This window comes from Clarias gariepinus, chromosome 18, assembly GCF_024256425.1.
Source record: "Clarias gariepinus isolate MV-2021 ecotype Netherlands chromosome 18, CGAR_prim_01v2, whole genome shotgun sequence".
NCBI lineage: Eukaryota > Metazoa > Chordata > Actinopteri > Siluriformes > Clariidae > Clarias > Clarias gariepinus.
In genome coordinates this window covers 11,604,115-11,663,367 of record NC_071117.1, presented here as the reverse complement: position 1 = coordinate 11,663,367, position 59,253 = coordinate 11,604,115, and the positions used below count along the sequence as shown (strand labels likewise).

The 59,253-nt window shown below is 38.8% G+C and overlaps 1 protein-coding gene across 1 annotated transcript; it reads left to right on the top strand.

Moving 5' to 3' along the window:
• The first annotated feature begins 5,171 nt into the window (after window positions 1–5,171).
• Window positions 5,172–52,299, top strand: dhrsx (dehydrogenase/reductase (SDR family) X-linked). Its single transcript, XM_053477751.1, has 7 exons — window positions 5,172–5,328; window positions 10,632–10,739; window positions 13,595–13,663; window positions 31,365–31,466; window positions 36,775–36,982; window positions 38,864–39,071; window positions 49,888–52,299. The coding sequence occupies exons 1-7, from the start codon at window positions 5,172–5,174 to the stop codon at window positions 50,068–50,070; spliced, it is 1,035 nt and encodes a 344-aa protein (XP_053333726.1). The 3' UTR covers window positions 50,071–52,299.
• Window positions 52,300–59,253: the final 6,954 nt, after the last annotated feature.

The window sequence follows — 59,253 nt, the reverse complement described above, 5'->3', positions numbered from 1 at the left end:
TTTTCCGGCTTCCGCCAGGTGACAACTATGAGCGTCTGGTCCTCCTTTAGCAGCCCCGTGTCACGACGAGACCCTGGGAGTAATCTTCGTAGGAAAAGCCCTGTTTGTAGAATGCCACTCAGACACAAGGGGATCTCGCGGCTGCTCCGGCTTCGTGCGCAGTGTAGGAATTTGATTTGCAGTCTGACCCTGCTGTGTCGTCTCACTCTGGCTTTTTCCCTGCAGTTAAACGGTGAAAGAAGCTCTTCGTTACGCACTCAGGAAAATAAAACACGATATGTGAGGCAGCGAAGGCTTAAACAAAGTACTAGGCTTTGTAGGGTTTTTGTTTTTGCCCCATTTTGGTTACAATATCCATAACAGCGCTCTTAATATGACACAGAACGTCAGCTTTAAGGCTATAAGATTTTATTGTACATCATATTCAGCATACACTTTAAACACTGAGTGTTTTAATTGTAAGAACCTTACAACAAAATGTTTCCCTAGAACCCTTTTAGAAGGCTGCATCTATCTATCCATGGCTCCGATCCGTCATTGTGAATGATGGTCAGGTGCAGTGACACTGGTAACTGCTTTAAGGGGGCATTTCGTTGCTGAAGACGGCAACCATCTTGCGAACTACGACGACACACACTAAAAGGGAAAGACAAAAAGTGGGGAAAAAGGAAAAGTGACCTACAACAAATGGCATTGGACTGTCTGAGTCCCCAGAGGAAACCCACCAAGCACAGAGGGAACATTTCAAATCCGTGTGAGGATTTTCGAAATCTCAAAAAATTGAATTCTAGAGGTGCAAGATGACAGTGATAACCACTAAGCCAACATGTTTCCTTTGGGAAGCTAAAATCCTTTGAAAGGAAATTTTGCATACAGTTATTTTCTTTAAGATTATACCAATTACCAAGACTAGATAGTAAAAATCTGAGAGATTGTCAGGATAAGTCTAGACCGTAGAAGGTTCTTCAAGTGTTTATCACTTAATAAACAGCTTTCTAGCTTCCAAAAACTTAACTGATTGAAACCTTTTTATTTGTAGGTGTCTATGTACAGTGTAACCTTTAAGGTCTCCCCAAGAGAGACAATCAAAGAACACTATAAGAAACCGCTCGAGTTCTAGATGTCAATTTCTAGAGTTTCAAATGACTACATTCCCAATACCAATTGGCTCCACCAATTGGTTCCAATGACCTGGTGCTTTAACCCCAGCTTTCCCCCAATGCGGTGGCATATATGAAAAATAATTTCATTTGGAATTTAAGGCTGAATTAAATAAATGAACAAGATTCCCATGAGGGAACGGAAGTAGAGGTGCGCATCAGAACTGGGATCTCTTGGGACTTGCAAGACTAAAATGAGACATGAAACTCTTGGGACAAAAAAAGAGGCCACATTCATTTACACATTTTACAGAATTTATTCATTCTTAATAACTGGGGATTTTATTCTGGGAAACGTAATCAACGCAAGCCTAAAACTTAAATAACTGAGTAGATCAGAATTCCTCCTGGAGATGGAGTGATACTTAAGAACTAAAAACCAGTCCTATCGTTGAAAGGTTGAAGAGTTGTTTTTTTTCCAATTCTACATTGTTTGTAGGGGGAATGACAAAGGGTGATTGGTGCATGATCAAAAACCATTTCATTCTCATCTACCTCATATAGAGTGATATAGCAGTAAAGCGGCATGGCACAGTCTTTTTCTTGGCAGGGTCAAAGTCGCAATGAAAAGTAATTGTTTAAAAACAGCAGCTCTCGGTGTAGGTCTGTTGCTCGAGGAATTGGAATTGAGGTTGGTATTTTTCGCTTTTGAGGAGTACACAGAGTGCAAGATTGTCTTTTTAGTCAATTTATGTGAATATACAGTAAAGCACCAATCGTGACACATCAGGTGTAAACCAGCCATAGGCGTTAATCACTGAGAGATGGCAGATTGATGCCACAGCTCCTGATGGCCAGATCGTTTCTGGTTTCTGTGTAGGAATGGATGCTATTATTCTCATCCCTGTCGATCAGAGTGACATCACTCAATCACATGATAACCTTATGGTATCTAATTTGAAGCCTGTCATTATTTTTTTCCCTCTGTGCCCTTGAGACATCATTGGTTGTTAATGAAGACATGGAATTAGCCATTCCTTCAAGTGAATATCAGCCAGAAAAGAAAAAGCACCATTGCATCCTTTATCGTGTCAGAGATAATTACTTAATCAACATTTTATTGATTTCCTTATAAGACATGATCACAGCAGGTGGCTCTTGGAAAATGGGAAGTCTGAGGATCGGGCTTGCCAAATGTCTGGGTAATACAAATTAGATAAACATACTGGCCTTTTTTTCTTCTTCTTTCTTCTTTTTTTACATGTGTGTTTGAGCCTGGAATGGACTGAAATTGTTTAACCTGTTAATAATTATATATGTGTATAAAATCAGGCTTTCTGTAGATCACCACTTGGAAATGTCATCAGAAATGATCCACACTCTGGCTGTTAAAATTTTTTGAATTAACATCTAGAAAAAATAAAGGCATCATTTTTCAACATAATCTTCTTGCTTTTCAGTAGACTTTTCACAAAGCTTTCGTATTTCCACATTAACAATGTTTTTTGGCTCAGCTGCGAGCCGCAAATGCACTGCCGTCTTTACTGCTTGATCAGAAGAAAATCTTTGTCCTGGTAAGGCTGCTTTCAGGGGACCAAACGGGTGAAAGTCAGATGGAGCGAGATCAGGACTATAGCGGGGATGCTTTAACACCTCAAATCGAAGTTTTTGCAGAGTTTGACAGATTGGACAGAAACTCATGTGATCTCATGCGAGATCACAACACCCATGGATAGCAGTCCTTTGTTTTAAAACCGAAGTTCCGGCTTCAGCTCTTCAATAAGTGTCTCACTGTAACGAGCACTGTTGATTGTTTCCGTTCCATACTCTGCTCTCAGGCTTGTAGTGATGAATTCGTGTCTCGTCACCAGTAATGATTCTCTTTAAGAAACTTTTGGAAACTTTTAAGAAAATTTTGGAGTATCAGTCCAAATTTTGTTGCCAATATTACATTTGTTCAAAAACGAACTGATGTAACATGGTCACAACTGCACAGCAGTAACTGGGGAGACTGTAAGGCTGAACCTAGTGGTCTTAAGACAGTGTGGCCAACAGAAGTTTTAAAATAACCAGAGTGCGATAATTTTTGACCCTTGTATAAAATTTCTTCAGTGTGATTTTAGGAAATAAAACTCTTAAGGGCATAATCTGACTGTCATAAAACTCTGAATAAAACAATCCAGCACTCATTAAAAAAAAAAAAAAACATATTTTACTTTCCGGACAAAACACAGTATTGGTGCTCATTAATTTTTTTTTTTTTTTTATGTTATGCATATGATACAGAAAATGTGTGTGCAAAAAAAGCTACTTCTGAAGTTTTGCAACATGGAAGTGACCAAATTTGCTTTCCTAAAAATTTCAAGTTGCTAACTTTAGTTGTTTTGGAGAGAATTTTTTTTTTATGATTTTGCTCAAAAAATAGTCATTTTTCAGAATTATATGGTTTAGCTTTAATCAATAATAATTAAAAAATGCTAATTATTCTATTTATACTAAAATTAGTGTAAGCTTCTAGAAACGTATACCTTCCCAAAAAAATCTATAGTGTCTGTAACCAGGTCAAACTCTTGTTGCAATATCTTAATATCAATAATACACTTTTTTTTTGTCTTTTCATGTGAAATCTAAATTGGCCAAATTTTTTGTAAATAACAATCAAGATCATTGAAAGATTTAAATTTAAACAAGTTACCAACACTAGGTGACTTTTTAGCATTATGCATTTATAAAATCTCATAAATAATCAGTATATTAGTATCAGAGCTGGTGAAAATTATTCAACACCTTCCGACTAATCAGAAATGAATATTTAACATACTATGGTAGAAATATACTTCCTCACATCCATATGGTTGTTTTTGTCACTTTAATGTTTTCTCTTTTTCTCCCTGATTGTGTGTCTTTTTGCAGCTCTGATAAGAAATGAGTTTTTGGCCTGTCTTTGTTTCTGAAATCTGCTTTTCCTAGTGCTGTAATAATTTCATTGCTTACAATAACACAGTTAGGGGCATTCTTTTAGAAAAAAAAGCTTTTTTTCCCTACCCATCTCATTACCCATTCTGGCTGTTGCCCTGTCTGATTGCTTTGTGAATTGAATTTGCTAGGAAACAACATTTTGGTTGATATATTTTAGTAATCCCCTGGAGGAAATTGCTTTCTCCCCCTTCAATGTAAAAGCAAATACAGTGCAGTACAGATAATGCTCCTAGATCAGATAACAGCCGTCAGACGCAAACTCACAACCTTCTGGTTCACAAACACTAAGAATGCTCAGTAACATACTGCTTTGCCACCCAATCACATAAATGGCCATTTAAGAAACTTCAATAAGTTACAATTGGCACCACCACATCGACACTCAAACATATGATCAAAAGTATGCGCGCCCTGACCATCACAACTTGTTGAGATTGTCAGACATCCCATTCTACACCCATTGGCATTCTAATGCTGGTGTGTGTCTGTGAAGATTGCTTGACCATACAGTATATGTCCCTAAAGGTGGATATAGATTTTTTAAAATTTGTTTTTCATAAATAACATTTGCTTTAAGTAAGGAACAGCCATGCTCGGGCTGCAGTTAGGATCCTCTCACACACCTATACTCTACATGCGTGCTATACACACACAAAAAGAAAAGACAAAACAATACCAGCAGCACTGATCATGTACCTCCAACAGGTAACAATATCCCAGAATGCACTGTTTCTAAATCTATGAAGCAGTATTATAGGAATATGTATAAACATGTATAGTAGTCATTTTATGGTTTTACTGCACGTATGTGTTTATTATCAAGTCATTAGGGATTTATTTGTGTTTCAAAACGATATACACATCCTTTACACTAATTTGTAGTCTGGAAAAAAAAAAACGAACTATTTATCCTGTATTACACTCGATTGTTCTAGACTTAGTAACTCCGCCCTCCAAACCAAAACCCCGCCCTCAATACAGTTCCCCAAACACCCGCGTGCTCCCTCTACAGGCGCCCTGTGTGGTCTGTAAATATTTCCGTGTGAAACTCCCTACGTAGTGCGCTGCGACTTTGAAGCGGAATCATTGAGGATGGAGCCGGCTGCAGGTCGGACTGTAAACAGTGAGACACGGTCCCGCGGCGCGATGTGGTGGCTGCTCGCGCTCATCGTGCCGGTGATCAGGCTGTATGTGATCGGAGTGAGAGTGTTAGTGTACCAGCTGTTTCATAAAGCCTTCACTCTACCAGGTCAGAGCGCCGCGACACCCGGAGTGTGTGTGTGTGTGTGTGTGTGTTTCAGTTTTACTAAAGTTTAACACTTTACTTCTTACTGAGACCAAAGTTCCAAACTACAGTTACTTATTTGTCACGTGGTTTGTTTGTTTGTTTATTTGTTTGTTCCAGGCTATATATAACTGTACGTTATATATTGATATACATGTTAATATTGGGATAATAATATAATAAAATTTTTCAGATTATGTATTTTTTATATCATTCCATTTTATACAGTATATTGTGGTTTATAATCTGATGCATGAAAATGACATTTATATAATATATATTATATATTATATCTAATAATATATATTAGATTAAATCAGGTGGATTATAAGTAAGTAAATAAATGTATGACTGTACTGGTGTGTATCAGTGATTACAAACCCAATCTTAGACCTAATAACAGGCTGATCAGGATATGGCACATGCTAAGTGAGACACCTTTTGGACTTCGACCCGTTTGCCAAGTGGTGAATAGGACATCATGTCTTGGTACGAGGTGACCAATCAGAGATCAGACCTCAGGACAACGTTCAGTGCAGAATAAATATCAGTACAATAAGGTTACTGTACGTTTACATCACCACACTGAAACGACTCATCAGATTTTTTTATTTTTACTGCTTTAATTTGAAATATATCTGATTTTAGGGTGTCTGTGTGCACAAATGTGATGTTTTTCAGATCAGATCTGAGTCACTTCTACTTTTGGTTGACTCTTAACGGTTAAGGCTCTGGGTTGCTGATCAGAAGGCCTAACCCCAGCGTCGTCAAGTTGCCACTGTTGAGACCTTAATCTGCTCCATGGGCGCTGTATCCTGTCTGACCCTGGGATCTCACTCACTCATCTTCTATACCGCTTTATCCTGTATTTAGGGACGCGGGGACCTGGAGTCTATCCCATTAGGCTTAGGGCACAAGGCGGGGTACACCCTGGACAGGGTGCCAATCCATCGCAGGGCACACGCACATACACACACACATACACACTAACACACTACGGGCAATTCGGGAACACCAATTAGCCTAACCTGCATGTCTTTGGACTGTGGGAGGAAACCGAAGTACCCGGAGGAAGCCCAACAAGCATGGGGAGAACATGCAAACTCCATGCACACAGACTGTCTCTGTGTGCATGGAGTTTGCATGTTCTCCCTGTGCTCGAGCCTGGCCGGGATTCGAACCCGGACCCTGGAGGTGCAAGGTCCCAGGCCCTTCTATCTTGGATATTAAAAAAAGTTACTTTTATTTTTTCCCCCACAAATCTCGCCAACGTCAGTCTGGCTTTCTTCTCTTTTTTTTCCTGGGCATCAACAAAAACAGACAACTGACTGCTTCCTGTCATCCAGAAATAAATGCGTGGTTGCACAAACATGACCCAGATGGTGCAGGCAAAGATGTATGGCAGACGTATACAGACATGTCCACATGATCGGAGTCGGTGTCAAGACAAATCAAATTCAAATCCGATCCGATTTAAAGAACCCTAGTTTAACAACATGGCTTGTAATGTGAACTAAGCCATTGTGTGGGGCTTTCTCAGGGTTATCTGTTTCTTTTTCTTATACTTAAGTTTGTCTCATGATACCTTGACATCATGTTTTACTCCAATGTACATTTGTCCTGCATTGTTTCTTTCTTCTCTCTAAAGCTCTACAGCGAATGAAGGTCAGACAATATGAAAATAAGTTTTGGCCCAATATCTAGGGTAAAAGGAAAAGCCGCGTCATAGACGTATACTCATTGCTGCAAACACAAACTCTGACCCAGATCCTGAAGAAATATGCAGTTAAGCTGACTAAGTCTCTGAAGGAACAAATGGCTTTCTTTCACTAAGAGGAGTTATGATGGAGACTAAAGCCAAAGAAACTGATCAGGGATATGTGGCATGTAGGGGATTACACAAAAAAAGGGTTCTTGTTCGCACACATTAGTCAGAAAAAGAGAAAAGCTTAACTAGCTGGTCAAAGCGCTTGGATGGGGCAGCGCAGAATGCTTTGCGTAGATGTTACGGTATACAGTCGACCAATTCGTTCTTCTGATGAACACCCACACACTCATAGTGACATATCCAATTATCACTGAACAATAGATCACTCTTTAAATCGAGTTTAGACTTGCCGTGCTGATGAAACGTCCCTAAGGACCGGGGACACGGTGTTATTTGTGTTGCATACTTGTCTGGCTCTGAACTGAGGGCTTAACTGTGTTTATATCACAATTCTTGCATCTGATCAGTCAGAAGGTGTCGACCGATTTTCTGTAATAGAAACTTATAGGTGCTGGAATTGAAATCCAATACATCATTATTATTTCAACAAATCATTGACTAGATGTCATCTAATAATAAAAAATTAGTTAGAAAAAAAATTCATTTTCAGTTAGGACATTTACAGTATGAAATTAATCAGCAGTGTCAGCACTTTTTATGAGGAGTTTTCCACCATAGGAGAGTCTTCACACACACACACACACATAACACACACACATATATGTGTATATATATTTTATTATTATTATTTATTTATTTATTTATTTATTTTTTGTCGGTAACAAATTTAACCACTTTTTAAACCCCCATTAACTTTAATAAAGGTAAAAATGCCTTTAAGTTAATATTTACAGCTGCTGTAATGTAACTTACTTATAAAAAAAAAATTGTTATTGATTTGTTTGAAAGCTTGTGGCTAATTTGTGATGTTACCAGTTATTAGTGAACATGTAATGCAATTTTAATAAAATAAGGTAAGATAAATCTTTATTTATCCTGAGGGAAATCTTATTTTATTTTAATAAATATCTTATCTTATCCTATCTTAATAACAAATAGATAGTGGGGGTTCGATTCCCACCTCCGGTCTGTGTGCATGTTCTCCTTGTGTTTGGTGGGTTTCCTCAGTGTACTCTGGTTTCCTCCCTCAGTAAAATAATTGACATTCCCAAATTGCTCATAGTGTCTGTGCAGGGTGTATCCCACCTTGTGGCCAAAGTCTCCTAGGATAGGCTCCAGGCCCCTTGTGAACCTGTACGCAGGATAAGCGATATAGAAGATGTACAGTATGAAAAAACTGCATGAATGTATCATGGAGTAATGAAGTCAGTAATTCATGTGGACTTTTGCCTGAAGTAACAAAGCTAAAACTGTATAATCATAAACCTCATTCATAAGTGGATTGTTAGTCTTAAACTAGTGGCGTGTGTGTGTTTTTGGTTACCAGAAAGGGTAATTTTGTGCCTTGTGAATATTAATATAAATAATTAATATGAAGCACTTGTAGGCATCGTGCCAAATGGTCGGAAACTTCGAAGAGACAAGAATATCACAGATGATGTCACATGATACTTAGCGAAGGTTACGGCGGCCATGTTGTGAAGGAGTTAAAACTAGTGCTGCACAGTTGTTCATTTATCTTCTATATTGCTTATCCTGTACAGGGTCACAGGATGTTCGGAGCCTATCCCAGTAAACTCCGGGCACATAGAGGGGTACGCCTAGGACACGGTGCCAATCCATCTCAGGGCACGCATACACACACACACACACACACACACACACCACACCATCACACACTCATTTACACTATGGGCAGTTTGGAAACACCAGTTAGGCTAAAATGAATGTCTTGGACTGTGGAAGGAAACTGGAGTACCCGGAGGAAACCCCTCAAGCACAGAGAGAACATGCACACTTGTGCAATTATTTAATAGCAAATGGCTGTAATTTATTACAGGTGCATAGTCAAGAGTTTAGAAAGAGTTTGTCCATAATTTAAGTAATTATTTATTTTCTTAAATATTTTAAGGTGGTCAGTGAATATTCTTCTTAATGCGACAATTTGTGCTGTTATTTGCTGTAAATACGTGTGAATAAAAAAAAGGTGGAGAGTTACATATCCCAGCTTAAATCAAAATGGTAATAAATAAATAAAAAATATATATACAGTATATACTTTAAAAAATTCTTATAATTATAATTATTATTATTTTATTAAATCGTGCATACCTATGAGAAAGTAATAATAAACACTTAAGACCAGAAGTCTTCTTAAATAAGTTTGACCACTAAATGGTACATTTTAATAGTTAAATATTGCAGCTTAAAATTATAATCCTAATACATCTCAAAATAATCACAATGTGACTTTTTAATCAAACATTCGTTCCTGATTCATACACCAGTCAGGAAAGTTGGAAATTCATTCGAAATGTCATTTTTCAAAATGTCTTTATTCATTAAATAATTGAAAAAAAAAAATTCAAGTTAAGTTTTAAAGGTTTGTCATATGTGATTCTTTAAAACGTTTGCACCATTCAAATGTTTTACTGAGTCTCATCACTTTACTGTGCCTGAAGTCTTCCGTTAGTTTTTTTTACGCCTTCATTTATGAGAAATATTACCACAAGTCCCGGTTTTACTTGAACGGCCCCATATTTTCCTTCTTCTTGTGAACAAGCTAATTGCACAAACTGTTAAAACAAAGGCTTAGTCTTGAAAAGGATTTAATGTTTTGTTTTGTTTTTGGTGTCACACGATGGTTTCATATAGACCTGGTCATGGACTGGACAGTGTTAGCCTAGCCGTAGTTAATCCATATTGTACTGCATGGATATTGTATCACACTTCAGTTAAGTTTTCAGTTTGGAAGTTAAGCCTCAGCTATTTTCCATATGTTGCAGGTGAGGGACAGACAATGTATAGCTGTCATAACTCTGAATGCCTTTCTCTGCTTTTTTTTCTCGATTTTAACTTTTCACTCATACATCAAAGAACATCACCTGAGCATTTCCTGGAAAAACCTGTGCTCGTTTAATACATTTCTCTGGTATAGTATTTAATATTCGTCAAGCTAGTAGTGGAATTTACATCAGACTTTTATCTTGTTAGATTGAAACCGAATAGTGAAGCATATACAGTACATACACTTTTAAGCACTTGGATTTAACTTAACTTTGAAAAAAAGTTAATATTCAGTTTCAGTACAAAGCATCAAAATTCTAATCAGGATCTCGGTGTCACAAACTTTATTCCGCGCTGCTGGCGGTACATCCCGGCTCCAGCTACTGTTTCTAGCTTGACCCTAAAATCTCATTAAGATGATGCCTGCTGAATTATTCTGTTTAATGACGCAATGTTAGACACACACACACACTTTTCAATTCCTTTTCAGGCGTCCCAGTGAGATGGACACCATGTCCTTCATCGGGAAGCTTTTGTTCCCCTTTAATATATATATTTTAAAATCCTGTTTTCTTTTCTTCCCCCGGATCAGTGTTACCCAGACAGAACGGGAGGGTTGCCATAGTGACGGGAGGAGCCAAAGGAATGGGCTATGAAACTTCTCGGCACCTGGCGAGCCTGGGCACGCATGTGGTCATCGGTAACACATCACATTTGTTCAGTCTCACAGTCTCTCACATCACATCACCCCGGCGTGTGCCGAGGACATGCCCTTTCCACTCCGCGCTGCAGCGTCTGCCTTCTGCTTCGTAATTTTAACAAATAGAACGGAACCCTGTCTATAGTAACAACTTGCACGGGGACTTTATGGTAGACAGTCGTCAGAAACATATCTAATAAGGTTTTTTTTTTTTTTTTTTTTTTTTTACAAAAAAACCTGGAAGTACTGTATATAGATGTAAAGTTAAATTATTTCTGATAAGCTTTGAAGTTAAATGTTTACCTGAGGAACACCAGCTATTTTTACAACCCGAAGGAAAGAATTCATTCACAAACCTCAGGATAAAGCATGAACTGATGTTAGCATGATGATATGCAGAAAAATGTTAAGCTTATTGTAAAACATGAAAAAATATTCATGTATCAACATACTTGTGAGTTGAACAACAATTATTAATGGTAAATAATAATAGCTTTATGTCAGACTCATTAAACAGAATGACATGCGTTGAGAAATTAACATAAAAAACATAATATCAATTTAAAATGTTTTTTTTTAAGGTCATGACTTAAGTCTTCTCTTAACGTGTTTTCATTACCGATTTGCACTTGTTTAGAATGTATTGTGATTTGTTACTGTTATAATAGTTTTACAGTATTAAATAATAATAATAATAATTTTAAATAAAATAATAAAAAAATCGAATAAATATATAATTATAATAATGCAATTATATATAAGAAAATGTATCTATTCATTTTATTGCCGGAGGTGGGCTACTTTACTGTGGCCCAACGTGTATAAAGGGCGTTTAAGCCATACTTTTTATTTTTTATTTTTTTTTGCGCAGAATAGCTGAACACAATTCTGAGAGTAAAAATACCCTTTATTTCTCTCTATATAATCCCCTGCTACACTAAGGTCCTTATCCCAGTGAAAGTTTTTTTTCCGTATCGGACTACCTGCTTCCGTCTGAAAGGCTGGCCTCCCAGGAACTCCTTTCAGTGCATGCAGAAATGTCTTGAATTGAGGTCATGACTGTACTGGGAATGTAGCAATAATTCCCAGCCGAGTTCCTGTATTGTGCAAGTGGTGTTAGTAAACGATTGTGTGTTCAGTTCAGACAGACAGATGTGTCTCATCCCCAAGTACGTGACAAGTTATCCATCATTTTCAAGGATCAGGCGTTCCACTCGCTGAATGTTCATAGGAACAATGGCAGTGGGCTCTGCGCTAAATTAGCCATGGATCGTCATTCACAGACTTTCGGGGTTTTTAAAAAAATGTTTGCACCGTTTAGATGTTTTACTGCAGCTGAGAGTCTCATCACTGTACTGTGCTTATTCGCTTTTACACCTTTATTCATGAGAAATTTCATCACGAGTCCTGGTTTGACTTGAACACTCCATATATGTCAGAATTCCTTTATCTTGTAAACAGACTAATTTCACAAATAGCAGCTGATTGTTAAATCAAAGGCTTTGCCTTGAAAAGGATTCTGTGTTTATTTTGGGTGTCGAGCCAGTTGGTTTCATTTAGACCTGCTCACGGAGTGGACAGTGCCAGTCATTGCAGATCGATATGGTACTGCAAATGTACCACCTTTTAGTTAAGTTTTAAGTTTGGAAGTTAAGCTTCAGTTTTGTTTTTTGTTAGTTTTTTTGCATATATGTCAGTTGTTTTATATAAAGAGAGACAATAAAAAAGCAGTTGAAAAAAAGACTTTATAGCTGTGAATGCTTTTCTCTGTTTTTGTTTTCTCCATTTTTACTTTTCACTCAGCGCGAGAGTAGATTTCGGTCCCCTGGGGATAAACGACTGTAGAAATACAGTGACAAGAGCCTGTGCATGAACTATTTATTTTCTCTTCTCACCTGTTCATTTAAATTCAGAGAGAGTGAGAGAGAGAGAGAGAGAGAAAGAGAGCTGCACTGCAGATTTTCATGTTCATGTCATATTCTTAGCAACAGGAAGTACACTCTTTATGTTAATGTCTTTGGGACTTTAGCAAAAAACAAAAACTCTCACCATAAAGGGTTAAAAAACAGGGGAAAAAATTCTTGAAATATTTAAAACAGTACAAAAACCAGAGGTAAATAAGTATTACTGGCTGTCAAACTTGTTTCAAACTTTACATTTCTGAGGCAAACTGATGAAGATTTACCAGCCTCATCCTCGTCCTTTCTGTAGGTATAATTCTAAAGTAATGTCCATTTTAACAAAAACGCCACTGAATATAACATACATTCATTACATCATAATAATTTACGGGTTTAAAGAAAAAACATAATTAATTTATTATTAGTTATTATTTATTTATTATTATTTAAATTACTTGTTTGTATGTTTGTTTAGACTTTTTTGCTTTCATCTTGTAAGAATTTATGTAATTTGAGCATTTTTGTGTAAGAAATTTTGCTTTTTGTTATTTAAAGTATTTTTATATTTGGAAAATGTGTGTTTTGATCCTTTACATTTTTTAAACATAAAAAAACATTTTAATAAAAAAATATATACTGTATATATATATTCATTTATTTATTTATTTATTACAAATATTTTATTAGTACTTGAGTATTTTAATTAAATAAAATTATAGCATTTTTCAGTTTGTTTGTTTGTTTTGCATTAACTTGTTTTTTATCACCATTTCCATTTTTTTAAATAATATTATTTATTTATTCAACTTCATAATAATTATTTCATTAGTGAATGGGTATTTTAAAATCAAATCAAATAGTAGTGTTTTGTGATTTAAAAAAATATATATATATATTTCCCTTTGGATAGGTTGGTATTAACTTGGAAATGTGTATTCTTTTTCATATTTCCAGCTGGAAATGAGGAGGAGGAGGGTCTCATTGCGGTGAAGAAAATCCAAAAGGAGAGCGGACACAGGAAAGGTATGTTCACACGGTTCAGGTCAGACTCTGCGCTCGGTGGGAATGAGCACAAACCGCATAAATTTCTCTGCGTCTCGGAAACATGAAAGGATTTTTTTTCCCGAATAAAACTTGCTTTGAGATTATTCTCGGCTATCATGCTGTCACAATTTGTTGGAGCTGTTTTGCTTTCGAACGCACCGGGGAACCACGTTTGATGTATTTCCTGCGAAAAGAAGTAAATGAGGAAGATAGAAGTAGCAGGAGGCAGGAAGATTGTGTCTGCGTGACAGACAACGGGAGTAAGACAGCTGATAAATGCGCAGGCGCTGAGGAACGCTGTCCTGCGGTCAGACACGTTGTCATGCAGATGCGATATGGATGACGACTTTCCCTTATCTCTGCTTTAAACTCTCACCCTTCCACCTTCTTTCGTCGTACTGATTTACTGTCAGCACCTCGACATGCCACTGATTCCTCCAAACCAGCCCTAGAGAGTGAAATAGAGCCTTCGGTCCTTAATCTCAGTGTGACGAGCTCGAACTAAACAAGAAATGAACTTGTTTGCATATGACACGGCAGATCCGGAGACAGCTGCTGTCTTCTTGCGTGTATATGTGTGTATGTGTGTGTTGCCTCCCCTGTGTTCTGTGCAATCCATCACAAAGGCACTCGGCGACAGGCTAATGATGTCACTCAGTCAGGTGAAACCACCTGTAGCGGGAAACAGTGCTTAAACTGGCAGCGGGAGCCACTCCGTCACTTTTACAAAGGGATGCGATTCATTAGAGAGAGAGGCGCAGAGGTGGGACATGCTAATGTTTCTCCTCTACTGTAATTATATACAGGGATTAGCATCAGTCTTAATGGTGCACGTAGCAATGGGTGATCTCTGCAGGGTCGAGTGTGTTTGCTGATCTTACACGTCAGATTCAGCTATGATTATGGCTGCAGGATAATTCCTAAAAAATATTCCTTATTTGAAATAATCAAATTTTGATTATGCACATCTGTTATTATAATCTGTAAAAGTTGACCAAAAGAATGCTACTGTAGAAATTGGCACTGAGTTTCACACGGAGTGAGATTCTGAGCACTACTTTTTTGTAACTAGCTGCTACGTGATGTGAGCATAAACAAAATTTCCCAAAGGAAAAGAGTCAGAGTCACATAGCGAATAGAGTGTTTTATAACCCTTGTGGCTACTTGTCAGGCACTGATATAGATTGGGATGACCTTGCACGAAGATGATTTGTATGCAGCTCTTGCAGTTGAATGGACAACTATGTCCTCTGGCAAAACGTTTGTGATATGGCAAAAAGGAGAACTGCAAAGTCAGATCCTTAGCTTTGTTTATCAGAAGTAATTATAGAAGTGGAAATCTTAGGTCTGACATTGACACTGGGACTAAGTGCGGTCTGTGTTCAAGGGACCATGACTCAACCAAAGAAAGTACTAGAGCCGGAAAGGAACTTTGATGTTGATGTTAAACAAGCAAATTCCCACCAACTTTGGTAATGACCAGTCAAAAATCTATGTAAGCAAACACAGGCAATGTAGAACCAACGTTTAATCTTTATGTTTATGGCAATGTTCATCTAAAGCTATTTACAGTTTGTCTCATTATACCTCTGAGCAATTAAGGGTAAAGTTTACTCAATTGCCCAGCAGTCCCAACTTGGTGGTGCTGGGGTTTAAACCTGGGACCTTTCAATCAGTAGTCCAATACCTACACCACTGAGCTACCCCTGCCCCCTCAGCTTTTTTAGCTTGAGATTTAAACCTTGAGGTACAGTATGCTACAAATTTAAAAGAGGAAGACTACATTGGTTCCTCATCAATGATCTTTGAATAACCAGAAGAAACCACATGGACACTGTAAACCACAGCTGGCAATCCTGGTACCATGAAGCATAAATAATACCCAGTGTGACACCATCCCACCTGCTTCTTTCCAGTTAAATTTAGGAAAATTCAAAACCATTTGCCAGAACCTGGCATGTTTTTTAAAAAAATCTCCAAGAACTTCCTACTTCCACAGGAAGAGGCAGTCTGATTAACAGTGGGCATAGAGAGTCTATTCCAGCCCCCATACCCGTTTAGAAGCCAACCATCACGATTCCCACTTCCTTGTTGTTGGCCAGACTGTTTCATTTGCCCAAGTAAAGCTATCAAGAGTAACTCTAGGCCTCTTCACCACAAAGTCCATAGTGGTTGCAAGTATTCTTCATATTCACTGAGAAGCCAAGCCCACTGAATCAGTTTAAGAATCTGTGAGTGTACACAAGTCATGAGACTGCATAGGTTTGGAAAATAACCAATGGTATGCACAAATTCACCAGTGGTATAGCTCTACAGTATATGGCTTTCAGGAGCTGCACTCCAACATCAGTCATTTTCAATTTAAATGAGTTCCACTTTGGTTTTGTAAGTATGTTTCCTGGGTGGCTTGTTGGTTTGGTGGCTAGGATCCCGGATTTGATCCTAAAGTTGTTCACAGACCTTCCAACAATAAGTTTCTGGTTGGAATATCTGCTCTAAGTTTACCCTATTTGTGAATGAGAGTTTGAATGTGTTGTGTGTTGGACTGGTGTCCCATGAAGTGCAGGTCCCACCATGTGCTCATTGGCTCTGGATCCACAGCAACTACGATTTGAATACATTTATATATAAAAGACATTGGAAATATTTTGTTAGTGTGATGATGGTGCAGCAGTAATGTGGGCAATGAATGTATGGAGACAACATACATTAGGAGACAACTTTTTTTTTTTTCCTTTTTGGAGAAAAAAAAATGTTATGCCTTAAACGAGTAGGTTCCAACTCTGGTCCTGGATAACCCCTGTCCTGAGTAATTTGGGGTTTTCCAGCTTCCAACACATCTGATTTAACTTGCCAGCTAATTAACAGGATGTAAGACAAGTGTTGGGAACCTATGCCTTAATCCACCACGGCTTGCAGGAGTCGCATGCTGGGACTGGGACTGTCGGCTAAATTCTTGCCGATTACGATGTCATCTCCTTAATCACTTAAACCCACCAAAACAATAACACAGAGACTCGCCCACACCATAAAAAATGGACACGAAACCTTCAGAAGAGCAATATAATGTATGCGATCCAGTGCAGTGAAAAGTGTTCAGAGCTCTACATTGGGAAGGTCATTTGAGGATGATCATGTGCAAATCTTGGACAGAGAGTCTAGATGGTTTAAGAGAGGTGTAAAAGAGGACATCTGTGTGCAAGAGGAAAATCCTTCTCTCAACAGAGGTGGAGGCACAACCTGTCTGCTATTTTTCATGCTGCCCTTTCATTCATCCCCAGGAAGATCATGTCCTCTTCACAGGTCCACCAGAAAAGTCACACCTAAGGTCTTACTCTCTCTGGTCGTTACATCTTAATGATTCTCCCTAGTCTCTCTCTCTCTATTGCTGGTGTTTTCTTAACAACTCCCTCCCTCCTCTATCAACATTCCTTCCTGCTCTCACCTGCTTCATTGTTCACCTAATGAGGCTTTTCAGACAGGGGAGGACCCTTGTCCATGGAGGATACAAATATGTGGAACTTACCAACGTCTCTCAGACTGAAAAAGCAGTTTGGATGAGTAGCGAAATGTGTCTATCTAATTGTTGACATGACATGACTAAACTCCGACTAAACTAACCCCACATGAATAACTAGATGGTCAAATGGGTTCCTATGTGATAGCTATCTCATTTTTTTACCATCTCGTTTAGTGACATACTCCAGAATTCCTGGAGTCCCACTTTGTCTTTTTTTTTCTCTCTCTCTGCTTGCTAGTATTTTCTTCTTAGCAATGTTGGCACCTCTGTGATCAGATGCTGCGATGTTTGGTGACAGAAATAATGTCACGTTAAAGCTCTTGCCACTCCCCAAAGGACTGCACTGTAGAAATATCTCTGTGTAAAGCACTGAGTGACTGAATGAGGGCATCCTGCTGGAGACACACACAAACAAACAGATCCATACTATCACAGTGCCTTTGTGACGAAGAAGTAGCTGGAAATAAGTGGGGTGACACGTAACATTACAGCTTCTGTCATTATGTTATAGCTTCCACATTTTTCGTTTCTCATCACGTTTTTTTTCCTTTCACTGCTTCGGCTCAGAGGGACTTCAGTCTTGCGTAGTACTGTTGGAACACTTCTGATACGACATACACAATGAGCATGCGTACAGCAAAATATACAGTAGTGAAAAGGAAGTTATGTTGCTGGAAATGGGTCTCCCAATGGAGGAAAAATTATCCATAGTCGAGTATTATTTCCGCTCGGGGATCGAGTTTAAAAAAGGTGGCAGAACTGTTCCTTCCCGTACCCTTCTCACCCCTCCGATCTTACACCACCTGATGCCTACTTGTGGGGAATGTTAAAGAAGAGTGTGTTCAGCTTCAAAGATCCGTCAAAAAACGTTCCTGCATTACACGAGCAAATCGTCGCTTTTTGCACAAGTGTGCAGCAAGGGACCTTAGTTCTGGGAATCCGGGCTAAGAATCAATGTAAATGATATGAACCCTGTCTACAGTGAGGCGGTGCACACACTCACATTTCGAATAATTGCATTACGCATACCATGGTAAATCAACATGCTCGTAGTGTGTGTTAGTTTCTTTCAGGAGAAATAAACTCACAGATGACAGGATAATATTGTTTGTTTTTTTTTTTCATTTCAGTACTGTGTATATATGGGTGCATATACAGACATAGATGTACCCACATTCGCATGGAATTTAGTTGCACACTCATTAAAAAATGTACAGCGCCATCTGTTGAATTTTAAGAAGATAAATTAGTGATTTTTTTCATGGTCGAGTTTTATAATAATGAGAATACATATTTATAATATATTTTATATTTAATTTTGTCTACTTTGGTCGACCATATTACACATATTCCTAAATATTTGTTTAAGTCAGGTCAAGGTTGTAGACTATATACATCAATACATTCCTGGTGAATACCATTATACTTCTTTTTTTTATTAATTAGGCGTCCACCGTGTGTTTATTCAGTGTGTGTGTTAAGAGTATGTTTGTTAGCAGTCATCTGGTCGTTGACGCAGTGAACAGACCTCGGCACAGTCAGCTTTGTCCCTGAGCCCCAGTGAAGCCAGTGTTTTGGAAAATGGCCTATGAGGACCCCTGCTTGTGCTGCAATTACTTCAGCGGCCCAACTCGTATCAATCACACGCTGTGTGTCAAAGATGCGACGTAGTCACACACGTTTGTTTTATCAGGAAAACAAAACGCATGTCGGGTGGCTAAAACCTTCCGAAGCTCCAAACGCGTATATTATGGTATGACAGAAGGATATAAGGTCGTCCTTGAATGATCCGCTCCTGTCCTTTAATCAGATACCGATCGTGACACTGCAGTCATGACACGAGGAGGAGGAGGAGTGTAATAAACCCCTCATCCCCTTTTATATTTCATGCCTTGCATTGATTCCCACTCCACTCATCCTGCCCCGAAAGAGAGAGATAAATCTTATCACAGCCATCCTTCCTTCAATTTACCAATCTGCCAGTGTCCAGTCTTCTCCTCCTCTGCAGCCTCCTCCTTCTTCTCTCCTTCCTCCCCCTCCTTCACATCCATGGAGAGATTGGCTCTCTGTCCAATCTGGCTTGTTTTCAAGACGAAGGCACCACGTTGGCACACCTGTGCCTTCCCCGTTGCCAGGCAGAAGCACCATCGCGCACGTAAGGGTATCACATCAGTGGCGTGTGTATTTGTGGGCGAGCGTGCGCATCCTGCTGGCGCACTTCGAGGGTAGAAGATGTCTTTGTTTGGTGTTGGGAAATGGCAGGATGCCAGTCATAGCTCCCACCAGCTGGCACACTGGCAGACTAGATCAAGGCTTCTCATTACTGTCTCTGGCACCTGCCCTACGATTGATGAGACTCGCAGTGATAGCAGGGTTTTTTGCAATTGATTGTCCTGATCCACAAGCTGGGCCATATATTTACTTTATAACGAGGTAACCTGTCGGACCATAATCAGTGGGGAAAACACAGTGTGAGGTCACATAGTCATTTTTAGATCGTCCTAATTTCCAAGTGTGTGATGGGGACATGGCATCCAATCCATCGCAGGGCATTATACAGGGTGTCCCAAACAATTTGACATCATTTTTATAGTCTAAAAACATGGCCAATTCTCGCTCAAATGATATCAAATTTTAACGAGATGTGTGAAAGTTAAATGATGAAGATGGATTGGACGTGCCATTGATTGGACGTGATAAGCAATAATGAAAGTGCTGTTGAAATGGCCACCACGTTCACCTGACTTGACAGCCTGTGATTTTTCTCTATGGGGCTATGTGAAAGGGCTGGTCTTTATCCCCCCGCTTCCCACAAGCCTAGCGGATCTCAAGCAGAGAATCATTGAGGCGCTGGAGAATGTTATGTAAGATATGCTACAGCGTGTTTGGCAGGAGCTGGAGTACAGACGTGTGTCGTGTCACAGGTGGTGCGCATATTGAACATTTGTCAAGCTTTGCGAAATTGGTTATAAAATCTATATCCGTTGAAAGATGTTGGTGGAATCCTGACGAATAAATCTTTACTTTTTCATGTTTTTCATATTCTGTTTGCCTAGGACATGTAGTTTCTCAGACCATATTTCAAATAGTGTCAATTTTTTGGGGACACCCTGTATTTTTTTTACAAAACTGGTTTACCCTCAAGGTGCATGGTGGTGTAGTGGTTAGCACTGTCGCCTTGCACCTCCGGGTTCGATTCCCGGCCAGGCTCAATTCCCGTCTCTGCATGCATGGAGTTTGCATGTTCTCCCCGTGCTTGGTGGGGTACTCTAGGTTTCCTCCCACAGTCCAAAGACATGTAGGTTAGGCTAATTGGCATTGCCAAATTCCCCAAATTTCCCATAGTGTGTGAAAAAACGTGTGCCCCATGCGTTCTGGGATAGGCTCCAGGTCCCTGCGACCCTGAATACAGTATAGACGGTGAGTAAGTGGTTCACCCTCATGTTTTTTTTGAGAGAGACTGTGAAGGAGCCAGAAAACCTAAAAGGAACCACACCAACCAGAACTTGGAATCCTGGTGCCGTGAAGCAGAAACGATACCCAGTATTGTTTATCATCGACACCATCCAAGACAAATCAAGCTGATTAGCTAGTCTTGCAATCAAAACCTTTCTAGAATATCTGAAATATAAAGTTCAATAACTGGCTAATTATGGCGGCACGGTGGTGTACTGATTAGCATAATAGGCTCAGCATCTCTAGGGGCGAGGGTTTGGTTCCAATCTCGGGCACTGTATCTGTGGAATTTGAATGTTCTCACCATGCTTGGTGGGTTTCCTCTAGGTACCTCTGTTTCCTCTTACAAAGACATGCAGATTAGGCTAATTGGTGTCCCCAAATTGCCTGTAGTGTGTGAGCGAGTGAGTGTGTGCACCCTTCGATGGACTGACGCCCTGTCCAGAGCGTACCCTGCCTTCTGCCCATAGTTTCCTTGGATAGGCTCCAGGCTTCCTGTGACCCTGTACAGGATAAGTAATAGCTGAAGAACATAAATGGATGAACTGCCTACTTTTCAAGGAATAGGCTATCTAAGAAAGCAAAAGGAGAAACGAAGAGAGGCGAAGAGCAGTGACAGTTTACTTTATAGCTGCTATAACGTAAGTGTCAAGAAGAACTAATTTATTTCACAGATATTCCATAGTCACCATTAGGAATGTTTAATAGATACGTGGTACAAGAAGATAAAACACTTAACGACATGTTGTGCATGTCACACCTTCCTATCACTAATTGTTTTCCTAAAAGAAAACATTTCAAGATAGTTTTGTTTATTACTTTCTTAACAAGAACATACCTTAGCAATCAGGGATGTACAGTGCATTTAGTCAGGCCCAGCACTTCATCTCAGATTTTAGAATTGTAGGCTTGAACATCTGGATTCTTCTTCCTCAAGACATAAGAACTTCTCACACCGAGTTTCATACACACGCTGCCGCCTCAGTTTAGGATTGGCTCTCAAAATCTCTCTCTCAGACTGCCGGAGCAAAGTCGAACCGAGCTTTGAGAGATAAGAAAAGCCTGGAGATGAGAGAAAGTGTTCTCTGGCTGCTTGGGAAAAAATGAAGAAGATGAGAGGCTTTAAAAGGGACACACAAATTGCGTGTGCATGTGGGATTCCTGGGCAAATAGTAAGAGGATTATACATAAGTACATATAAGTATGTGAATGGAGGAGGCAGTAAGGAAAGACGGCATTGAGGGAAAAATTAACATTTTATGTTAAGTTTTTGCTCCATTTTTAATTTGATACTCGCTCACGTGGTGTGTGGAGTAGCTGCCACGCATTCAGTGTATGAGTTTGCGTATTGTATAATCTACTAAACTTTATTAAGCAGTTATAACCTCACCCTGGAATACTAGTCAGCTTATTAAGTGTTAATTAACAGCTAATGGACTGTCAGCGAGCGCTTTTACTAAGTAGAATAATCGAGCGCGTTTGGGACGCGGGTGAGCGTTTTGAGCTAATGAAGGGTTGCCAGATTGAAGTCGCTCTTTCCCCGCAAAGAGGGCAATTAGTGTAATGTGCTTGGTAATTACAGTGATTGCGTGACTATAATTAGTTTAATTATGCGGTTGAGTAGTCGGCTCAGGAACCGTGCGTGCCGTGGCCCAGAGCACGATGTCTACAAGCTGATACTTCAGATATGTTATTATGAACAGCAGTGAATATAAATAGTCAAACAGCTGTATGCTGCTAATACGAGGCACGAGTCTATAATACCAGCGTATAACAAATTAATTAGACATCATAGTAATATGATAATAGTGTTCACTGGTATGCATGGGTTACATCTAAACCATTTATAAACAGTGTAACGGTCTTGGTTTACTGTGTGCATTTTTCCAGTGTTGTTGCTGCGCCCAGTAAATATTTTTTGTTCTTAGTCACTTTCTTTTCTAGAAATAGATGAAGTAGATTGATAGAAATAGTCTGAAGTAGAACTCAGACTTCCCACTAGCTAAACAGCACCATGGAGTGTATTGTCTCCTCGGGCAAGGACGCCCCAACTGGTTCTGTTGTTTTTCTTGTTTTAAACAGACATCTAGATGGTTTTAAGGACTTCCGATAAAAAAAGTTACTTTTAACAGTCACTTTTGGTGTGCTTTTTTTAAAGATATGGGCAATGACACTCCCTTTTGATTTTAGCTTTCAAAACAGGTAACGTGACATATTGAGTCGTTTAATAAGACGGAAAGGAGACAATTAGCATTAGAGCATCAGATCTAAATTAAAATTAACATAGTCCGAGGCGTGCTTGACGATTGGCTGGCGAGCGTTATGGTTCATTTATTTAATGTATAAATTGCAATCACTGCTGACAGACGGGGCAGAAGAAGGAGAATGACGTTTGGCTCGCGGACATTCAAGGTCGTTTTACTGCGCTGCAAAATGTCGTCTTAGTCGGAAAGAGAATAAGAGCGAGGTGGGCAGAGAGACAGGGAGAAAGATAAAAATGAAAACATTTTCAGATGTGACATGTTTGGACTGATTGAATTTTAATTGTACAAGAATTATTTTCGTAAGGATTTTACAAAGACCGAACAGTATAGGCTGAGGGAATGGATTTTCATTTATTGTAATAATATTGCAGTGTATTCATTTGGCATTGAGTCGTTATGGAGGTACATTTGGACTCGTATTGTTGAACAAAAAACTTCAGAGCATAGACAAGCCTTCAGGAATCAGTGAATTATATTACATAATATTTAATGTAATCTCTTCTTCTAAAAACGAACATCCTTAAAATTCACATAATAATTTACATTCTGAAAATATACAGCTTTTATGAGAGAGTTATAAACTGCAGTGTTTTCTGTAAACATTTAGAGAGCGGAATGCCTGTTCCTTGAAAATCGATGGATAATAGTTAATTTATTACAACATCCCTTGTAAAGGTTTGACCTCACTCCAAGCCATTTCCACACACTTGCCCATTAAAGGAGTTCCGAGAAGGCCCAGAAATAAAGGAAGTTTTTATGTTATTCTGCAAAATCAGAAGTCCCACTTTGACTTACAGTGGTGTGAAAAACTATTTGCCCCCTTCCTGATTTCTTATTCTTTTGCATGTTTGTCACACAAAATGTTTCTGATCATCAAACACATTTAACTATTAGTCAAAGATAACACAAGTAAACACAAAATGCAGTTTTTAAATGATGGTTTTTTATTATTTATGGAGAAAAAAAATCCAAACCTACATGGCCCTGTGTGAAAAAGTAATTGCCCCCTGAACCTAATAACTGGTTGGGCCACCCTTAGCAGCAATAACTGCAATCAAGCGTTTGCGATAACTTGGAACGAGTCTTTTACAGCGCTCTGGAGGAATTTTGGCCCACTCATCTTTGCAGAATTGTTGTAATTCAGCTTTATTTGAGGGTTTTCTAGCATGAATCGCCTTTTTAAGGTCATGCCACAACATCTCAATAGGATTCAGGTCAGGACTTTGCCTAGGCCACTCCAAAGTCTTCATTTTGTTTTTCTTCAGCCATTCAGAGGTGGATTTGCTGGTGTGTTTTAGGTCATTGTCCTGCTGCAGCACCCAAGATCGCTTCAGCTTGAGTTGACGAACAGATGGCCAGACATTCTCCTTCAGGATTTTTTGGTAGACAGTAGAATTCATGGTTCCATCTATCACAGCAAGCCTTCCAAGTCCTGAAGCAGCAAAACAACCCCAGACCATCACACTACCACCACCATATTTTACTGTTGGTATGATGTTCTTTTTCTGAAATGCTGTGTTACTTTTACGCCAGATGTAACGGGACACGCACCTTCCAAAAAGTTCAACTTTTGTCTGGTCGGTCCACAAGGTATTTTCCCAAAAGTCTTGGCAATCATTGAGATGTTTTTTAGCAAAATTGAGACGAGCCTTAATGTTCTTTTTGCTTAAAAGTGGTTTGCGCCTTGGAAATCTGCCATGCAGGCCGTTTTTGCCCAGTCTCTTTCTTATGGTGGAGTCGTGAACACTGACCTTAATTGAGGCCACTGAGGCCTGCAGTTCTTTAGATGTTGTCCTGGGGTCTTTTATGGCCTCTCGGATGAGTTGTCTCTGCGCTCTTGGGGATAATTTTGGTCGGCCGGCCACTCCTGGGAAGGTTCACCACTGTTCCATGTTTTTGCCATTTGTGGATAATGGCTCTCACTGTGGTTCGCTGAAGTCCCAAAGCTTTAGAAATGGCTTTATAACCTTTACCAGACTGATAGATCTCAATTACTTTTGTTCTCATTTGTTCCTAAATTTCTTTGGATCTTGGCATGATGTCTAGCTTTTGAGGTGCTTTTGGTCTACTTCTCTGTGTCAGGTTGCTCCTATTTAAGTGATTTCTTGATTGAAACAGGTGTGGCAGTAATCAGGCCTGGGGGTGACTACAGAAATTGAACTCAGGTGTGATAAACCACAGTTAAGTTATTTTTTTAACAAGTGGGGGCAATCACTTTTTCACACAGGGCCATGTAGATTTTGAGTTTTTTTTCTCCCTTAATAACGTAAACCTTCATTTAAACACTTCATTTTGTGTTCAATTATGTTATCTTTGACTAATAGTTAACGGTTTTTGATGAGCAGAAACATTTAAGTGTGACAAACATGCAAAAGAATAAGAAATCAGTAAGGGGGCAAATAGTTTTTCACACCACTGTAAATGTCTAGTATATTAGTGTATCAAGTCTGATAAAAATTTAACTGAATTATGCCTACTTTTGGTTGGTTGTAAAATGATCTAAATGCCCCAAAATTAGTAGTGCAATTGAGAGAAAATCAGTCTCCCAAGATCCTGTAATATACTTTCTTCAGCTCAGACCTCACTTTGTTAAAATGCTTGTTTTTTTGTAGTGCAAAATGTGAGACAGAAGTAAAATCTTTCGTTTTGTACACTCATTTGTGCTTGTTCTCTTCTTTCAAAGAGTGCCAATATTTCAGGACTGTACTTTGACCTAATTGAGCCTTGGAAGTAGAAAAAAAAGAGAAAAAAACAATCATGAGTGGAGGGTCTATTTAAATCCAATAAAATAATTGTTTTTTAATTGGTATATATTAACTAAACTTAAAAAAAATGTTAATCTAAAATTTAAATTATTATCTTTAGTTAATTTCAATAATCGCTTTATCCTGGTCAGGTGGTGCACGATGCTGAAGTCTGTCCCATGAACACTCGCTGCAATTTGATTAGATTTAATGTAAATCCTGCAGCTTTTTATTCCACCTCCTATTTGGATCTAAGCTTTAAAGCCGATCTGCCATATCAGCCTACATGTAGACAGAAAATAAATCACCTCAGACAAGCCAGTTTTTTTTTGTTGTTTTTTTTTTACTGTGATGAAACCGAATCTCCCCCAGACCCCCGCCCCCCCATTTTTTTTCTTCAGCTGTATTTGCCAGCAAACCTCCATATCTCGTCGTCCACAGAGTCCTGCTACAGGCGAAAGCTACCTATAATCCACTTAGCGTCTAGAGGCATGCCACGTCGCACACTTTGTAATAAATGACCTCGTTTTTCCTCAGCTATTGTGCAGAGTGTCAGGGGGAGCGAACCTGCCAAATACCAGAATTAGCATAACATGAATAGCTAAGGTAATTACAGTAATGATCTGAATATAACTGAAGGGGTGAAAGGGTGTACTTAAAAAAAAACAAAAAACGTGCCAAGTTCAATAGTTAAATAATGCGTTGTTTTTAGGGTGTAACCTAAAAAGTCCCTATAAATTTATCTTACAGACAGCAGAGCTGACTAAGAGTTACTATATGTCATGTTTACAGCATTTATATTAGCTAAAAAGTCACATCTTGGTAATAAAAGAAAAAAAAACACTTCACATTCATCTTAAGTTTCTGAGTTACTGTGCTAGCTAGCTAGCTAGCTAAGTAGTATGTTTTGTGTCAGCAGGGGCTAGCTGTTAGCTAGCTGTGTGAACACAGCCACAAAAAGCAGTTGTCCTTTGTTATGGTCTAGTTTTTTGAACCACAACATTAATTTGAAAAAACTAAAATAAATTTTTAAGTAGTTGCTGCCAGCAATGTGTAGCTTGCTACTGGAGCAAGCAAATACTAGCTATCCAAGCTAACATGTCTCCTGTCAAGACTGCTTAACCCCTAATTTAAACTTGTTATATTTACATCCTAGTTTGCTGAGGCTATTCATCTATTATGTTTGAACAGACTGAAAAGAGGCAAAGACGCCACCCTTCGGCGAATAAGTCACATCTTAAATAAACTTTTTTAATAAAAGGAAAAAAAAACACTTCCAATTTACTTAGCATTTTTGAGGTGATAACTGTGCTAGCTAGCTAAGTAGTATGTTTTGTGTCAGCAGGGGCTAGCTTTTAGCTAGCTACGTTAACACAGCCACAAACAGCTGTCAACTTCTGTCCTTTGTAAAGATCTAGTTTTTTGAGACGTATGTAACCACAACATGAATAAATAAATTTTAAGTAGTTGCTGCCAGCAATGGGTAGCTTGCTACTGGAGCAAGCAAATATTAGCTATTCAAGCTAACATGTCTCCTATCTTGACTGCTTTACCCCTAATTTAAACTTGTTAAATTTACATCCTAGTTTGCTGAGGCCATTCATCCAGTATGTTTAAACAGACTGAAAAGAGCGAATTAAGCGAATAAGTCTTTTTTACCAAAAGAAAACAGTGCTGAATTTAGCTTGCAAAGTTTTCAACTTTGCCTCTGACTGTGGCACTTATTGTGAAGACTCCTTCAGAAAATTTTACCATGTCAACAATTTTACACAGTCATTGATGCGTTCACGTGCCACAGTGACCACACAATGCCTAAGTTGTTACAATAGAATCTTAAATGTATTAGAAAAAGCATAATATATTCGGTAGTATTGTCATAGAAAATTAAATCAACAGCTTTTAACCAATCAGTCTTGAGAATTGAATGAAATTCTTTTTGCTGTGTAGCATATACAAGGGCCGTCAAAGTTATACTGGGAATTCTGTTGAAATTTTGAAAACATTTGAAAAATGATAGGCAACTCTTCACCTACATGCGGAATAGAAGCGTCTGCTTGTGTGAACTGTAAACACAATCATTCATCAACACCACTTGCACATCATAGAAACTCGACTGGGAGGTTTTGCCACATCCTCCATACAGTCCTGATCTTGCTCCAAGCCATTTTCACCTGTTTGGGCCATTAAAGGAGTTCCTGGGAGGCCAGCGTGTCAATTTTAAAGCAGGCAGTCTGATCATGGAATTGGTGTACTAAGAAAAATTTGTACATTGATGAAATCCAAGTACTAGTGAAACACTGGGATAAGTGCATCATTGTAGCAGGGGATTATATAGAGAACTAAACCGAGTTTTAACTATAATGTCTTCTGTTTTCCTGGTTTGACTTGTACATGTCTCAAAATTACAGTCAGTAGCAATGTTATAGGAAGTTAAGCAACACCTTTCGATCAATCAGGGTTGGAAATTTAATGTTAATACCCGGAAATTATTTACACTATTTACAATATGTAAACATGGAATAAAAACATATTACATCACTTGATTTCTTGGATTATGAAAAAAATAAAGCATGGAATCTGGAAATAATTGGTTATAATATAAACAAATTAGTTTCCTCTTTCCCGAGGCAGCAATCGGATGTGTTCCTCACTCTCTTTAGTCATTGTTAACCCTCGTCATAGCCTTTGACGCTGCGTGGCCTTTGACAATCGAGGCGTGTCCACTGTGGTAATTGTGTAATAACTTTCATTGCCGTTATTAGCTCAAAGGTTCCTCATGCCTGATGGAACGAGCAACATGACTAATTAGAGTTGACACAGGGGGCAAGCAGAGGCAGATCAACACAAGCATTTCTCTTTCCCCTTTGACACAGAGCAGGAGGAGTCGTCAGATGGTATAAAGTGGTGGTTAAGGTCCTTCTTACCTACGCAAATATCTCGATCTATGCAGGGTATTAAGCAGGTTTCGTAAACACTGTGTCAGGGTAAAGAATTAATTTGATGTGCAATATGTAAGAAGATAAAAGAAGATGGAATCCTATACTGATGAGTGCAAACATTTACATCCACTCTGTCCCTGAATAACAAAATTTCACTGCTCAAAGGAAATAAAGGAAAAGGATGAGCAAGCAGGTTATTACAGAATATTGTCATCACTTCTGGAAATGGAAACCTGCAGAAATGCAAACTTTTGGGGACGTTTCTGAATATTTGGGGTCTTTAAGCGACAACTGTCTTGGGTTTCAGATTAGTATTTTTATATGCAAGAATGAACAAAATTAATGAGGAATGAGAAAAAAACAGTTGATTAAAAAGTAGAATATAAGATCGATATGAAAGAAACGCAAAAGTGGGCATAATCTTTCTGATTAACTGATATAGGTTATTCAAATCGCACGTGTTGGTCGTGTGTAAGTGATGCATTCTGCTTCATCGTTGAAACCCGACTCTTAAATCCTTTTTGAAAATCCCTTTTTGTTGCAGCGTATGGTCTTCACTATGCTACAGAACGCTTACGGAGACGACACCCTTGACAAAAGCGATGTGCACAAGTGGATTAGATACATTAGATCGAATGAAGAAGTTGAGGCAAATGCATGGCTTGTGATGGAGACTATGTTAAGTAGTACCTTTGTGTAGAAGAGTTACTTTACCAACATGTGCAATTTTAAATGACCTACGTCAGTTAATAAAAAACGTTGTGCCCACCTTTTCACTACTTTGGGTACCGCCCTTGTAAAAAAAAGTGAACAAGGCACTAGACCTTAGCTAGCTCTGGATTCTAGGTAGCTAGTTAGTCAAAAACTTTTTCATGCCAGTTTCATTATCAAGCAAGAAAGAAGACAATTAAACAGGCATTTAACAAGAATTGATTTCGTGTCAGAATTGTAAGTTCTTCTCTTCGGCTTTTTCATTTAGTTTTTCCACGCTGCTTCTTTGATTCTTACCTTACTCATGTCAACGAAGTTATCTTAATCACTTACATTAGGTTCAGATTTCTATTCTTTTTATTTTTATTGCTTTCATACCCAACATTCTCGCTAAAAGTCAGCAAAATGTTTTTTTTTCCCTTAAATTTTTCTTTTGCATTTTTATGGTTGCCCTTAGTGGTGGACTTTTTCATTTTTTTGGCATTCAAATGGTTTTCCAGTGGGCGAGGCGAAGCAGTAACTTATTTAAATAGACGCTAAAATGGTGTGTTTGGAAAAGTAGTGAAATGGAGCAGATTGTGGTTATGAAAAACCTCAAGTGAGAGATATTTCAGCTGGACACCTGTGTAACATGAAATAGTAAAAATACAGTATGGGACCTTAAATACTGCCTCAGCAAAAAAAAAAAAACTCTTTAAAAATGGTTTAATTTTGTTTTTCTTTACTATTAATACACTAAGATACAGTAGTTTACATTTTTTTACCTTGTGATAAAAAACATCTGTGAAGCTGAACAGACTTCTTGCTGTTAATTGCATTTCATTTTCTTCATTTTATCCTGAGGGTGTGCAATGTCTTGCACTCCGTAGTAGCTTTCCTGATTAAAATACCGAGTAAATTAGATCACGGACATTTTAAACTAAGTGCAAAGAGAAAACTTGATTGCTTTAACAGTGTTTTATGCAGAGTTAAAGCAGATTATTATATATAATTTTTGCTCTGCTGTAGTCTGCAGTATAAACTGATGAGCGGTTCAATTTTTTTAGAAGGGGTTTAATTGGAAATCTGCTTTGATCTGAGACCCAGAGGAACCCAGAAAAAGGTTAGCAGGTGAAATGTTCCATTAAGAAGTACAAGTGCATGGCTTGATGATTTTCCGCCAGCATACAGAATAAATTTTTGCATTAAGATTCAGCCAGAAATGTAAAGCCTGTTACACTATGTGGGTTTATGGTGTATTTCCTTCATTATTATTATTATTATTATTATTATTATTAAAATCATTAAAATGCAAAGGCTAATTTGGCTTCGGCAGTAATAACTTTCTTTAATCTGAACCTCGTGTCTCTTTTTACATTTTGTTAATTGTTGTTTAAATTGGTCTTTATTTCTAATATTGAAATAAATATATACAGCACTGTATATACTGTGTGTGTATATATATATATATATATATATATATATATATATATATATATATATATATACATACACACACACATACATACACTAATGTATAACTGAATGAACTAATGATTTTTTTGAAGGTAATTTTTTTTTACATATATAATGGCGTTTTCTATTTAAATTTCAAAGTAGCATATCTTCTCTTCCCGTGGGGCGATTGTGATGAAAACAAAGCCTATATGTTACCACAAGCTTGGCCAAATACACCTGTGAAAATCCCATTAAAATTTATTCAGTAGTTTTTACATGATGCATGCACAAACAAACAGACAAACTGATTTTCATTTAAGAAAATTTTGTCTTGATGTGTTCTCATGTGTTCCCCCAGAATATTTTTTTTTCACAAATATTTTTTCACAGTTTTATCATATGTATGAATATATATTTTCAGCCAGTTGATTAAGGCAATGTGTTAAATGTCACGAATGCTTTCTTGTTGATATGGAAGTCAGGACAATAAGCCATTCTGGTCGAGCTCTTTGTAAGCTTGTATAATAAATGGCACTGTATTGATTTAAATAATCGATGGTTGGATGTAGTTGCATTAGTAATGATCTTGTGGTGCGCTTCTGTTTGCAGTGGAGTTCATGTACCTGGACTTGGCCTCCTTGAAGTCTGTTCGAGAGTTTGTGGAGAGATTTAAAGCCAGGGGTCTGCCTCTACACACTCTCATCAATAACGGTAGGTACTGTAGTTCTAATGGATCACTCGGCATCGTAAATAAAGAGCAGCTAAACTCCTTCAGGGAAGAAGAAGGTTATTCAAGGGTTTGGGTTTCTCCTCCCTTTAATTTTAAAAAGTAAAGTTTCCAAAGAGCCTTTTAGTATTTCTTCAGACGTACAAGTTGAAAGACTGAATGAACTTGAAAGCTCTTTTAATGGAAGTTCCTTGGAGGTTTTACCCAGAAGATCAAAGCAAAGAACCTTTAACAGTGCTGGAGCGAGAGGTTTAGTTTTACAGATTAAAAAGTTTTTTTAATATTAAAGAGTTAGAGTGTATTATCAGTGTGCTTTGCAAGATTTTGGTTTTAAATGTTTTGATGCTTGCTTGTACATCCAAGGGGTGTTCAAGTCAAACCAGGACTTTTGATTGTGCAGAACAACAGAACACCATTATTAAAGTAAAACTCACTCTATTCCTTTATATAATCCCCTGCTACTTTAATGCACTTATCCCAGTGCTTGGATACCATCAAGGTAGAAAGTTTTCTCAGTACACCAGAGCCATGATCTGACTACCTGCTTCACGTCTGAAATGCTGGCCTTCCAAGAACTCCTTTAATGAAAATGACTTGGAGCGAGTGTATGGGGGATGTAGCAATAACTCTCATCTGAGTTCCTGATCTCTTTAACTCTCTTTAACTTCATGAGAAATTTTATTTCCAGTCCTGGTTTGACTTGAACACAGATTGTATAATGTTGGAAAATTTTCTGATTTTTAGTATTAAACTAAGTGGAAGATAAACCTTCTGTTTTTAAGATTTTCTAAAAATGAACACATTAGGTGGCATTTTTTTATATTATTGTTATTTATTATATATACTTGTTTATATTATTTTATATATATTATATTACTTATATACATGGTGTTTTATATACTTACTGTTTTTAAACTATAAAGCTTAGCACGTAAAGTCAGAACTTTTCCTTACTCTTCTACCTATTATACTAAAACGATGTATAATTTGCCCCTGCATCTTTTTCTTCTTGACATTTCTTCTTTTACCTCTTCACTCTTGTCTCTGTCTTGCTAATTACGCATTAGGCTTAAGTCAAGTTGTAAACTGCAATGCAATTTAATTTGCAAAACTAAAATTTACTGCATCATAAAGTAAAAGAGACTATAATATTCCTGTATGCAAATATCGCCCATGTAGCACATCCTAATGAAAGGGAAAGGGGCGGGAAAATGGAAGCTTGAATTTTTTTTATATATATACAATATACAGTCAAAGTGAACCCTAAGGGGTAGTTTTTTTTCCGGCTTTAATGGTCTTTGTATTGAACCCATCAACAAAGGGGCATCTTTTTAGAAATGTTTTCAAGTAACAGCTCCCTTTTAGCACTCTTGAAGCCATTAACCGTCCAAAGAATCATTGCGTAACCAGTGAGTATACGTGAAATTTGATTACTTCGTGAGAGTCCATTTGTGCCTTTTTCTTTTTAAATAAAAGCAACACATCTTGGTAGTTATTATTTAACTTGGACTAAAAGATAAGATTTTCCAAACAGGTTAGAGGTGTCAACACTAACCAACTCCTAACCCTTCAGCTTAAATTTAGAACTCTTGTGGGCGTGTTTAAAAAAAAATGTGCCAAATCTTAAAAAAAAAAAATTAGCAAGGATCACAAGGAAGAACTGTCCACCCTGATCTTTCAGGAGAAATCCACCTTTTTTATTTCTTTTAATTTGAAGCGTCTGATTCAGGCCCTCTGGGCCTTAGGGGTCGTTTGTTATTAACTGGATAGCTCCTATTTAGCAGCCCTCCCCAGGGAAAGTCGCAGACGACAGGAACAGTCACACTCCGTCCTGTCTCAAACAGGGGAGAATTAATAATTCACACTCTCCCTCTCTCTCTCGTTCTCTGTCTCTGGCTTCCCGGCACACGTCCCTTCCTGCTCATACCAGCTAAAGGACAAACGCATCTGTATCACTCCATTGAGGGTCTAATGATGCGGAAAGGTCACTGCTTGACCCCCCCCAGAGCCTCATCAGCGGCAGAGAAGCGACACGGTTAGGCATTTTGACCGGTCACTGGATGCAGATTCTGTTTTTCTCGAGAATTGAACAGACACATGATGCTTCTTTGAATCTGCTCCGACGGCTCTTTGTGTAATTAAAAAGAGCGTGAAACTTCATTTTCATTTCGGGTTTTTAAGTACATCATCGGACAGAGCGCTGCCGTAATCCTGATTACCGTGCACTCAGGGGAGCCGAGCAGTAATTCTCCGAAGAGCACAATTATGATCGAGCATATGTTGTAAAGCTGGACGCTCTTTCCCACGAATAGGTTGCGCACAAAGATAATTGGGGCGGGTGGGGGTGTGGGAGCGGAGGGGATGGGCTGGGGGGGCGCGTGTGGGGGGGGGTCAGGGTGTTGAGGTAAGCTGGGAAGCAGCTTGATCTTTGCACTGAATTAAGCACTGTTTATTTTTTCATGCCACGATGTCTACTCCCTTGTGTCAAATTATCCAAATCTCAGCGTTCCTAATGGAGGTGGTTTCCAGCGAGCTGAAGCATCAAGGCAGAAAGGTTTGCGTCAAGGTGAAATGCGGCCTGCAGTGATCTTGAAACATACTCATTACGGAGTAACCGAGGGGGAAAAAATGTGAATACATTTTTTTAGAGAAAGGTGCACTTTGAGTGAAGTTACAGTTAGGTCCATAAGTATTTGGACAGTGAGGCCATTTCAATAATTATGCCTCTGTACATTGCCATGGTGGATTTTTTTTTTTTTTTTTTTGGGGGGGGGGGCACCCAAAAAATACATGGACAACCGACTGGTGAGAGGTTTGATGGCTAGGTGTGGCTGGTTTCTTATTGCAGCCGGCTGACCCTGTGCTCTGACACTAGCTGACCCTATCCATACAGTAGCTGTGATATGCGAAAAAATTATTTGACTGTGCTGTAAAGTACATGTGACAAAAAAATCAAGGGGATCAAAGATGTTGATTCCAAGTGAACTTTCAGTATGCAGTAGGAATGGAAATCACCAGTCACCACCACCCGATACGATATTATCATGATACCTAGGTAGCATTTCGATTAATATTGTGATCCTGCAGGTATCATAATTTTTTTAATATCCTGATTATAATTTCCTATTTTTTTTCCAATTTAAAAACCCTGTAACTTTAAGTAGTTGTAATTACTCGAAAGGTTTAGACCCTAGCTTTAATCACCAGCTTCACAACTGAATTGAACGTAAGGAATTAAATGTAACCCAATGTACCCACACGTTTCAAGACTAAATCATGCATGCAGTGCTTTGAGACTGTAAGACTGTGTAATGAGGGGGTTTGGAGACTAATTCACTCTCAAAGTTTGGAGAAAAACAAGGATTTTTAACACTCACAACTTTTAATTATATAATACAATAAAAATGAATTTCTGTTGCACCACTTGGATGCTCGTGCATTAGGCACAGAATTGGTTATTCCAATGCTGATCGGTCATGGCTGATCAAGCAGAAAAACAGATTCCAGTCACTGCTCGATCGACTGGTGCATCTCTAAGTGTGATATATCATTTAAAAATGGATTTTAGAGTCAACATGGCGATACATGAATCGACACACAAAAGAATCATAACTGAATATTTTTCCCCCCGTCTCTTATATCCAGTCGAGAGCAGTGCTGATGCAAGTGAAGCAGGCCATGTCATTTAATTCAACTGAATTTTAATTATACACCGCTTTTAACAGTGGTCATTGTCATAAAGCAGTTTTACAGAATTAAAAAAAAAAATGGAAATAAGTTTGAAAAATAATTAGGGCTGGGTTTTTTCCCACCTATCAGAGAGATCTCAGAAACTTCAAGCATTCAAGATTTAAGATTCGAGAACTTTATTAATCCCAGAGGGAAAATGCCCAAATCATGCCCAAAATTTCATACATTTGTAATGAGAAGGAAAACACCAAAGGGCATTGAACGCCACTGGGATGGATAAGCACAGAATGGAATACCAGATTAATTATAAGAAAGATGGAAAGAGAAGAAGAAAAGGAAGGACTCATGTTCCAATGCACATCGCATCATCAAACATGGTGGAGGCAGAGTTATGACATGGGCATGTATTGCTGCCAATGGTCTTGGGGTCACTGATGAACTTTTAAGTGTATAGACTTTTTGTTCAGATTCAGTCAAACCCGCAGGTGAGCAGCAACTAAAGGTGGCTGTGGTAAAGGCCTGGCAAATCAGCTCAAGCCGGGGGAAGCTTACCATTTGGTGATGTCCATTGGTTCCAGACTTCAGCCAATCACCGGGTGCAAAAGTATTAAAAATGAATGCTGATATTTAAGGTTGTTAGCTTGTTCAATTCCTGTTAGTCATGTGAATATGGAAGATGTGTGTAAAAAAAACTGCTGCAATTTTTAAAGGTTATAATTTAAGAATTTGGTTAAACCCCAGTCACATGTTGGGTGGTAATGTACAGATGATCGTCTTGTATACTCCTTTTAACAAGGAAAGTGAATGTAGTGTAGTGTTTAATATTCATCACAGGCCTTCTGAGTGGTGTAACATTAAAAAATCATCAAGAGATTGCCAACAGAGCGGCAGCCGCTTGCCAATTGGGTCAAAATCCTCTCGCGCCTTTCCCATTTGTATCTCAGGAGCTTTTCTCAGGATTATCAGGTCCTGAGATATGGCCAGTATGAGTTTGTTTAAGAGGAAGACCTTGTGAAAAATCTGAAAAATCAGCAGCTTTGATGACAATGTTTGGGATTAAAACTTTCTCCATAAGATATGGTACTTATCAACCAACATTTACCAAAATTTAAACTTTGTGAAACATCACCATTTGTAGCTCAGGATCCAGTCTCAGTACAGTGACGAGCAATGGTCATGTACTCTCTTTTTCCTGAAAATTTACTTTATCAAATGTACTTCAGGGAAAGTTTAAACTAGTATTGACCATCTTGTTTTAGATTTTTTGGGACAAAACCAACAGTCCGAGTGTCTTTCTCAAAGTGCAATAACATGAGAGAGCTAGTTCCACAGTCTTCCATAGGTATCTGACCTCCCTTCCTCCTTCATTTTCACAGCCACTCTAACCACGTCTAGAGCCTCTTTCGCTCCTACGGCTCAGAATCTGTACTGCAGCTGTATCATCTTATTATAGAGTCTATTATGTCAAAGCCCCCGCACACATAACGGACACAGGCTGTTTAAAAAAATAAATAATAATACATGTAAAAGAACAGAGCGCTTTTTGTTCCATGTATCCATAATGATGATCTGAGGATATACTAGATCTTCTCTCATATCTAGCTGGTGTTATGCTGGTCCCAGAAAGGACAACAGAGGACGGATTTGAGTTGCACTTTGGGCTGAACTATCTGGGCCATTTCTTGTTGACCAACTTGCTGCTCGACTTGCTGAGGGATTCTGGGAAGAGTGGGAGTTGCTCCCGCATCGTCACAGTGTCCTCAGCCACCCATTATGGAGGAAGACTTGATCTAAATGACCTGCAGGGCAGGTAAGGCAAGCGTTCATTTTTAAACCACCCTTTAAAATGCGTAATCAGGTAAAGTCACATGAAGTCGCATTTTGGGTCATTCGAGTTATGAATATGCTCAGATTTTTGGTTGAGCAAGCAATATTTTGATGTCAAGTTTATTTCTGGATTCCGGTTCCAGAGGTTTGACACTATTATGGAGGGTGCATCGCTTCATGCGCTTCCCTTTTTAGCCAATGTGTACTCATTAGACTACATGACCTCCATCCATTGTCAAGTCGAATCTTTATGCCCCCTAACAAATCCTTAGAAAGCTTATTTTTTCTGATTAGTCTCACTAACCAGTGGTTTTCTTATGGCTTTCACACAGCTGTTTAGTCACAATCTTGTGAGTTCTCATCACATTGTGTGTGTATGAAATTGCTCTTACTTTCACCAATAAACATAGCTCTGATTTTTACTGTTGATTTTTTTTTTTACCATGCGACTTCACCAAGTGTTTAAGTGATCACCATTCTTGATTTTTCCATTGATTCCATCCATGAAGTTGACCGTTCAGCACCATCCTTCCAGATTTTGATAATGTGTAGAAGGGTTCTTAACCCACTTTCAGTCATTTTGAATCTCCTTAGTTGTTTTCTTTGCTTGTTGCAGCGCAATAATTTGACCCTTCTGAAATGACGACCTTTTTTTGAAAAAAAAAAAGCATTCACCATTTTTCAGTAATGTGACAGTTATTCAGTCTGATTAACCTGCATCATTGAGTGTTCTTATAAAATCTGGGTTTAAAAATTAGTGTGAAAACCGAACAGGTAGGTCAAGCTAGAGGCATAAGCTATTCACTTTTGAGCTTTTATAATTACAGTAAATTTTCTGCACGCATGTTTTTCCTTTAAATGCGGGATTGGTGATGATTGAGCATTATATTTGTAAGAAAAAAGAAAAGAATATTTCATAAGCCAGGAAAAACAGCCTAAGAAAAAAGAAACACTACAATCAGCCAAAATAGAATCACAAACCAAACCTGAACTATTTCAAACCTCAGCCGCTATGATTTTGTCTTCGAGTGTTATATTAGCCACTTTATTTTTCTTACACCGGTCAAGACACAGCTGGCGCCAGCGGCGACCTGGCACTTCAGAATGTATCATTTCCATTTGCTTGTTCTTTCCTGGTTTTGTTTTTATTGCTTTTGGGTTCGAGAGGTTTCCTCCGTCGCTGCGGCTGCACATTGCCGATGTTCCTTGCCGCTCAAGGACGCGAGGACTATAACTCAGAACAGTTGAGGTTTATGCGCCTGTCGATTGACTGAATGTTTGCTGGTTTCACACAAGAGCCGGCTACAAACACAGTAATCAATACAGACATGGGAGAAAATGGAATACGGCAAGCGTTCCACCCTGTGTACCCGTGTGATGACTTGTCTTGTTCTGCATTAGGTGTATGAGTAGCAGCGTGAGCTCGAATTAAAGCATGAATGAGTTTCTGAGGGTGTCTGTCTATCTAAGGAAGGACGAATAAATAATTTACCTTTGTTGAGATTTAAGAGGCCAGTTCTCTACTAGCATGAAAAAAAAGTTAAATAATTGAAACTATGGCGTGTAAATGTTATAATATACTATTAATTTAGCATGACACAAATAGCCTCATGGTGTGAGGCTAAAGAATCGGAATATTGCTAAGTCTTGTAACTTTCAAACGTATCTAAAACCGTATGTAGTATATGTTTTGTAGGATATTGATAAAATTGTAATCGTGATACAGATCGAATCGGAACCTGGGTATCATGATAATACTGTATCGGTCGGTCCCTGGTTATTCCCATCCCTAAAAGTCAGTAACTTTCGATTAGTCAGAAGCGCTCAGTTTAACCAAAGACGTTTCTGCCTCTCTCTGTTTCAGGTCGTGTTACTGTTCCCATGGTGCGTACTCTCAGAGTAAACTGGCCCTGGTGCTTTTCACCTACCACCTTCACAAGCAGCTGTCGACCCGAGGTGATTCAGTGACTGCAAACGCTGTTGACCCTGGCATGGTGGACACGGACTTGTACCAGAACCTGTGCTCGCTTGCTCATCTGCTCCAAAAACCTGTGGCCAAACTGCTCTTCAGGGTGAGATTTTCCAGCTTAGCTTAGTGAAAACAAAAGCATACTTTGTACTATTCTTGTTAAGGTATAATTTGAAAAGGTCAAACAGCAGTTTTGCCATTTGATAACCACAATCGTTCTTTACTTATTCAACTTATCAATCTTTATGCATTATTTGTAGAATCCTTTGCCGTTTTAACATCAGATTACGCTAATATTGGTATTGAAATTTACACATAAGCAGTCTTTGCCTCCCCAGTAAAATCGAAATGAGCCAATTGTCCTGTTTTACATTGTAAACTGAAATGAGTAAATTAAAAATCCACAGCTGTGTTTTCTTTCCCTTTACGATGCATTATTGTAATGTATTGCCTAATAAACACCTGAGATTTTATAATAAACAGTTCCAGATGTAGAAAAATTTCAACAGTTACTCCACCAATACTCTCCTTCAGCCTGAAGCTAATTTTCCTGGATAATTTCTGAATGAGTAATATTATATTGGTTTAACAGATATTTTAGTTCAGACCTTTTTTTTTGTAATTTAGGGACTATTTTAATAGCATCATGTACTTTGCAAAAAATTCAGCCAAACGTCCAGGTGCCTCTGCCATGAGGTTAAGCCAAATCAACCTAGAAATTCAACGTGTCAACCTGCCAAAATCAACCTGTGCAAATCAACCTAGAGATTTACTGCAGGGCTAAAATAAATGTTTTTCAAGAAGCATGTCAAACTCTGGATTGGAATTGGATTGGATCTTAATTAAAGAGAAGACCTGGGTGCATGAGGTGCAAGGACCTAATATTAAGTGTTCTGCATACCAGGTCGATGTAAAATCCCTCTAGAAGAGACTTGGTGTTGTCTTTTTTAAATATTGTGAGCTAGCAGTAATTTTGAAAGCATTGTAATTTTTTTTAAACAAATAATAACCTTATATACTCCTTTTAAAAATATAAACATAAAAACTACTAAATATAATTCAATTATTTAGTTTTAAGGTTCTATGTAGCACGTTGAAGTGTGCTTCGTTATCAGGGAATTTTTTCACATAGACCCCCTTTTAGAAATTAAGAACTCGTAACCATCCATAGAACTTATGAAGTGTATTTTTTATCTCATATACACTGATCAGCCACAACATAAACAGCCCCGGCAGGTGAATTAAATAACTTTGATTATCAATTATACGTCACTAAACTAGGGACAGGATCATGCGCGACCACCTATGCCTGTGGGGACCAAAGGCCAAGCCCGTCCGGTCCAATCCCACAGAAGTTGCTGAAAAAAATTAGAAAGGTATCAGACCAAACAGTGCATCATAGCTTGCTGTGTATGGGGCTTATCAGGCAAATACTTTAATGTTGATCCAGCCTCCAAATTCACCAGATCTTAATAAGATCGAGCATCCTAATCCTAATCCATGGAGGATCCACCCAAAAGGATCCATTGCTAACATCCCGGTGCCAGACACCAGAGCTCTTGTGGAGTCATGCCTCTAAGGGTCAGAGCTGAAACGATGGCACATGGAAAGCCTACAAAATCTCATCTCATCGTCTATACTGCTTTATCCTGCAAACAGGATCTCATGGAAAACCTATGGCATGAGGCAGAGTACACCCTAGACATGGTGCCAATCCATTGCAGGGCACATACACGTAATCAGTTACACACTACAGGTAATTTGGGAACACCAATAAGCTTAATCTATAGGTCTTTGGACTGTGGGAGGAAACCGGAGTACCTGGAGGAAACCCACCAAGCACAGGGCACACAGAGGAACATGCACACAGAGGCAGGAATCAAACCTGACTGGGAATCAAACCCTAACTCTGGAGGTGCAAGGTGACAGTGCTAACCACTAAGCCACCGTGCAGCCATTGCCTACAAAATATTGGGCTGATCGGTGTATTTATCGACAGAGAGAGAGATACAGCTGCATGTGGTATTAGTTTTTTTTTCATTTACTTGGTGGGTGATAAATAATTTTATTGTGTGCGGCCATAAATAGAATGTGCTGTTGTAACATGAGATTGAATTAATACGATGATTGCAGCATGTTGTAGTATCAAATGATTCTCTATAGCTTGGGATGTGACTTTTGTTCTGTTCACTTCCTGTCTTTTTATTGGTGCATTTGTTTTCATTGGTGTCAACAAGACCAGCTGGTCCCTAGGAACTTATCTTGAAAATCAGTTGAATGTCTTCAACTGTGTCTTGAAGTGAAGGATAATTGGATTTATAATATGTGTGCACATTAAGTCAAGATACGTGTGTGTATGTGTACGTGTGTAGGTGGGCGTTAATCATAGGTGACGGCTTCACCTTTGAGTGATTCAGTAAAATGAGTAATTTTCTGTATTGTTGTTTTTGAAGTGCTTGCAAATCAGTTGACGCTGTGAATATTAGTAGTTTTTTTTTTTCAGGCGTATTATGAAGCGTGATTTTATAATAGGTAACACAAAGGTGATTATGCCGACATGAAAGGAGCCTTCAGAGTAGCTAATAAGCCGCCAGCCATTCTAGTGGCCTTCAGATTAAAAGAAAAAAAAAAAGAATAAGTCATGCTTATCTTTCTCATCTGAATTTAATTTCCGTGAAACTCCTGCTCTTGTCGAGATGATGAGCACCGATATTGGTTTATTGGGATGTTCATTGCCATGGTGATTTTTCCTTTCACACTCTTGGCATATGTGAAGAAGAAGGCTTCACAGCTTTCATGGTGGTCTTTTCTGAGCTTTATATGTCCGAATAACACAAGGCACTTTCATACACAATTCGTGCTACAAAGCCGCTAAGACGACCTCTTAAACATTTTGCCTGGTAATTTACACTGAACCCACTAATTCTGGTTAAGCCACCTTAATGTGTATTTATAACGAGTATGCCAGAGGTTAAGCTCACAGAGGTGTGAGATTTTAAAACAAGGTCCAAAACAGGGTTTAGTTTGACATATAAGTTTTATGTTGCCAATTTTGTACATATTATTCCTTCAAGAGCAGTAACAGTGGGTGAACTGAGTGCTGAGGTGCTAGCCATGCACATTTACATCGCTCACCTCACACAGCGCTCTGCTTGGAGGGTACGGAGCTCTCAGACCCTGCTTTCTCCCCAACTAACTGCTCTTTCTAGTTGGTAAGATGCCTAATAAAGTGAAAAATACGTGCTAGGTTTAAGACCCACCTTGCTGTAGGATAAAATTTCACAGCAAGTCAATATATAACCAATCACAGACAAGATCATAGGACAGAAAGCGGGATTTGTGTGAGGAAGATTATTTTATCTGTTATATACTATATCTGTATAACTTCTAAATGCTAAAATAAGCCCAGTGCTGCCAGTTGTATTTAAATATTTTAATGGCATCAAAAAAGACTGACAATTCTTCAGTTCCCTGCAGCAGGCCCAATCTGTGGGTTAGTGGCTAACTACTTACTGTTTGTGAAACCCCCGACAGCATTTCACATACACAACACGTCTCAAAATGTCAGACGCCCGTTATGAGAGGGAGGCTCTCCCTTTTTTTTTTTTTTTTTTTTACACAGATCTCATTTTGTCACTTTCATTACCTCTGCTCCTGGTTAAAAGGAGCAATAACAAAACAGTTAGACTAAAGTTACAGTTCTCCTGCCCTTAACAGGATATGTGAAAGAAGAAATTGTGTGAATATTACCAAACCTCCAGATTTACAAAGTCTGGAGTGTAAATGATGAAAGTTGAAAATGATGACTGTTTCAGTGGAGGAGGTATGTTATCTGTGACCCATTAAAGGAGGTGTGGCCTATGTGACTTATTGAAGGTGTGGCCTATGGTGCCTTTTGAAGTAGGCATGGCTTATGTGACTTATTAAAACAAGTGTGGTGTATCTGTCTTAATGGAGAGGCTGTGGCCTATGTGACTTTTAAAGAAGATGTAGCCTATGAGACTTATTCCAGAAGGTGTGGCCTACTTGACTTACCGAAGAAGGTGTGGCCTATGCGACTCATTGAAGAAGGTGTGGCCTATGTGACTTAATAAAAAAAGGTGTGGCCTATGTGACTTAATGAAAAAGGTGTGGCCTATGTGACTTCATAAAAAAAGGTGTGGCCTATGTAACTTATTGAAGAAAGTGTGGCCTATGTGACTTAATGAAAAAGGTGTGGCCTATATGACTTATTGCAGAAGATGTGGCCAATATGACTTATTGAAGAGAGTGTGGCCTATATGACTTATTGCAGAAAGTGTGGCCTATGTGACTTATTGCAGAAGGTGTGGCCTATATGACTTATTGAAGAGAGTGTGCCCTATGTGACTTATTGCAGAAGGTGTGGCCTATATGACTTATTGAAGAGAGTGTGCCCTATGTGACTTAATGAAAAAGGTGTGGCCTATGTGACTTATTGCAGAAGGTGTGGCCTATGTGACTTACTGAAGAAAGTGTAGCCTATGAGATTTCTCGAAGAAGATGTGGCCTATGAGATTTCTAGTTTTATTTTTTCTGAGATTTATAGCTTTAATTACACTTGGTTACATTCTTCTTGATTTTTTTCTAAATAAATAAATGTGACATGTGAGTATTGAAAGATCAGTTAGACCTAAGCATTATTCCAGTGCTGATATAATTCTGCTCTTGTACCTAATTGCAAACTACAAATATTTTATTAACTCAAATCCGTCCCAGTTTGTTTATTGGTATACATTTTTTAATCTGTTTATTCATTTCTGGCTTTTCAAACACATGTCATGCTACACTGGCAGGTAGGCACCTTAAAAAGCTCCCGGCAGCACGGTCATGAATAATGGATGGGAGCATCAGGGATCATTTCACGACTGGATAGACAAAGAAATTAGGGACGTGCATCAGGAAATTATTTTGAAAGGCATTGTCGGGGGAAGGGTGTGTGTGTGTGTGTGGGGGGGGGGGGGGTGTTCTGACAGATTATCCAGATGTTAAGACAATAAAACATAGACACAGCACTTTTAATGAGAAGCTCTGAGGTCTGACTAGTTTTGTGAAATATTTGATATTTCTTGAATGAGATTGCAAACTTTTATTTTTAGCCCTGTCTCAGTCACTGAAAGCCTTTTCTGGCACAAACATGGAAAGGGGAAGAAAGTGAGAGAGAAAGAGAGAATGAGAGCATGGTGTTTCTTGCGTTTATATAATATAATTGAGTCATTTCAGTTATTATTAAGTTAGCTATGAATTTTATGTGAACTTCAATAAATTATTGCAACCAAGCAGCCAGGTTCGGACATTTGGTTAAATTCTGACCACTGAGAGCGAAAATGGGAAAACCTATTGTACGGTGCAAATTCACGCTGACCTTGTGTGCTGAGTATTGCATTGCAGCCGGACATTGACTTAACCAGATGATCCTTTTACTTGGGACGAGTACCCTTCCCAAAATTTGATGTCTGGATCAGAGAAAAACCACACTGAAATTTGTGTTCTTAAAATCCTAAGCATTATTTCCTTTCACTTAGTAGTGGCTACCACAGTGGACTCCCACCTCAAGTGCCAGGGTTCGATTCCCCCCCTCGGGTTTGTATGGTTTCCTCCAGGTACTTCGGTTTCCTCCCACTGTCCGAAGACATGCAGATTAGGCTAATGGAAATTGACGTTTCCAAATTGCCTTAAGTGTGTGTAAGCAAATGTGTGCTTGCGATGGATTGGCACCCCATCCATCCCTGAGTCCCCTGAGATAGACTCCAGACCTCCCACAAACTTGAAAAAAAAGAATAAGCCGTATAGAGAATAAGTGAACAGTGTTTGTCTCTCTGTCTTTTTCCTTTTAATTTTCTTTCTCTATGTCTCAAACTGTCTCCCTGTGCTGAGTTTGGGGAGTATTCTTGGAGAGCTTGCCAATTTTCCGCAAAATTATCTCTCTGTACTTGCACTATTTTTAGCACAGTGTTAGAATGAGAGAGAGCAAGCAGGACATCCTGGCCTCTGAGGCCAGCGGGGAGATGAGATGCCGTCTCTCCGGCATGACTTCAGGTGTGTGCCAGAGGACAGAGCAGAGGTGAAGGACATGCTGTTAGCAGTTGGGGAGCACGATGAGCACCCAAATTAATAAAGCAATGACAAAGCAAGGGGTGGGCAATAATATAGCAAGGGATGGACAAAGTTACCCATCTGTCCACCCCTGTGACACGAGTAGTGATCTTGAGCCTGACCCATTTTATTAAAGACAAGCTGATTATGAAGGAGCTGGCCTGCTTTGGGAACTCCCATGGAACTATTATTTGCTCAGGGGTAACTAATGTTATGAAACAGGTTCTGTCTTTCGCAGACACATTTTGGATTTGCTTTTAAACAATCAGGAAAAGAACCTAAACGAAAAAAATTCATTTTAAGTAAAAGGACAGGGACAGCAGCTACACCAGCTACCACGGAGCAAGCGAGGTTGTTTGAGTGTTGGGACATCGTGTATTAAAAGATGAAGCTGTGCATCCAGGGAGCTTCAGCGGGCGACTTGGACAGGCTACAACAACAGCAGCAGCGGGAGAACACCAGAGTCAGAGCTGAAAGAGGTCAATGAAGAACACAACACAACAGCTGAAACAAAAACCGCACCGAATGCCAACATGAACATTGCTAACACTGGAAAACGTCTGCCCCTTCAATGACCTTGTCCCTAATGTCTGCACTGAAGACGGATAACAATGACGGGAAAACACAACTGGTGACACAACTAGAAACCAAAAAAAACGAAAGCCTGTAAATAGTGAAAATACAATAACCGATGCATTGCATGAAACATGTGAATAGTTTTTCTCCGGTTACCTGCAGATTAGGCTAATTGGTGTTTCCAAATGCCGAGTGAGAGAGTGAGTGAGTGAGTGAGTGAGTGAGTGAGTGAGTGAGTGCGTGAGTGAGTGAGTGAGTGAGTGAGTGAGTGAGTGAGTGAGTGAGTGCGTGAGTGCGTGAGTGAGTGAGTGAGTGAGTGAGTGAGTGAGTGAGTGAGTGCGTGAGGGAGCGAGCGAGCGAGCGAGTGCGTGAGTGAGTGCGTGAGTGAGTGAGTGAGTGAGTGAGTGAGTGAGTGAGTGCGTGAGTGAGTGCGTGAGTGAGTGCGTGAGTGAGTGCGTGAGTGAGTGCGTGAGTGAGTGCGTGCGTGAGTGAGTGCGTGAGTGAGTGAGTGAGTGAGTGAGTGAGTGAGTGAGTGAGTGAGTGCGTGAGTGAGTGCGTGAGTGAGTGAGTGAGTGAGTGAGTGAGTGAGTGAGTGCGTGAGTGAGTGAGTGAGTGAGTGAGTGAGTGAGTGAGTGCGTGAGTGAGTGAGTGAGTGAGTGAGTGAGTGAGTGAGTGAGCGAGCGAGCGAGCGAGCGATTAAAAAGTCAAGAGTCTCTCTTTGTGCATTCCTCCCTCTGTCTTTCTCCTTCCCTTTCTTTGGTTCTGTGTCAATATTTATTCATCTGCTTCTCTCACAGACTTTCTTCATGACTGTCTCTCTCTGTATCCCTCAATTTCTTTCTTTCTGCCTCTCTGTCCGTCTTACTTTCTCTCACATTATTTTACAATTTCTCTCTCTCTTTTCTTTCAGAATTTCTTTCAATACCCCTCTCTTCATCTCTCTCTTCCTTGCAGTTTCTCTCCTCTCTCTCTCTCTCTCTTTACCTCTCTCAGGTTCTCTTACTATCTCCCGCTCTCTTCATTGGAATGAAGTCACTAGTATACGACCCTAATAAACGTTATCTCAGAGGTATCACGTCTGGCCAGTATTCGGGAGGGAAAACAGCAGGGAAATGTCTTTGCGCTGTAAATAAGGTGCATCCATGCTGGACTTTAAAGTGGAGTATTGACTTAAGCAACAGAGTCTTTTTAGCAATGAGTCCTTTCGAGGTATGAGGCAGCTGCGTGTGTGTGTGTGGTGACCGCCACCCCAGAAGAGGCTTTTCTTTTTCTTTTGTTTGCTATATTGATTCCACTTGGCCAAGTGAAAGTTTGTGTAAAGGCTCACTGACCCTAATCCAAATTCCCTCAAATAGGGAAGTGGAAGGCAGGAGAGAGGAAATTGCTCTTCTGCAGTCGGTCAGCTCCAGGACTGGCTTTTTTAAAGCACACACCGTGCCACCGGCGCTCCACAACACTGAGCTGCTTCTGTAATTGAGCCGTCTGTGTGCAGGAACTCACTGGCCTCCTGCATCGCAATCTGACCGGGTCTGGGCTGAAACTTGAGAGGGAACTTACTCTATGTAAACAGGACAAAGAAGTATTTTAAATATTGTGTTGTGTAAAATTGTGTTGGGTTAAAAATCTGAAATATTTTAACATTTGTGTTTAAAGTCAGCAACATGAGTTCTCACTTAAATAGTCGCTTCCTTAACTACAATGTACAAATTCTCAAAGTCATTTCTTAAGTTAATTTTTTTTTAAAAGAGCAGACACTGACACTGGAGACTCTTTTCAAAAATTATAAGAGGTTTTCAAGTCAAACTAGGACTTTTGATAGAAACTTTCGATTATTTATTTCTCTATATAATCCCCAGCTACACTAATGCACTTGTCGCAGTATTTCACTAGTGCTTGGATACCAACAAGAAGGGTTTCTCAGTATATCAGAGCCATGATCAGACTGAAACGCTGGCCTCCCAGGAACTCCTTTAATGCCTCAAACATGTGGAAATGGCTTGGAGCGAGGGCAAGAACATATATTGGATGTACGAGTTCCTGTAATGTGCAAGTGGTGCTGGTCAATGATTGTGTGTACAGTTCCCGCAGACACATGCGTCTCTTCCGCAAGTTGGCAACAACTTATCTGTCCATTTTCTGAGGATCAGGTGTTCCACTCGCTGCAGGTTTACTTTAATGACTTTGGTAGGCTCTTAGCCACCTTGGCCGGGTTGCTTTCCGACTTTTTAGTAACAAGCTGTGTATTTTTTATTTAGTTAACTTCAAGCAAGAGAAAAAAATTACAGGCTGGTGAAAGTGAAGTAAAATAAATGTTCTGCAACATAAATATAGTGTTGCTTACTATAACACTGAGACAGTTTACATTACGACATTAATTTAGTGTGGTTAGGGCTGTCTAGTTTTGTCTAGGCTAGTTAGTTGGGTTTTAATCCTTAATTAATAGAAGTAAAAATAGTAACACCCCAGCTGTATTACTTTAGATTAGGGCTTTTGAATGTTTTTTTTAAACTGGTCTTTTTCTGAAGCAGAAAAAAAATTGGTGCACAAGGTTTCATTTATTTGGGGTTTTCTGAAATCGGCATAAAATGAAAGAATTATCTAAATTCACCAAAATCACCTTTACTGCAATTCAGGATCAAACAAGACAAAGACCTGCCATGAACTGGAAACTGCTTTGTGTCAGTAAAGTGAAGTTTTACTGCACCATGAACTGAAAGGCTGCCATCCAAAAAAGAAGCCCTCCAAAATAAATACCTTTTATTATATTATATACCTTCTATTATATACCTTCTATTATATTTCTCCAAAATAAGTACCTTCAAGTTTAAGGAAAGTTGCATCTGACCACAGAAAAAAAAATGAAAATGTGATCTTTCTGTAGGAAAAGTTTGACCAGAGGTATGTTTGGATAAATAAAAGATGAAATGAAAAACCAAGAACTTGTGTACTAAACTGTTAAGCATGGTGGTGGTACATTATGCCTTGTGGCTGTTTTGCTGCCAAAAAGAAGGAGGACTACCTTGGAATTTTCGAAAAAGGGATTTTTCCAACAGACCAGTGACCCCTAACTCACATCTGACTTGGTTATGGAACGGATAAAGCAGGCGAACTTTACGCATGTAATGTGTCTTGAATGTGTGGTCAGGTTTATGTTAAGAAAACACAAATGTAAATAAACACAATCAATTTTATCCAAAAAAAGTGGTCAAATATCCAACCAGAATTCTTTCACAAGTTTGTTGATGCCATCAAAAGCGTCTGCTAAAGTTGAAACTTTGGTTGAAAGGGTCATTCAGCAAAAAATGAGGTGTGCTAAAGGCATATTTTTAATCTTGTGCTGATTTCAGAAAACCTAAATAAATAAATTCAAACTAGGAATCACCAGGGACCAGTCGATACGATCTTTATCACAACTCATGGGTGCTGATTAAATTTGTATTGCCATTCTGTAAGTATCATGATTTTATAAATTCTCTCTCTATATATATATATTTTTTTTTAAATAATTTTGTCAGATTTTGTTACAATTTTAAACAACTTATGATTTAAAAACAATTTGTTCCCACTGCATTATGCTGTGCTGTGATTATGGAGAAACAGCAACATTTTACCACCTCAAACGCAAATATATAAAAAAAATTATCAATTAATAATTTTATCAATTCATCAATTAAATTATGTATTATTATTCTTTTATGTGTGGCAAAATGATACGTACCTGAATTCTAAAATCATTACCAGTTCAAATAATTTCTTGTAAGCCTAAATATGACACAAACTTCATGTTCAAGACGAGTGTGTGTACTTCTGATTGCAATTGTACTAAATCACTTGGCGCGATTTTGTTTTGTAAGGGTTTGCATTTTCTTTATTGATGGTTATTGTATATTATTCTATACAATTAGGTATAGCACGCATAATGACAGGAATGCCTTTAAGGAAGCACTTTACCCTCAAATCTATCAGCCAAATTGTCTCACCAAAGTAACCAAGTCATTTTGCTGTTAGAATACAAATAAGCAGCACTTTAAAAGCACTTTACAGCGTTTTAATGGCTTGTGTAGTCCACCATTATGTTCAGGAAAACACAGATTTTTCTTCCTTAATCGGATTTCATCTTCATTTTTATATTTGAAGAATGCGTACATCTGTGATGTTATTTTCAAAGAAACCGTCCGGTTAAGACGTAATCTTCATGTTTTTTATTCTCCTGTGTTTCACTCGTACAGACCCCGGCCGAAGGAGCGTCCACGGCCGTTTACGCAGCCGCCGCGTCGGAGCTGGAAGGGCTCAGCGGCCTGTACCTGTACAACGGTGAAACGAAGATCTCCTCTGCGAGCTCGTACGACAAGCAGCTGCAGGACAAGCTGTGGACCAAGAGCTGTGCGCTGGTGGGTCTTCAAAAAGCCTGAAGAACCTGAGGAACATCTGAACATGGGTCACGATTACAGAGACAAAGGTTCCCCTCGCAGGCATTTTCATTTTGCACCTGGTATACCGTGTAATAGTGGAAGGAGTTGGTACTTCTTTCCTCATAGCAATCACCAGAGATTGATTCTTCTGTCCGGGGGGTAATTATTACTCCAAAAGGACAGAAGGTATGCCATTTCCAAAACCCGATGTCGTGATTCTGCACTATGAGAACGTATATAATGTTAATGCTGAGAACCTGAATCAATGCAATAACAACAAGTTCTACTGATTTGCCAAGCTGTGGCTTTGAAATTACTTTTAAAACATAATCAATTGACTTGACCGGTGGTCATGTACGGTTTTAAAAAAAACAACAACAACCAAACAGTTTAAAATGGATGACGCTTTGCCTCTCTGTTTTCATTTCCTCCTGCTTCCAGAGGGGAAAAAAAAAATCTCTCAGCTTGTGCCGTCTTTGGTGGATTCCCCTGTTCCTGAGTGGTCCTTTTCTCTTTGCTAAATCAAACATGCTCTAACACTTAATGATGGAAACCAGCCGAGTGGCGATTGAAAACATCGCCGACGCACAGCCGGAAGGCTACCGCGGGAGAAATGGTGATTTGTTAAAGCTTTGTTTTTTTTGTTTTTTTTCCTCCTTTTTCTCACCCTGAAATTCGGTGTAGTGTCTCAGCTTTCCTTAGCGCGGGTACCTCGGCTTGGCCTACTTACTCTTTGTTGTCTGTTTATTTTTAATGATCATGATTATTTTGTCTATCTTTGGTGACTGTGATGTATTAGACAAATGTGATTGTAGTGTCTGAACAATCTATAAACATCTTTAGTGTTTTATTTCTTTTTTTTCCCCTTCACCGTTTAGTCCTCTTATCAGAAACCTGGATGAAAGGGTTTGAATTTTATAAAGGGTGAAAACAGTGTTCAGATTTTTCCGATGCTAGACGTAAACACTCAAAACGTGTCCTGATGAATACTTTGAATCCAGCTAGCCAAGGTCTCATTGTGAATTCACAGCACTTGATTAATTATTTTGAATAAATGAAAGACAAGTCAAGCAAGTGGAAACGAATAGAAAAAAAAAGACTCCTAGTTTTCTAACTCCCTTGTGTAAAATATGACTGACTGAAATGTTTGAACTCAGAAAACTTCACTTGTATCCATGTCAAATGTTACTGTGTTAAGTGTACGTGTCTGTATTTATCTGTGAGTTGAACCAAACGTGTGCTCAGAATGCTATAACAGTATTTCGTTGTTCACGTAAACTCTATCCCAAATTTCTTTTCTCGATTTTAACCAGAGGTGGGCAAAGTACACGAATCCTGTACGTGAGTAAAAGTGGCGATACCGTGGGACAAATGTTAATCAAGTAACAGTAAAAGTTCTCTATTTACACGTTTACTTGAGTAAAAGTACGTAAGTTCATCGTCTTTAAATTTACGTATAAAAAATACTTTCAAATCTCTCTCTCTTTGTCTCTGCTTCTGATTTCAAACACTTGTTACATTATTACGCGTCTTTATGAAGAGATAAGTCGTGCAATTATGCAAAATACACCGTGTCGCCACATAACGCAGCGGCATGCAAGAAATGTAGTAAAGTAGAAGTACAGATTTTTGCTGTACTTCTGAGCGGAAAAAAAAGATCCTCTGATAAAACTAGTTTTTATTAAAGTGAAGTACAAATACCTTAAAATATTTTCTTCACTATAGTAAGGAACTAGGTGTACTCCGTTACCTCTGGTTTTGACCAATCAAGAGATTTGATCCTAACTTATCGTACTGTATGATCCGTGCTGGCTAATCAGGCTGAGCCATTTGTCTTTCATGGCAACTGCAAGGGTAATTACAGCTGTAATTGCAGCCCTAGCATGATTGCTTCCTTGCTCGGCTACCAGACAGTTTAATTAGACGGCGATAAGAAGGTAAGGAATAAATCCGTAACAATATTTAGGACTGATCAGAAACGCCGCTCAGAAGAAGATAATTGCACGCACACTCTCGAATATTATTAAAGGCAACCACCTCTCACTGTGAACCACGCCGTCGCGGTTTGATCGTCATCCTCAATCTCTGAACACTCGTCACGAGTGGAGCTTTCTGTCGAGTGATGTGGAAGTGTCATCCTGTCTTAAACTAAAGGGAGGGGAGGAGAAGAAGAAGAAAATGCATATCCTTTGATTGAAATTTTAAAAAGAATCCTTGAAATCAATGTTACTTCAGCTGTCATGTCTTTATTTGATGTGTGAGGCTGGTGGGTGGGGAATTCAAACATTTTTGAGGAATGACAAAAGATCCTATCTCTAACGGTTCATGAGAAAAAGTTTTTTTTTGTTTTTTTTTTTGCTTGGTGTACATCACCCATATGTTCTTTTGCTGAGTGATGTCACGTGACCTGGGGGGAAAGAAAACGCAATATGTCTGCTGTCTCAGAGAAAGAAAGAGAGAGAGAGAGTCTGGGTGTGTGTTTGGCTCTTCACTGTAGGAGTACTTGACTCATCAAAGGCTGGTGGGTCACGTTTTCCCTAAGCAGCGTGGGCGAGTCAAAGAGATCCGTTTGAAGTCCTGACATGAGGCGCCCTCCTCTTCTACCAAACATACTGTAGCTGAGCTGAATTTAAAGAAACACTCAAGTACTGACGCACCAGTGCTCAACTCATGCTGCGCTCTGAATTAAGTTAATCTGGGAACCCTTTCTTCGAACATGCAGTGCATTTCTGTTTTGTCCTACTGCTGCGGGTGGAAATAAGATTAAAGGTTAAATAAGCATATTAAATAAGCATCCTGATTACCTTGTCATTGTGTACAAATGTATATTCAGATTATAAACTGAGTTATTAGATACGATAGATAGATCGATAGATCAATAGATAGATAGATAGATAGATAGATAGATTGATTCCAGACATCCAGCAGCAATAGAGACAATAAGATTTGTAATGTAGATAAGATGGCACACTATATATCTTAAGTATAATCAGTAAACACAGGATAATGTGAGAGCTGATCAGTGCAATGATAAGGATAGAACAAATTGAAAATATATACAAAGAATAAAAATGAAGCATGTAAGCCACAAGTTATACACTACACCTCAAAAGTTTGGAATCATCTGCAAATTTCTTTGTTTTTTATTCTACAACAATACTGGAGATTTCAAACTTATGAAATAACACCTATGGAATTAGGTAATTATGTAACAACAACAACAGTCAGTTATTTTAAGACACTGAAGTCAGCCGTTCTGGAGAGTTCTTGGATTATCAAGTGCATTTGTAAAACCCATGATGAAACCTCCATGATGAAACCGTCTCTCATGAAGACCTTCCCAAGAAAGCAAGACCAAAACTTCCCTCTGCTAGAGAGGAGAAGTTCATTTAGAGTTACCAGCCTCAGAAATCACCAAATAACAAACAGCACCTCAGATTAGAGCCATTATAAAGGATTTACAGAGCAAAAATTGCAGATACGCCCCAATATCAACCGTTCAAAGGAGATTATTGCGTATTTTGGATGAATGCCTTAAGCATTGTTTAGAAAGAAATAAAAATCAGGAACGACCATGGAGTTAGAAAGTTATTCCAAATCTTTAAGCGGTAGTGTAATTAATACTAATATGTAAAATGAAGTTCAAGTGACAGCAGTGCAAATAGTACTAACTGTGCAAAGAACAGCATGAAAGTGACACTGACTGAGTTTATGCATTTTGGCATAATATGTAATATCTAGAGTAGTAAGCAGACCATGAAGCTAACAGATGACAGACTTATACAGGTAGCACTGTGATGTATATAGCAGAAGAGCCTTAAGCCTAAATCTCTGAGTCCACATTCCCTGAGAGATGGGAACAAAGCCAAAGAGGGACAAAGGATTTATTGAGTCTTTCATTTGAGCAGCTTTGAGACAGAAGTCTTCCCCTGAACACACTCAACTGTTAATAATAAAAAACGTATTACATACTTTCTATACATTACCACAGACATGGGTTATAGCAACAGTACTTTTTTGTGCATAATTACATCATGGTCCTGTACTTTAACTTAAGTTTAAAAAAGAAAAACCAACTTGCTGTGTTTATTGCAAATAGTAAATAAATAATAATGCATTTAACTTTAATTAAAAAACAGGCAAACTTTACATGATAGAAATTAAACTCCTGGTCAATATGAAAACTTTTTATCGCAATAGTAAACACTTCAGGTTCCAATACAGTGAGCATTCCTACAATATGTTCCTATTGTCCTTTGTTCCCTCCAGTAGTTAATTTTTCTCTTAACACACATTAACACTCTTATCCAAGAGTGAAGTCATTTGAGACAAATTTGATCCCTTCCGAGATAAAATATTCCCTGCATGTTATCCTGTTTATTTTATTTGAACAAGGCTTTAAAACTTTTTAAACACAACACAACTAGAGGTTATCATTTTACGTGGTTCTTGGAGGTCAAACAAATCCTCCAAAAACGGAAAGCGTGGGAGCATCATTTTCAGGTTTCCATTATGTGCTGTATAGACCAGGGGAACATCGGACTATGGGAACATACTGTAACACCCTTTTTATTATGCCGCCATTATGTGCCATATAAATCTGGGGACCACAGGGCCCTGGAAACATGCGGAGGATCCTGAGACAGCGGGGACAGATGAGCTCCCCTGACCCTTTTTGTCAGGTACGTTCAGATTTTAATACTTCAAAGAAAATAGTCAATTAGTTAATATTACATGCATATTACACATGGAGATATCAGCATTTAACAGCTCAACACCTGACCTGAGGAAATGTACTGGTAAGTCAAGAGGCTAGCCAGATATTTAAAAAAAAAAAAACAATTCCATACAAATTTGTCATAAAATTAAGATGTATATCATTGTTCATTGGGGATTGGCTGTAGTGTTAAATATGGTTAAATGTGTCTAAATTGGAGGTTATCCCTATGTCCCCAGGGTCAGGGTAAATGCCCAATAATGTGTGCATGACAAAGGATCATATGTTCCATTAGTTTTATACATTTTGCTCTTTTTTTTGACTGATGAAATTCTTCTGGAGACTTCCGTTTGCCTACCGTTAATTTTGTTGTCTTTAAAGCTTTTCTCCAGTACAATAAATTGAATAATATTTAGAACATATTTCACCTTGAAATGGGTAACGTTTGTTTTGAACAGAAAGGAAGGTTTAATGGAACATAGGACTTTGTGGACATACAGAAGATACGCTCTCTAAATGTCCTTAGATAAGAAAAACTAACATTTAGAAATATAGAAACATTTAGAAAAAGCACACTGTATAAATGACAAGAAATCACTCAAGTAGTTTTTTTTTTTTTTTTTTTACTACACAACTTAATTCCTCTTAGTTGATCAATATTCTTCATTACTTTTACTTTCACTCAAGTGAATTATTACTCCGGCACTGTTACTCAAATCAGCGTGCACTTGGTCCACCTTTTTCCAATTTGTTAATGTCACAGGGTTTCCTGAGGATCACCTGCTGTTATGTTTCACGCTTCAGCCTTTGAGCAGCACCATTCAATGTCTGACACCTTCCATCCAATCACCTCACCCATTAAGGGTTCGTCTATTGTGCTATAAGACTTTCAATAAATGGCCCTCTTGGTGGACATCAGACGCTTTTTGTGGTACTGTCAGCTTTTTCTGCAAAGAAAGCAGAAAACAAACCAAATGTATAGTCAATAAATACAGTAAAAACCAGCTAATAATGAAGGATAAACTTTAATGGTGTTGATTAGACTGATGCATCTCATGCATGTGTTACCTCAGCAATAGTATTGAAGGTATGTATACACCGATCAGCTATAACGTTATGATCGCCTGCCTAATATTGAGTAGGTCCAGAACCCCAGTTTGTCACCAGAACACTGTTGTACTGTGTGTTCTGACACCTTTCTAAGGAAACCAGTATTAACCTTTTCAGCAATTAAGACTTCTGAGTCTTATTAATGGGCAAACTTAAGGACTTGAGTGACTTTGGGAAGGTCCCGAAATTCATGGCTAGACGACTGGGTTAGAGCAACTCCAAAACCACAGCTCTTGTGAAATGTTCTTAGTCGACAGTGGTGAGAACTGACCAGAAGTGGTGCAAGGAATTAAAATCAGTGAACCGGGAACAGGGCCATGGGCAGCCAAGGCTCACTGATGCACATGGGGAGTGAAGGCTGGTCCATGTAGTCTGTTCCAACATAAGAGCCACTATAGCTCTAATTGCTAAAAAGATCATTGCTGTTTTGGGGGATCAAAGGTGAACTACTTAATATTAAACCTTAATGTTATGGCTGATACTGCCATATCAGTAAATGGCTTCATCAATTAGGTTTAGTTAAATACCATGACAACAATAAGAAACTGTCTTGGGTAGGATTTTTCTCTAAGAAACAAATTTAAACAAGCAACAATTCAACGGACGAATTGAAATTTTTATGTATGTGCATGACAATGAGTTAAGATATCAGGAACAGCCCCTAAGCGAGACGGTGACAAGTGACATCTTAATAATTTCCCTGTCATGTAAGACCTCTTGTTAAATCAGTAAAAAGACATTTTGTAAGAAAAAAAACAGCTTTGGAAAGAAGTAGTAGAGATTGTTAGTGCCTTTGTTGGTTGTACATAGCAAGATAAATTAGCTGCTAGTGAAACTGGTATGAAGCCGGGAAGAAAACATTTACATAAAGCAAGCAGTTTTCGATTTAATTTGTTTATTTGTTTTAGCTTGGTAGCTGTCATTTTAAGGTTGACAAGAGACAGTTTGCAAGAAACACCCACTGAGAATGTAGCATAAAGGTTCTGGTCAAGAACACACTTAAATCTTTCAAATCACAACCTTTGACTCACTAGAGGAAACCCTTAACTCCTAAGCCACCACCGCATGGGAAAAGAACTGGTTGCAAATGAGTTTAGGACTATATACAGTAGTACGTCAGCTTTTAACAGGAATGCCAGATATTGTTGTTTGAATATCAGTTACATTTTGAAATTCTACATCCCAGATGGTGAGCTTTGAACTCTTGGCCAGGAAATCTCCCATTGCCTACAGCATGAGACAAAACTGCAGGTTTTACTCCTGTACATAACAGATCCCTATCTGAGACACGCAGGAACCCGAGTCTTTGGAGAATCTGAGCCCGTCTGAAAGATCCCTTGTGCCACTTTGCGGTATAGGTAAGTAGAGCCGGTTCTGGATCAGCGAGCCTGTTCTGCGCTGAGCTGTCACAGAGTGAGCTGTGACTTGCACTGACTAGCCCATCTGAGCTCTGAGAGCGAGCTCTACCATGAGGCCTTATCTCCTTAGAGCAGCAGGCCTGCTTAAACACTGTCTCGATAAACCCAAGACTCTCTCTCTCTTTCTCTCTCTCTTTTTTTTACTCTCCGTCTGTCTGCCTGTCCTGAAGAACATCCATATTTAACAGGAGTTTATCGCTACGCTCTGCTCCCCTGAGTTGAGATACATGACGATAGATCGAATTGAAACGCTCTCTAAATGCTAAACGTCCATTACACATGGGGGTTAGTGAGGAAGTCTATTTGTCATATTTGTAAATGGCCTACAGTATATATATATATATGAGGTCAGCTGCATGATAAAGTCTTCTCTGAGTGGATTTGTGACAGCTAGGCTAACATGCCGGTTCTTTGAGGTGGATTAGGGTGCTAATCTTAGCAAGCACTCCTTCTTTCTTCCCTGCAGACTTATTATATTAAAACCCTCGAACAAAATGTGACACCAAATTAGCAAATCAAGAGGCTCTGATTGTCTTGCCTATTAAACCTGAACCCACCTAAGACGTGAATTTAAAGCAAACCACATTGTCGAATAAGGGAATAAACAGAGGGAGGGCGCGAGAGAGTCTTATTTTCAATTTCAAAGTGTCTTTAATTATACGAGGGTGAGTCAAAAATTATTCGCACTTAAACCTCTGTTGGTCTTATCAGCGTTTTCCTTTCAAGGATACTGTCTCACCGGTCACTGCTGTGCAGGTGTGAATATGTTACATCAGTTAATTTCTAACTGCAGTACGAGCACAAATGGATGCCCCACCGTTAATTTTCAAGTATACCTGAAAGTTTACATAGTTCTATTATTTATCAAAGACTTATAGAGAAAATGTTTGGATATCTGCAAACAAAATTTAGACTGATACTGTAAGGAATGTGAAATGTTTCCTTAAAGAGAATCATTACTGTTGACGAGATTCGGATTCGTTACTACGAGTCTGAGAGTAAACGGCAGAGTATGGAACAGAAACATCCTCAATCACCGACCAAGAAAAACGTTCAAAAGTCAACCATTGGTTGGAAAACTGATGAGCGAGGAAGCAAGTGGGTCTTATTTCTTTTTTCTTTATTCTAAAACTATCCTGTCAAAGAAATAATACTATTTAATGAGCTGTAAACACAAAACAGCCTTGTATTAGAGGCCTTCCAGGCGTGTTCATTGATATCTGTTATGAATTTTCCCCATGGAAAAGGATTTTTCTAGCAATTGGATTGATACAAAAAAAAAGATATTTGTTATATTTAATAACCATATTTTAAGGCAAAGTGTAGTTAGTTATTTTGAAGAACAGTTCTTTTCAACATATTCATCAATGAGAGCTCTCCTATGAACTGATTTCACCTTAAATAAACACACTTGAAGTATTTGTACATCTTTTCTATATTGTTTTTCTGTCACTCACCCTGCTGTGAGCATCTGTTGCCAAATGAACTACAGTTAATCCTCACATTAACCTACGAAGGCCATATGTCCGTACATGAGGATCCCGGCTGAGGTGGCTCGGAGACCACTGTAGTTATTTGAGTGGAACGCCTGATCCTTAAAACCTGACAGATATCTTGTTAAAAACCAATGGAAGAGATGCATCTGTCTGTGGAAACTGTACACACAACCATTCACCAACACAACTTGCACATTACAGGAACTCAGCTGGAAGCTACTGCCACATCCCAACCTTGCTCCAAACCATTTCCACATGTTTAAATGATTTCCTGGGAGGCCAACGTTTAAGACTGGTGATCATGGCTTCGGTGTACTGAGAAAACTTTCTACCTTAATTGTATCCAAGCGCTAGTGCATTGGTGTAGCAGAGTATTATATACAGAAATAAAGGGTGTTTATTTTCGTTCAGAGGTGTGTTCTGTTATTCTGCAAAATCAATG

What these genes read in the sequence shown, in the direction of transcription:
- dhrsx (XM_053477751.1), top strand. Translation starts at nt 5,172, where the DNA reads ATGGAGCCGGCTGCAGGTCGGACTGTAAACAGTGAGACACGGTCCCGC. An exon ending in GGAGAGCGGACACAGGAAAG is followed by an intron (nt 13,664 to 31,364) that starts GTATGTTCACAC and finishes TTCTGTTTGCAG; the next exon opens with TGGAGTTCATGTACCTGGAC. An exon ending in TGGCCAAACTGCTCTTCAGG is followed by an intron (nt 39,072 to 49,887) that starts GTGAGATTTTCC and finishes TCACTCGTACAG; the next exon opens with ACCCCGGCCGAAGGAGCGTC.